Source organism: Ceratotherium simum, chromosome 4, assembly GCF_057802395.1.
Source record: "Ceratotherium simum simum isolate JZ-2026a chromosome 4, ASM5780239v1, whole genome shotgun sequence".
NCBI lineage: Eukaryota > Metazoa > Chordata > Mammalia > Perissodactyla > Rhinocerotidae > Ceratotherium > Ceratotherium simum.
The window spans coordinates 93,705,897-93,766,844 of NC_141903.1; the positions used below are offsets into that span (position 1 = coordinate 93,705,897).

The window sequence follows — 60,948 nt, forward strand, 5'->3', positions numbered from 1 at the left end:
ACCAAATATCCTTCAACCAGTGGATGGATAAGCAAACTGATGTCACCCCCACAGTGGAATTCTGCTCAGCAGAAGTCGGAGGGAGCTCCTGATACAGCATCTGGATGACTCTCACAGGCATGCTGCTCACCAAAACAAGGCAATCTTAAAACCAACGAGGCGCTTTATGACTTCGTTTGTAGATTGTTCAAAACTCAGAAAGACAAAAATATGGAGATGGTAACAGGTTAGTGGTTGCCAGGGTTTAGGGCTGGGGGGATAAGACGGGAGTGTTTGAGAACGTGGTGTAGCTGCTCCATATCCTCATCTTGAGGGCAGTTACGTAAATCTAAACATGCAAAGAGAACTCATAGAATTGTTCACCAAAGGATTTACAATTTTACTTTAGGACAAATTAAAAACTAAAATTTAAAACACTCTGAAGAAAGCATTTTCTTTTAACGTCTAGTGACTCTTTTACTATTCTTTGAAAAGCTGTCTAGTAGAAACGGTAATCAAATTTTAGATTCATTCTTCTGTCTGGAGTACAGCATTTCCAAGACTGTTAGAATATAAAAAAAACGGGAATAATGGCCTAGAAGATTCAAGACTGGATGTTTCAGAGAAACATTTGTCAACCTAAATTATCTTAATCCTCCTATTCCCTTTGCCTGAGTGGGCTGGGCAAACAGTGCTTTGATTGCTACATGTGATTATAACTCCAGTGACAATATAAAGGAGCGGCATGATCAACTCAAACAACCTGTGTAATTTTTTAAAACATTAGTTTAAGTAGGACAGTTTACTGACAACTCATCAGTTGTGGAACTTTTGACCCACTTCTGAGTGTTCTGCTCTGAGACAGAATTAAGTCAACAGATGAGGGGGGACCAAAGGGACCACACCGTCTCCATCTCTGCACAGGGCAATGGGGCTTCTAACACGCCGACTAGTTGTACAGATCTCCCCCTGGAGAGTCATCATATTCGCCAGGCCTTGGAACTCCTTCCAGTAGAGATGACAAAGAAACCTCAGAAGACATTGTCACCTTAGGGGCCCAACCCAGACATCAGCACACCAAACTTTTTGATGACCCAATTCCACAGCCTGGCGTCTTTAGCAAAAGCTTAATGAGTCCTTCTGTGCCAGGTGCTCCTGTCTCAGAGGGCGTGCTGAATCTGAGATCTTTATTTTCATGGGATTTGTTCCCTTAGTTGTAAAATAATGATTCTTGAGATCCTTCCTCCTGCTTTGGGAGAAAACTATGCTAATTGCCGTTTCATGTAATTAAAAGTGAACTCTTCAGCCATCAGCACCAACATGCTCCCTCTACACCCAGAAAAGTAAAGCAGGCACCAGGGAGTAGATTACTCTCCAGTTGACTCATTTCTCACTTTCAGTCAAATCCCAAATCCTGAGAATTCTATTGCTCTGATATGCCCCAAATCCAGTTTCTTGGCTGCATCTGCACCCTCATTTCTTTCATTAAATTTTCCTAACCCCTCACTTGGATTATGGAAAAGCTTTTTCTTCTCCTCTTTTCTAAGACATACTTTAAATTGCAGCAAATGATCTGCCTAAAATGCACCCAATTGATTTCACTCTCTTTCCTAAATATCTCATTTCCTCTCCATGATAGGCAAAATAAAATCCAAGTTCCCAAGCTTAATGTTAAGGGAGGATGCTTAAAGGCTTGGCTCTTGCCCACAGCTCACTATTTACCTACGACCGCTCTCTTAGGACCCTGCGTCCAAACGCATCCCACTGCTGAGCTCCCAACGCTTCCCATCGTCTCCCTGCCTCAGCCCGTGCTTCTCTGCTCTCCTTGCAGCACCTTATTCCAGTGCTTTTACTTCCCAACTTGTGCATCTTTCAGGACTCACAGCAGCATCACCTCCTGCAGGAAACAGAGCTTCGAGGGGCAAGTGCAGGGCCACTCACTTCATCCTATGTGTCCCTGTCAGACACTGGGACTGACGTTTGTTTCATAGTTTTCTTTGTTTCGTACTTGTGTCCCCACTGTCCTGCCTCGTGTGTGGTGTGTGGGAGGTATTCCATAAATACCTGCTGAGTGAATAAGGAAAAAATGAACACGATGACCAATGACTAGATAAATGAATGATTATTAATCATTATTAATATCCATATTTGTTTTCTCAAAGCCAGAGTTTGGGGACGTTAGATATAATATCACATCAATATTTGTAATAAATAGTAATTTAGTATTATAAAATTGAATGTTATAATGAAGCTTAAGCTTAATTTTCCATTTTTTTTCTTATTATGAAATCAATATATTTTACAAAGGATCTATTATGCATTCATCACTGCCCCGAGCATTCTAGCAGAAGAAATAGGAGAAAAATACATTGTCCCTCTTTGCAAGGACACTATAATTTGTTTAAAGCTAGTTATTCTAAATGGTGTGCAAGTTGATCTCTGCAGATCTGCATGTGACCAAGAGGTCCCCAAATGCAGAATCTGGAATCTCATTTTTTCTTCTTCTAAAGGTCAGATCCATCAGCCCTGTGCTCAGTGACCACAGTGGGCATTTGGAATTCTGTTTTCTCCACCCTCCCAAAGCAAATTCACATCAAGAGGGTAGAGGGCTACACGAAGAGGTGTAAAAGATTCATGCTTTCTTGTGAAAGGTCCCACAATCACAGGAATGCTGGTGGGATCAATGAAAATATAGTTCAAACCAGCAGGCATGGATTAAGTATCTTTGATGTGAGAAGAAAGAACCAGTGTTGTCAGTGTTGAAAAGCTTATCATAAACCTTCTAGGGGTTTTCAATTTGTCAAAGTATAGGCTGCAGCCCTGGCCTCATATTGGTGATGGAATCCCAGGTTGGTTACATCCCTGCATTAGAAAACACCAATTAAGCTTTTGTTATTAAAAATTAAATTTTGGAGATCAGTTCTCAGATTCTTATTCATGGGTATTGAGGACGAGATGAAAAAGGGTTCATGTTATCAGGAAAGGAGCGTGAAGGCAACAAACAACGTCTGGCCTGGGAACATGGACTAGGGAAGACAAAGGCCAAGGCGGGAAGGGTGAGGACAGCACAACCGGCCCCCTGGCCCCAGTCCCTGGCCTTCTCTTGTCTCTCTTACCCCCTGCCCCAGGAGACAGCAGCGCAGCCTCAGCCTGCACAAACAGGCCTTAACTCCCCCGGCACCATGGCGGCCTCATCTGGTTTCCCCAGGCTCGAAGTTTTCTTAGTTGAATGACTTCAGATTGGATAGATGAGATAAGGCTGTTTGAGAAGTTAAGAATCAGGGAGGGGGCATCTATCAACGGGCATGCTTTTGCCTTACTAACCTACTTTAGGCCTTCTCACATCTCTTCCTCTGGGACATCAGTCACTGGAGTCTGATGCAGAATCAGTTGGCAATGTTAATACCATACAGGAAACAGGAATCCAGCCCCCAATTAAGCCTCTTATAATAGACCTCTTAGACTCAGTTTTCTTATCTGGGAAATAGTAATAGTGTTTACTTCTCAGAGTTATTGTAAAGATTAACTGAGACAAACTATGGAAAGTCTCAGCATAGTACCATAGTTGATGTTCAGTAAATTCTACCTCTCACTGTCTTTCAAACAGTAAACTATGACAGAATGAATAAGAAAAGGAGGTAAAAATTCATCATAAAGGGACAGCTGCCAAAGAAATATTTTCTTGACTTGATTGACAGGATTCAAGAGCTAAAGAGAAGATTACTCTATCAAAAAGCTGGAAGGAGAATCATAGAGGAAGAGCTGATCTGCCCATTCAAGCTCTCTTAAGTAGAGAAGGTTGTTTGAACTTTTATTTGTTTTTAATTAAAAGCAGGAAAGACCAACTCATTGACAGTAGGTGGATGTCACTGTAAAAATAGATGACTAATTTCACAGGGGTTTGAGGCAAAGACCAGAGCACAACGGCTTTTCAGGAGAAAAGGGTCTAGCAGCAAGACCCAAGATCCTTCCCACATGAGATGCCCTTCTCCCTTCTCCCTCCCCTGGCAGCCTGCTTTCCTCTCCCTCCGGCTCCCTTACCCAAGGACAACGCACCTTACACATGCCCCCTCCAGCCAACCCCACTCTGATCTCTGCCTCGCCTTTTTCTGCATCATGTTGTGTCTGCTTCAGGTCTTACTTGCTCCTGTCTTAGTTCCTCACATTTTAAATTCTAAATTTATGAGAAAATAATCAGATTGGTTAAGCTCAGCTCATTTTTCAAGCCCCATCACATCTGTAAGAGGCTGCTAGCTATGAGTTCCTCATACTAAACTTGGGCCATGTTCTTCCTTTGTTCAGAGCTGTGAGTAAAGTGGGATGTATCCCAGGGTCAAGAGCACGGATCCTGGAGCCAGATACACTGGGATCAGGCCTTGGCTCCAGCATTTACAAGCTGAGTGACCTGTGCTGAGTCACAGACCTCTCTGTGCCTCCATCTCTTCTCAGGGTAATTTTAAGGATCTAAGTAGATAATATAAGGCAAATGTTTATTAGAGTGCCTGGCACATAGTAAACACTAGTTGAGAGTCAGATATTGTGTATTAGCAGAGATTGATACCATTAAATATTTATTTTAAATCAAATTCCCATTATTTGCTTTACACTGTGACCAAGCCACTTTCTGATCATATGCTTCCCCATGTAGCTTCCCAACAGGAATGAAGTCTACTGTTCATCGGCAAGAAGGAATGGTACAATTGAAAGATAGTTTTCTCACATTGTGAAGTAGTACGTTGCCATCCCGGTATAATATGCAGGCTCTGATGAAGCGGTTAAAGCGAGTCTGTGTCTCTGAGCCTGCTCGACCAGGGGGCACCATGGAGGCCCAAAGATGGACTCGGCAAGGTGGGAGCTCAGCCCTCACATCTCAGTGCATTTCAGCGCAAACCCCAACGTGGGCTGCATCTGCTGGTCCCAGGTGCACAGTCCTGCAGTGAAATTTGACCTTGCTAGTGTTTTTTTCACACGAAATCTTTCTTCCCATGATTTAAGACCATTTGCAATCAATCTTGCTCTGCCTGTGCTGACATACTTCTCAGAGTGAAATGTCTATTCCCAAATGCCATTACTTTTTTTCTTCTCTTCTCAAATATTTTTACAGATCTTCGGAATTCCACAACTTCCAGCTGTTCTAACTCAACTCTCTGGTCAAATCTTTTATCACTATTCCATCTCTTCTCTTCTTCACTTTAGTTTTTGTTGTATTTTATTATATTAATACTTTATTCCCGTTTCTTTCCAACTGATGACGTTTTGGGGCGGCATCCCCAAGTCAGTTTCCTAAACCCCTGAAGAGACTTAGTACAGAGGTCACCGGCCATTTCATGGATGGGTTGACTGACTCCTCACTCTGTCTCCTTAAACTCCCATTCACCATCAACAGTATACAAGGGTGAGGTTTTGTTGCAGCAAAATTTGTCCACTGTCGCTTATTGGCGTTAGGACAAGCGGGTGTACTTGGGGAGGTGTGAATGGGCGGGCACCCTATCACCAGGTCAATTTCTTTGATTTCCTTAGAATTTCCAAGATATATGTGTGTTTAATAAATATTGTCAAATTGACCCATTGAAAACGTATCACAGAAATAGCACAGCTGCAGGAGGGTTTAGGAGAAAGAACAGAACCACTCGGGAAATGATGTCCCCCCTCTGGCCAGCGCCCTACTCCAGATCAGCAGGAAATACACTCATTTTATGCATGTGGATGCTTTGTCAGTGATGGTCACGTCACAGAGATGCAACAAGAAGAGGGATAGAGAAAAGGACTGGCATTTGGAGCAATAGACAGAATTCCTTCAATCTTTTATTTCCAAGATGATGCTCTGTGGGTGATTTCTTGAGCTTAAAAGGAAACTTAAATGTTTTTTTTAATCAGATATAAAGGACCCATTTGACTATAGATAGTCCACATTTTAACTGCATAGAGCCTAAATTCCCAAGAGGCAGGTGATGAAATGAAAAACTCAATGGGAAATGGGAGATGTCTGACAGACGCTGAGCACTATCTCGGGTGTTCACTTGCCTTGTAATTATAAGCAACTTCCTTAGCCTCCCTGTGTTTTGTCAAGTCATTTGCATATGGAGTAAGAAATATTTACTTTCCGTATGTCCTGTGATCATCTTTATAATACAGGAAGATGAAAGAAGCAAATGAACTTTACTTTATTCTTAATATCTCCAAAACATCTAGTTGTATGACTTTGAAACAGTTTTCCCACTTCCATGTGGATGTCTTGTTATTACAGATTTAGCCTCTGTCCTAGTCTGTGGACCCACTCCCCCCGTTACCCCAGCAGCCTGAATGTGTATTATCTACTAATGGTGTAGAGTGAGCACACTGACCTGAGTCTTCATCCTCTCCCCCGCATTTACGCTGCGGTACTAAAGAACACAGCAGAGTCCTCTGAGAGTACCCAAGTGACCCTGTTTACCTCGTATAAAGAAGCAAGTGAAGGCTGTTCCCACACCTGAGAGAAAGCATTTTTCACCTTGCAGATTTGAGTGGGAAGATACTAAACACGATTTTTACTAAAGCAAGATCTAAATAACAAAATTGAAATCTATTTCAAAAGGAATAGATTGCTAATGGCTGTGGTCCATGGAAAGAAAGGCAAACATTATTGAGAGACCACTTGCCTCACACTTGACACACCTCGCCGTATTTAATGTCTACTACAACCTTGTGAAACAAGGACTCTTACCCTCATAACACAGATAAGAGTGCTGGACTCCAAGAGATATCCGGAAAGAGGACAGATCAGTTCCAAACCCAGATGTGGGTGATATCATCTCCCTGCCTGGTTCGCAGCATCACTCACTCCCAGGAAGGTGGCAGTATGCTCAGAACACTCCAGGAGGACTCCTCGTTGGTGTCAAGAGTTGGATTTAGATGATCTGTGAAACAATGATTTCCAAATCTGTCATCAGTAATACCTAGAGAGTTTTCTAAAAACAGAGACGCCTGGACTCCACACCTGGAGTTTTTGGAAATTTGTATCTTAAGAGTTCTCACGCAAAACCAGTTTTGGAAATACTGCTCTTAGTAACTTCCAATTCCAATGACTTTGGCCATCAAAGTTTTTCTTTTCTTTTGGAGGGGGTGGTAATTAGTCTGAGAATAAGACAACTCTCTTTAAAGAGGAATATTTACAGCTGATTAGAGTAAGCTGCTAAGGAGACCAAAGTGAGTCATTGGACTCTGACGTGTTTCATTTGGACCCTTAACTCCAGTCAACTATCTTGTAAATGCTTTGGCTGTGAGGGAAAGTCAAGGAAAAGATGCAGGCAACTCTAAAAAAACTTTTCCTTCCTTTTCAAAAAGTAAATCAAAGAACACTCTTCAGTCATGGAGAACCAACCTACAGCTAGGACAGAGTACTGATTTTACTTGTGGTGACTCGCCCTGCTCTGAGAAACCACCGCAGTCATAAATAAAGGACCTTCCAGAGGAGACCACTCAGGTTGTCTCATTTTTGTTTGACATCCCATGATATAGTCTGCGGAATGTGTGCTTTGAATTAGGTCTAAAGGTCTCCTGCAGTTGTGAATAAAGCCCAAAGATGGATGAAATGCAAGTACAGCAGAGATCTCCTAGAGCAGACACCTTTAAACAGAAGGAAGCCACTTCCCATCCAGAGAGCAGAGGATGGGGTCAACCTCAAGAGCATCATTCCCATCTGCATTCACTCCACTTTTTGAATATTAGCTCTCCTCATGGTTACAGACGTGTCTGTGGGAGTGAACGCAGAGCATCATCTATCACCCCAGCATTCCTCTCACTCAGGCTTCCCCAGCCCTCTTCTCCCTCCTAAGAAATTCTTCATTGCCCCCTTCACATCCTTGTTCCTCAGGGTATAGATGAGGGGGTTGACACTAGGGGTGACGATGGTATAGAAGAGGGTGAGGAACTTGCCCTGATCCTGGGAGTAGCTGTTGGCTGGCTGCAGGTACATGTAGATGATGGTTCCGTAGAAGAGGGAGACCACCATCAGGTGAGAAGAGCAGGTGTTGATAGCCTTCTTGCGCCCCACTGTTGACTTGATCCTCAGCACAGTGGCAGCGATCATGCCATAGGACATGAGGATAAGGGAAAGGGGCACCAGGAGAAGGACGACCCCCAGAACAAAGGCAGACACTTCCACCAGCATGGTGTCTTCACAGGACATGGCAATAAGAGCAGGCATCTCACACAGAAAGTGGTCCACCCTGCGACACCTGCATCGGGAGAGTTGCATCGTCTGGGGACACATGACAAAAGAGTTTAGAAAGCCACAGCACCAAGCCACGGCCACCAGCTGAAGGCAGAGACGTGGGTGCATGACCCCGGTGTAGTGTAGGGGTCGGCAGATGGCCACATAGCGGTCATAGGACATGACAGCCAGGAGAACACACTCAGTGGAGCCCAACACCATGTAGATATAGAGTTGGGCCACACAGCCATGGTAGGTGATGGTCTTCTCTGGACCCCAAAGGTTCCACAGCAGCTGGGGGACAATGCTCGTTGTAAAGCAGAGGTCCAAGAAAGACAGGTTCCCAAGAAAGAAGTACATGGGTGTGTGGAGCCTGGTGTCCACAATCGACAAGAGAATGATGGCAGTGTTACCCACTAGGGTCAGGACGTAAAAGACTAGGATAAAAGCAAAGAGAATCATCTCCAGTCGAGGCCGATCAGAAAAGCCCACCAGGATGAAGGCCTGTTGGTAGCTGTCATTGTCTCTTTCCATAATCTTCACCAGCTGCTATGGAGATGCAAAAAAAGAATTGGGTGAGGCCACAAATGAAGACTGTACCCAGGACTCTCCAATTTCCATCTATGGGTCTGTGAAGTTAGGAGAGTCATTTTCCCTTCCGTTACTTTTTTAGCATACTCTTATTGACACTTACTGTATGCAAAGCAGTGTACCTGATGCCCATGGAGGGTAGAGGATGAACTGACTCAGGCCTTGCCCTCCTTGGTGAATAATGTTGTAAATAATGCAAAGAAGAGAGATAGTGAAAGTGCTCTAGAAGATTTGATAAAAAACCGAGTGTTTTGCAAATTATTTCCAATTGATCAGGGAAGCCTCTGTAGAGGAGCTAATCTTAGGGAAGACTGCTGTACCTGAGAGGAATTTTTTAGTTTTTTCCCAAATAATAAGTAAGAATTTTACATGTGGCAGATTGAGCAAAATATGTCTCAAGAAGAGGAAACAGTACACGCAAATGCACAAAGGACCAAATTCATGGATGATGCTCAGGGAATCCATGAATGTACCTGTCAGGCAACTCCTTAATGACATAGAGTTTTATTGAAATTAAACACAGATGCCTTTTGACCCTGAAAGAAAGAGTTGTGATGTTAGACCAGATTCTGCCTCTAAGAAAGGCACGTCTGCAAATGTGTGGCCTGAAATCCAGTTTATCTCTCCATGTCTTGGCTTTTCCTTGTGCAAGCTGGAACGAGGCTAGGTCCTCTCTAAATCTCCACGCAGACCTCACACGTCTATGTGATTGGTGACATCGGTATATGCCCTGAACATTCTCGGCTCTTCACAGTTTCCGCAGTCTATGCCAAGGGCTTTCATGGGGCTCTGCCTCCAGCACCAGTGTGTACCCAGCTAGTATCAGCTGCAGTAACAGCAGTTGGCAACACACAGAAGAAAGCAGTGGGAAGAAGACTACAGAAACCTTTGGAAAGACGAGTATCTCCGTGTGGCTCTGTCACCACCTGTTGAGCCTGACAGTGGAGAAGCTGAGAACTCTATCCAGCCGGAGCTGCTGGTGGACACTCTGTCAGCTCCCAATCACTGCTCCAGGCACAGGACCCTCAGCAAAAACCACGAAGAATGATCAGAAGCAGCCAGCCAAGTACTGAAGCTGCAGTGTGGCCTTACAAGGTCAACCGAGCACTCACGGGGAGACTGTCCCCACACACATTGCTGGTGTTGGTTGTGAAGAACAACACGCACTTCTATATCCAAGACCCATCACAAGCCTTCACCCACATTTCAGAGAATAAATGAAAGACCCCACAAGTGGCAACGACAAGCTACACAACTTGCTCAGCAACGTACATCACTTATGGCCTGACTTCTCAGCCAAAATTGCAAATTTATCACAGTGTCTTTATAATTTACTTATTCTAAGTGACGTTTTCTCAATGTGTTGCTCTTTCATTCCAGGATGACCCAATGCTCAGCCTTATGTCCAATACCCAGAGGCTCTCCTCTGTTTCACCTAACAGGCATTTCAAGTATAAATTAATGCACCTGGTTTTTTCATGGATTTTAGCTCATATCCTTAGTTGAGAACCACGAAATTGCAAGGAATTGAGCTGTTGAAAATGGTAATTGGGAAGGAGTGGAGTTGTTCGAGCACCCATAGTAGTTTGGTCAACCCACAACACTGTAAATGTGCACTGATTTTGAAAACTTTGGCCTAAAGGTCTGAAATTGGATCGATGCATCGGGCTCGTTGCTCTGACCGAAGGTCATGCCAGAACACCCTGAGTAGCCATCAGTCTTTCCACATTTACAGTAGGTTAAACATTTCGCAGCCTTTACACCTACAGTCACGGACCGTACTCACAGCAGCCCTGCAAGGTGGGCAGGCCAAGCATTACAATCTCCACGTCAGAGGTGGACAGCCTCAATGACAGAAAGGTCAGAAGAAGAGCCAGCACCCGCACAACAGCGTCACATCAGAGCAAGGTCCACAGAGCCTGTCCCTCCCGAGAGCTCAAAGTCCTGTTCGCTCCACCTTCCTCCCCGTGCCTGTCTACTTAAACCTGTTTACAGTTGATCATTTACTCCCGCTCCTCCGCTAATCTGCACCTACAGACCTGACAACAACTCCGTCACACAAGCACCTGCTGTGGAGAAGCTGGCCATCGTTCGCAACGTTGCCAGGATGGCTTGCAATGCTTGATTCGCCACTGTGCCAAAGCAGGACAGCACGGAGCTCTTCTGTTCAAACTGGCCATCATTTCACTAGGGGCAGGGGATGCCCTTGGATTGGCCCAGCTAGGAATGAGGAAGCGAGTGCAACATAATCTCTCCTAATCTACCTGTCTGAGACCCACTTTGTTAGAATTTGGTGCATTTGATTGTTTCTGAATTGGATGCAGTAACTGTTCCAAAATGGAGTGAAAGTGCGAGTTGGCATTGGGAACCCTCATATACAGACCTATCATATACAGACCTAACAGAACTATCACGAAGACAATTGCATATCCACACACAAGGGACCAAAGGTACAGAAATAAGACTCATTGCTACAACAAAGCTCATATCGAAATCCTCACTGTTTTCTCCCCAGAAATTGGAAGACCTAAGATCTGTCAGCTCTCCTTACTTCAATTCCAGAAATCAACCAGGAATTTTATCAGAGGTGAGGCAGCTAATTCTGGTCCCTTTTAGTTTCTGGATCTTCTGAAGGAAATTCCAACAAAAACTCTGATGGGAGATTGAGCACAAAAATAATGTCTGCCCCATCAAAGTGTTAATGAACCTTTAAGTAGCACAGCTTGAAAGAGAAACAATTAGCTGTGGGCCAGAACTATCAGAGGGGGCATCTCTGCAGATAAGTGTGTGCATTGGCACAGTGCTACATTTCAACTAGTGTGTTTTATCTCACACTCATATATACAGGTACCTTAGGGTTAAGGGGATGGCAGATGGCCCCTAGGGATAAAGGGAAGCACACTTAGTTCTAAGAGCTTGAAGAACATACATGATGTCATTTTATCAGTGTATACCAAGGGGATGGGAGGACAGCTTTCATACCCTGTCACCTTGGGAATTTGGAATAGTCTGGGGGCCAGAGGACAGACATCAGCTTGTTTACAGAGCTAAGACCTCAGGGACTGGTGTTTTCATTCAGAGATTGGCCCAGGCCCCCAGGTATGAAGGCAGAACTCACTGGGGAGGCATCACGGAAAGTCCCCCAACATGAGACTCAGGTTTTCTTGAAGAAAGAATTGATGTCTGGGTTTTATGTACAAATGAAAGTAGATCAATTTCTTCACTTGGTCCTGGACTCACAGAGTTAAAACCACGAAACTGTGGGGAGTCAAAGAGTTGAATCCGTGCCTCCAACATGGGGAGAGAGACACAGACATGGGAAAGTCTTGGATCTGTCACCACCATGTTGAGAAGCCCAAAGGAGCTTCTCTTCTTCCCTCAGCTCCACCCAATGTGTCTTCATCTCCTACGTGACGCGACCCCATCATGGGCTGGTGTTTGGCCAGTCCAGTCCAGGTGACTGGATGGTGTCTATGCCCCCCATTTGCTGTGCCCCTGTCGTTCTGGGGGCCAGGGCTGCCTCGTCTCACCTCCTGCAGACCTCCCAAACCAAACATGGGATGGGAGTGTCAGCCATCCATACTACTGGCAAAAATAATTTGATTGCAGCATTTATTTAACTATTTAAATTGGCAATGGCACTACCACTTGCCTTAAGGCAGAAATCTTTTTGAGAAGTAGCAGAAACCAGAATATATCCAATTCTCTTGGATGTTGTGTTAGCAGGCATGAAAACAACATTAATCTCATACATTTCCATCATAGCTCTTGGGTGACCAGGGATATTGTCAATGAGCAGTAATATTTTGAAAGGAACCTTTTTTTCTGAGCGGTAGGTCTCAACAGTGGGCTTAAAATATTCAGTAAATCACGTTGTAAACAGATGTGCTGTCATCCAGGCTTTGTTGTTCCATTTATGAAGCACAAGCAGAGTAGATTTGGCATAATTCTTAAGGGCCCTAGGATTTGCAGAGTGGTAAGTGAGCATTGGCTTCAACTTAAAGTCGCCAGCTGCATTAGTCCTGTGCCTGAATGCAGAGTCCAGCCAGTGGCAACATCTGGTCAGGAAGCACAGACTGAGGCCCCATCAGACCAAGAGCGATTGTGGAGCCCAGCCAATGGCCCTGCCCAATCGTGGAGTCTGACCAATGGCACTACTCCTCCAGGGAACACAGACTGTGACCTTCCCAACCAGGGGTGATTGCAGAGCCCAGTGAGTGGCCCCACCTGACCATGGAACACAGACAGCAACCCTACATGACAAGAGAGTCCACTCAACAGCCCCACTTGAATGCAGAGCTCAGCCAGTGGGCCCACTCAAACACATAGTCTAGCCAGCAGCACCCAACCCCTGACATAAAGCACAGGCACTGGCCTCACCCATGTAGATGTGCCAATAGCAAACCCTGCTGCCCACGAGTGCTATCAACTGATCTGTCCAGTACCCTGAGCCAACTGGTGAAGATCTTTTCCTACCAAAGCAAACCTGTAAGGTCTGGATGAGGAGACTGCCTACTCAAATGCACAGATACCAATGCAAGGAATCAAGGATCACAAAGGATCACACAAATGTGACGCTACCAAGGGAACTAATGAAGCTCTGTGTGTGGGATCTGTAGCTGGTATATTAAATTAAGAACATGTAGATTATGACCTGCTGAATGAGGGGGCACATGCCACCATGCAAGGTCGGCAGGTGGCTCCCTCAGCACTGAGCTCCCACTTTGGGGAAGTAAAACCCTGCAGTCATTTTGATGTAAGGTGCAGTTTCAGTACACTCAAATGAAGGGAGTCACAAGATTTATTACTTACAGATCCCAGAACAGGGTATGCAATGAGCAGGGGGAGGGCAGTCCTCCATCTCAGGTCACCAGCAAGCAGGAGATGGACAGCAGGGCAGCAAGTACTTGTTACTTACAAGGTGATTGGGGTGGAGATCGCTAACTTTTCATGGGCTCAACTCTAAGTGGTTATTTTAAAAGGTGCCCTGGGAGAAGCAAAAGAGAACTTGAGGCAGGAATCCTAAGTTAAGGTCCTTATCTAAGTGTCCAGACTCTGGGTGTGAGCAGGGTTGTCATACTGTAAATGCTAAGGCAGTGACTCGGAATGGCTGTTTTCTCACCACAAGCTCCAATAACTGATCCTAAAGAAATGGAGATCTATGAACTGTCTCACAAAGGATTCAGAATAATCCTCTTAAAGTGGTTCAGTGAACTACAGGAACACAGACAACTGAACAAAATTAGGGAACCAATACATGAACAAAATGAGAAGTTCAACAAAGTAATAGAAGCCATCAAAAAAAGGAAAAAACAGGAGTGATGTCAGCATCATGGTGGAGTGAGCTTTCCTGTAAACTCTCCCCAGATAAGATACAATAGAAAGGACATTCACATGCCAACAAGGGACACTCATACAACACAAGGGGATGTCTGAGAGACCCACACAGCTGCACATCTGTGAGTGGACATGCTGGAGCCCCTGGAGGAAGTGGGGAGAGGTAAGGAGAAATCCTCCCCCTCCCCAGCAGATTGGCTACTCTGGGTCCACGCGGCTCCCAGAAGGGGGAGGGGCAGCCCTCTGCAGGGAAACCATCACTCTCCAGTTCTCTCACAGCCCATGGGAAAATCCCACACGGAGGGGACTGAACTGTTGCAGGGGGTGCCTTCATCAAGCTAGCACCCGAGAAGAGCAGATAGCGAGGGAAGAGCGAGAAGCCCCCAGGATCAGGCAGGCAAAAGAGAGAGCCCCTTCCCCCGACAGGCCCAGCACTCCAGCTCAGCCTGTTGGCTAGAGCACCCGTGGATCACAGTGGGCCCAGAATACACAGCCCTAGACTCCCACCCCTTGGCAGCAGGTGAAAATGGCAACCAGATATTTTTAGGATGAGGAAAAACAAGCCAACTTGAGTGGTCATGACGCAAAAATATACTAAACCTCCAGATCAGAAGGAAAATGACAAGCACCCAGAAATCAACCCTGAAGGCACAGAAATTCGTAAGCTAAATGACAGGAAATTCAAAATAGCTATCATAAAAAAGCTCAACGAATTACAAGAAAACACAGATAAACAATTCACTGATATCAGAAATTTCTTCACAAAAGAGATTGAAACCATAAAGAAAAACCAATCAGTATTGTTGGAGATGAAAAACACAATGGAGGAGATAAAGGAAAATCTGAAATCTTTAAAGAACAGAGCTGACAATATGGAGGAAAGAATTACCATTATTGAGGATAGGAATGCAGAAATACTCCAGATGGAGGAGGAGAGAGAACTAAGACTAAAAAGAAACAAAGACTTCTCCAAGAAATATCTGACTCAATCAGAAAACGCAACATAAGAATTAGGTATTCCTGAGGGAGAAGAGAGGGAAAAAGGAAAAGAGAGCTTATTCAAGGAAATAATAGCTGAGAACTTCCCAAATCTGGGGAAGGAGCTGTAAATACTAGTAAACAAAGCCAATAGATCACCTAAATACATCAACAGGAAAAGGCCCTCTCCACCACATATAGTAGTAAAGCTGGCAAAAGTCAATGACAAAGAAAAAACATTAAGGGCAGCTAGACAAAAACAAAAAATAACATACAAAGGAATTCCCATCAGGCTATCAGCAGATTTCTCAACAGAAACTTTACAGGTTAGGAGAGACTGGAATGATATAGTCAAAATTCTGAAAGACAAAAACTTTAAGCCAAGACTACTCTATCCAGGGAAAATATCCTTCAAATATGATGGAAAAATAATAACTTTCCCAGATAAACAAAAGCTAAGGGAGTTCATGGCCATGAGACACCCCCCCACACAAGAAATGCTGAAGAAGGCCCTCATGCCTGAAAAAAAAAATAGAAAGGGGATACAAGCAAGGAGGAAAATAGGTAGACAAATCAGAAAAATAGTAGCTCTCTATCAGAATAGGTTAGCAAATGCTTAAACACCCAAATCAAAGATCAAAGGAAGGAAAACACCAAACATAAATACAACCTCATCACTTTAAACACACACTCACAACACAAGGTGGAATAAGTTGCGACAACAATAACTTAGAAGGGGAAGGGGAAGAGGAAAAGGATCGAATTGACTTAGTCTAAGGAAATAAGAAGTCATCAGATGATGGACTATCTCATCCATGAGATTTTTTTTATACAAACTTCAAGGTAACCACTAAACAAATAATCAGAACAGAATCACATATGATAAATAAAGAGAAAACTAAAAGAGTCATCATACAGAACTATCAAACTGAATTGGAAGTCCAAAACACACAGGACGAGAATAAAACGAAATACAGAAGAATTGGAAAATAAGTGATAAAATAGCAACATTAAACCTTCATATGTCAATAATCACTCTAAATGTAAATGGATTGAATGCTCCAATCAAAAGACACAGAGTGGTGGGATGGATTAAAAAGCAAGACCCAACAATATAGTGCCTCCAGGAAACACATCTCAGCTCTAAGTACAAACACAGGCTCAGAGTGAAGGGATGGAAGACGATACTCCAAGTTAATGGCAAACAAAAGAAAGCAGCTGTTGCCATACCCATATCAGACAAAGTAGACTTCAAGATAAAACAGGTAATGAGAGACAAAGTGGGGAAATATATAATGATAAAAGGGACACTCCACCAAGAAGACATATCAGTTATAAATATATATGCACCCAACATAGGAGCACCAAAGTATATAAAGCAACTATTAACAAACCTAAAAGGAGACATTAACAACAACACAATAATAGTAAGGGATCTTAATACCTCGCTTACATCAATGGATAGACCACCCAGACAGAAAATCAATAAGGAAATAGTGGACTTAAGTGAAAAACTAGACGAGATGGACTTAATAGACATATACAGAGCACTCTCTCCAAAAACAGCTGACTACACATTCTTCTCAAGTGCTCATGGAACATTCTCAAGGATAGACCATATGTTAGGAAACAAGGTAAGCCTCTATAAATTTAAGAAGATTGAAATCATAACAAGCATCTTTTCTAACCATAATGCTATGAAACTGGAAATCAACTACAAGAAATAACTGGGAAAGTTACAAAGACCTGGAGACTAAACAACATGCTACTGAACAACCAATGGATCATCGATGAAATTAAACGAGAAATCAAAAAATTTCTGGAGACAAATGAAAATGAAAAAACACCATACCAACTCATATGGGATGCAGCTAAAGTGGTCTTAGGAGGGAAACTCATAGCAATACAGGCCCACCTTAACAAACAAGAAAAATCACAAATAACCAACCTTAAACTAATCCTAACAGAATTAGAAAAAGAAGAACAAAGCCCAAAGTCAGCAGAAGGAGAGAAATAACAAAAATTAGAGCAGAAATAAATGAAATTGAAACCAAAAAAATGGTAGAAAGGATCAATGAAACAAAGAGCTGGTTCTTTGAGAAGATAAACACAATTGACAAACTCTTAGCCAGACTCACCAGGAAAAAAAGAGAGAAGACTCAAATAAATAAGAATAGAAACAAAAGAGGAGAAATTACAACGGATACCACAGAAATACAAAGGATTATAAGAGAATACTATGAAAAACTATATGCCAACAAATTGGACAATCTCGAAGAAATGTATACATTCTTAGACTCATACAACCTCCCAAAACTGAACAAAGAAGAAATAGAGAATCTGAATAGACCAATCACAAGTAAAGAGATTGAAACAGTAATCAAAAACATCCCAAAAGATAAAAGTCCAGGACCAGATGGCTTCTCTGGAGAATTTTACCAAACATTCAAAGAAGATTTAATACCTATCCTTCTCAAACTATTCCCAAAAATAGAGGAATATGAAACACTTCCTAACACATTCTACAAGGCCATCACCACCCTGATACCAAAGCCAGACAAAGACAATACAAAGAAAGAAAATTACAGGCCAATATCACTGATGAACATAAATGTAAAAATCCTCAACAAAATATTGGAAAACCAAATACAGCAATACATCAAGAAGATCATACACCATGATCAAGTGGGATTTATACCAAGGACACAGGGATGCTTCAACATGTGCAAATCAGTCAATGTGATACACCACACTAACAGAACGAGGAATAAAAACCACATCATCATCTCAGTAGATGCAGAGAAGGCATTTGACAAGATCCAACATCCATTTATGATAAAAACTCTCAAGAAAACGGGTATAGAAGGAAAGTATCTCAACATAATAAAGGCCATATATGACAAGCCCACAGCCAATTTCATATTCAGCAGGGAAAAACTGAAAGCCATTCCTCCGAGAACAGTAATGAGACAAGGGTGCTCACTCTTGCCACTCTTATTCAGCATAGTACTGGAAGTTTTGGCCAGAGCAATTAGGCAAGAAAAAGCAATAAAAGGAATCCAAATAGGTAATGAAGAAGTGAAACTCTTACTGTTTGCAGATGACATGATTTTATATATAGAAAACCCTAAAGAATCCATTGGAGAACTATTAGAAATAATCACCAACTACACCAAAGTTGCAGGGTACAAAATCAACTTACAAAAATCAGTTGCATTTCTCAATCCCAATCAGAATCCCAATGACATTCTTCACAGAAATAGAAAAAAGAATACTAAAATTTATATGGGGCAACAAAAGACCCCGAATAGCTAAAGAAATCCTAAGAAAAAAGAACAAAGCAGGAGGCATCACAATTCCTGACTTCAAAACATACCACAAAGCAATAGTAATCAAAACAGCGTGGTACTGGTACAAAAACAGACACACAGATCAATGGAACAGAATTGAAAGCCCAGAAATAAAACCACACATATACGGATAGCTAATTTTCGACAAAGGTGCTAAGAACATGCAATGGAGAAAGGAAAGTCTCTTCAATAAATGGTGTTGGGAAAACTGGACAGCCACATGCAAAAGAATGAAAGTGGACCATGTGCTATCGCCATTCACAAAAATTAACTCAAAATGGATCAAAGACCTGAAGGTGAGACCTGAAACTATAAAACTCATAGAAGAAAATATAGGCAACACACTATTTGACATTGGTTTTAAAGGAATCTTTTCAGATGACATGCCTACCCAGACTAGGGAAACTAAAGAAAAAATAAACACGTGGGACTTTATCAGATTAAAGAGCTTTTATAAGACAAATGAAACCAGAATCAAGATGAACAGACAACCAACCAGCTGGGAGAGAATATTTGCAAAACATACATCTGACAAGGAGTTGATCTCCATAATATATAAAGAACGCACACAACTGAACAACAAAATCAAACAACCCGATCAAAAAATGGGCAGAGGAAATGAAGAGACACTTCTCCAAGGAAGATATACAGATGGCCAATAGGCACATGAAAAGATGCTCAACATCACTAATCATCAGGGAAATGCAAATCAAAACAACACTAAGATACCACCTCACGCCCGTTAGAATGGCTATAATCACCAAGACAAAAAACAACAAATGTTGGAGAGGATGTGGAGAAACAGAAACCCTCATACACAGCTGGTGGGAATGCAAATTGGTGCAGCCTCTATGGAAAACGGTATGGAGATTCCTCAAAGAATTAAAAATAGAGATGCCCTATGATCCAGCCATCCCACCACTGGGAATCTATCCAACGAACCTGAAATCAACAATCCAAAGAGGCTTATGCACCCCTATGTTCATTGCAGCATTATTCACCATAACCAAGAAGTGGAAGCAACCTAAGTGTCCCTCGACTGACGATTGGATTAAGAAAATGTGGTATATATACACAATGGAATACTACTCAGCCATAAAAAAAGACAAATCCGTCCCATTTGCAACAACATGGATGGGCCTGGAGCGTATTATGTTAAGTGAAATAAGCCAGAAAGAGAAAGACAAACACTGTATGATCTCACTCATATGTGGAATATAAACCAACACATGGACAGAGAAAACTGGACTGTGGTTACCAGGGGCAGTGGGGGTGGGGGGTGGGGGGTGGGCACAAGGGGTGAAGGGAGTCATATATATGGTGATGGACAAACAAAAATGTACAACCCAAAATTTCACAATGTTAGAAACCATTAAAACATCAATTAAAAAAAATCAGTTGCATTTCTATACTCTAATAACGAACTAACAGAAAGAGAACTCAAGAAGACAATCCCATTTACAGTCACAACAAAAAGAATAAAATATCTAGGAATAAATTTAACCAAGGAGGTGAAAGACCTATACAATGAAAACTATAAGACATTGAAAGAAATTGGTGATGACATAAAGAAATGGAAAGATATCCCACTCACATGGATTGGAAGAATAAACGTAGTTAACATGTCCATACTACCTAAAGCAATCTACAGATTCAATGCAATCCCAATCAGAATCCCAATGACATTCTTCACGGAAGTAGAACAAAGAATCCTAAAATTCATATGGGGTGACAAAAGACCCCGAATAGCTAAAGCAACCCTGAGAAAAAAGAACAAGGCTGGAGGCATCACAATCCCTGACTTCAAAACATAAAGTGATAGTAATTAAAACAGCATGAGGTACTGGTACAAAAACAGACACACAGATCAATGGAACAGAATTGAAAGCCAGAAATAAAACCACACATCTATGCACAGCTAATCTTTGACAAAGGAGCTAAGGACATACAGTGGAGAAAGGAAAGTCTCTTCAATAAATGATGCTGGGAAAACTGGACAGCCACATGCAAAAGAATGAAAGTAGATCATCTTCTTTCACCACACACAAAAATTAACTCAAAATGTATCAAAGACTTGAAGCTAAGATCTGAAACCATAAAACTCCTAGAAGAAAATATAGGCAGTACACTATTTGACATCGGTCTTAGAAGGATATTTTCGAATTCCATGTCTACTAGGACAAGGGAAACAAAAGAAAAAATAAACAAGTGGGATTTCATCAGACTAAAGAGCTTCTGCAAGGCAAAGGAAACCAGGATCAAAATGAAAAGACAACCCACCAGCTGGGAGAATCTTTGCAAGTCATATATCCAATAAGACGGTAATCTCCATAATATATAAAGAACTCACACAACTGGACAACAGAAAAACAAATAACCCAATCAAAAAATGGGCAGAGGATATGAACAGACATTTTTCCAAGGAAGATATACAGATGGCCAATAGGCATATGAAAAGATGTTCACCATCACTAATCATCTGGGAAATGCAAATAAAAACTACACTAAGACATCACCTTACACCTGTGAGAATGGCTATAATCACCAAGACAAAAAATAACAAATGTTGGAGAAGATGTAGAGAAAAGGGAACCCTCATTCACCACTGGTGGGAATGCAAACTGGTGGGACCTCTATGGAAAACAGTACGGAGATTCCTCAACAAATTAAAAATAGAATTACCTTATGATCCAGCTATCCACTACTAGGTATTTATCCAAAGAAGTTGAAATCAACAATCCAAAGAGCCTTATGCACCCCTATGTTCATTGCATCATTCTTCACTATAGCCAAGAAGTGGAAGCAACCCAAGTGTCCATTGACGGATGATTGGATAAGGATGATGTGGCATATATATACAGTGGAATACTACTCAGCCATAAAAAAGACAAAATTGTCCCATTTGCAACAACATGGACGGACCTGGAGGGTATCACGTTAAGCAAAATAAGCCAGACAGAGAAAGACAGACACCGCATGATTTCACTCATATGTGGAAGATAAACTGACACACAGACAGAGAGAACAGTTTGGGTACCAGGAGGAAGGGAGTTGGGGGTGTGCACAAGGAGTGAAGAGGCGCATTTATGTGGTGACTGACAATAACGTACAACTGAAATTTCAGAATGTTATAAACTATTATGGCATCAATAAAAAAAATTCAAAAAAAAAAATTAGTGACGATTCTTTCTCCAAGCTGGGCTCAGATTAGCTCATCACCATCCCCCCAGAGCGTGGAAAAGTCTTTCCAATCAGTAAGGCATCCAAAAGCAAAGCCAGTCAGTTGTATCTTCTCTGAACTTCTCTGAGGGGTGACAATGATGGCAACATGGAAGAATGGAATGAAATAATGGTTTTATACTATGGAAAAAGAACATAAGAAAAACAGTGTTGTGAAATACAATGTTTCATCAAGATGCCATAAAGTTCCCCCAAGGCCAGAAAATATAAATCTATTCATCTAAAAATCTGCTCAACTTTCTACTGAAGCAATGAGTTTATGTTTAATACATATTGCTTCACATTTACAGTCGTGTGCCACATGATGACGTTTTGGTCAGTGACAGACTGTGCATACCATGGTGGTCCCTTAAGATTAGTGCCGTACAGCCTAGGTATGTAGCAGGCTATATCATCTAAGTTTGTGTAAGTGTACTCTGTGATGGCCGCACAATGACGAAATCACCTAACAACGCATTTCTCAGAATGTATCCGCATTATTAAGCAACACATGACTATAACTAACCACATAATTTTTTAACAAGAAACTGCCCTATGATGGACGTCAGTCTGTCCTTCTGCACATTCTTCGATATGGAGCCCATGAAAACAACCTAATGTGGCCAGAGACTCTATTTTAATTCTGTTCTGGGACAATTTTACTTTTTCAAGGTTTTTCCCTCTGCTCACTCAGGCATATTCCCTGGGGCAAAGATCATTATAAAGACAATAAATTAGAAGGAGTAGAAATCCCTCTAGAATGTTCCTTTCTGCAAACTTAGCCCCTGAACTAATTATCTACATGAGGTAGCTCAGGTCTCAGAGGAGCCAAGAAAATAAGTCACAGGAGGCCCCTCCAGTCTCAACAAGTTCTCTTTCTCGGGGCTGAATTCCAGCTGGTCCTGCCCCTCTCTCCGTTGAACCCTAGACCTGAAGAGAATCCTCCTCTTTTCTACCCAGGTCTCAACATTCCAGTTGTCACTCCTTGTCCCTCCACACCTCTTCCTCTTCAACCTCAAGGTACAGTGGGTGGGGGAGGCTAGGTTAGATTTGAGCACATGTGTCAGCACCCATTTCTCTTCTAGCAAATTCCAGAGATGATCGTAGAGGAGGTTCTCTCCATTACCCAGTGAGGGTGGGCGAGTCTAAGGAATGGGAAGTAAGACGAGGGACCTCAGAAAAAAGCATTCAGGAGATCGACCCCTCAGACCTAATTGTGACCCCTTCTCACCATCAGCACAGTGATTTTCAGGCCCAGAAACAGATTAGGTCTAAAACAAAAGTGTATATTTCTAGGAGTGGGAAAGCAAAAGACAATGGCCAAAAGACCCCAAGAGGAAAGACAGAGAAAAATGATCGAGTGCCTGCTGAACCTCTAATAGGCAGCAAGCATTGACCTAGGTATGATACAAAAACATTAAGATCATGTAAAATTTCTGCCACCTCATATCTTACATGATGGCGGAGACAAATGGCTTAAGAAAACAAAAAATTTGAACCAAGTCAAGAATGTTGAGTAGAATTTGGGGGAAGAAATAGAAAGACGTTACTATGACAGGTGAAAGATACATCATTTGCAAGAGAATCCAGGTAGCAATGACTGTAAGTGAGTTTTAAAGAAGTAAACAAGATCAGCCTAACATGAGCATTTACGAGGAGCAACAGTTGAAGATGGAATTAGATTGACGTTTTGGAAGCAAATGAGATATTCTACTCTGAGTAACCTCAGAATCTAGCTATTCCTTCATGCGTTTATTAAATAGCTCCTTCAGGCCCAAACTAGGCGAAGTGCTGGGGAGACAGCAGAACATGGATGGAGCTCCTAAAATGTTCACAAGGCAGGAGGAGAGGCCACGAGTGGCTGCGACGGCAGAAGAATAGGAAGACGAACATGGACACCAAGAAGGGAGATCACGGGAAGTTTCACCGAGGAAATGATGCTTGGTCCAGGTCTCCTGGGAGAAACAGAACTCCAGCAAGGTAACGTGGGTGGAAGAGAGAGAAGCCAGCGTGTGCGAGGGAACATAGGCTGGAGCGCGTGCTGTTCAGGCCTGGTGAAGAGTGTGAGGTTGGTGAGAGAGGAAGCGTGAGATGACGTAGAGGCCAGACCCGGGCCGGGCCGGACACCACACGCTGGTCTTCGGAGTGTCCCTAAGGGTTTAAGCAATGGAGAGAAGAAATGAGTACTGCAATTGCTGAATATTACTCAAGGAATACTCCTCGAGTAGGGTAGCATGAAGGATGGATTGGGTTGGGTGCTTCTAGAAACAGGATGATCTCAGTGACAGACAAGTCTCGCATTATGGGAACAAGGGCATCCGGTGGGTCATATAACTCATTCTTGAATTTCATGAACTCTTTTTGTGGCATTCCCAGAAATTGATGACTCCAACCAAATTACTTCCAATGGTGTTGTTACACAGAGAAAATTCTTTTTAAAAGTTTCTTTCATTTATCCAAAATTGACCCCATCATAACTTTCCCATAGTTGATATAGTCTTCTTACTAAAAAAACTCAGTGTATATTTTGCTCTCTTTCAAATGAGAACCCATTTAAGGAATGATATTCTATGTAACAGTGTCTGTGCTGACAACAGGAAATCCTTCAAAGAGACAGATCCAACTCAACCCCCTCCCAAATACTCTAGTGTATCAATGACTGAATTTTAAAATGTTGCCTAAACAAAGAAACCAACCATGGTTTGGGAGCACAGACTGCATGGTGCCGGTAGATAGTCATGATCTGGACTGTATTTCCATTAGTGAAGCCAGTTCATTAGGTTTTCTGGTAATTTCTCCATTGTTCTCTTTATTTTAGGCACGTGATGGAAGATGACCTCCAGAATTTTTCACATGTGCAATTTCCCAACCAAGTTTCCCCCACCCTATAATGGTGAAGTTGAATTTTTCAGCAAAATCCTATGTAAGTGTTACCTTTTTGATTCAGAATCAGCTTCCTGCCTCTTGGGGTAATGGAGATTGGGTGCTTCTGCCAGTTTTGCATCATCTCAGATTTGCGTTTTATTCTGAGGCATTGGAGTGAAAGGGTCAGGCATCCGGGCCCTGGGTGTGGACTCTGGCTTTCTCACATAATAGCTCTGACCCCCTGCAGGTTTCATAATCTCCCTGTGCCTCAGTATTCTCTACATTTGCTACATACGTTTACCATTTATTTAGCATCAATTCATTATGAGCCAATAGTGAGTAAATTCAGTGCAATGATCCTCCATCCAGGGATGGGGATATGGAGGCTCAGTTGAGAGCTGAGGCAGCGCTCGGCTGTGTTATCATCACCTCACTGCTCAAGCCACCCCTCTGCACCTGAGAAACAAGGATGAGCAGAGAGCATGGAGAGGATCCTACAGCCCCGGGGCGGGGAGAGTCCTAAGAGGATAGAAGTCATAAAAGGCCAGACAGTCTCTGTCTGTCTCCTGGAGCAACCACATGCATGACTCGGTGAACACGGGCAGGTCTGTGTTTGCAAGCAAGCGTCCACAGAACAGTGCCCATCTCTCAACATCAGCCACCCCGATGCCTAGAGAAACTCTCCCAGCTAGAAAGTGCAAAGTTCTGAAATCTCAAATAGAGCCATCCTGCTGCATCCTGACCCTTCCCAAATGTCTTGTTCTCAGTGGAAAGAATGAGTCTACCAACTGTAAGAGAGTAAATAGTACCAACTTTTCAAATCCCTCCCTAGAACAGCTCCCCTTTACCAGATCGCCTCCCAGAAGATTTGCTGAAAAATTTTTGTACAGACTCCAACAAGATTTTTAAATAAGACTTCATTGGATTCATCATACCTCCTATCCAAACCATTTAAACCTCTCCTGTCTCTGAGTGTCTCAGATCTCTCTCCTTTCTCATACACCTTATCACCCTATAATTGATCATATTCTTACTTCATCAATGCCCTCACCATCCATCTTTAATCGTTCATTCAAGATAATAATTTCAATCTCCACATAAAAAATTTTCCTCACTTCTCTCAATTAATTAATGACAGATCTGATTCCATATAACTTTATATTTCTTACATGTGTATGAGCCATCACCTACATTTGTCTAATTTCTCTATTTCACTTTATGCTTTTAAATACTGTAGACAGCCCTCTTCCTGTATCCTGATTAATAAATATTAGGCTCTAAATGCCTAAGACATATCTAACATAGAGCACTGACTGATAGAGGTTTGAAGTGGGGTTAACTAGGTACAGGTGATTCTCATGTGCTGGGGATCAAGAAGCGTATATGTCCCTTTGTTGGATACACCTGACTCCCTTTGTTGGGTGGTGCCTACTTTTCATCTGTTCTAACAAAGAAAGAGGTGGAGATTTTGGTTCACTAAGAGATTTGAAGCAAACAGTTTTACACTGCCACTTTATGCTCTTCCCATGATAGTATTTGAAAGTAAATATTACCTAAACTAGATTCAACCCTCTCCTTTCTGAGATGCCTTCCTTTTTCCATGTATCTGAGCAGAAAGTGACTCCTCGGCCCAACATTTTGGAGATGGAGAAAAGTGCATTGCTCATAATGAGGCATCTCCTTCAACGTGGTGATGGTTTTGAACCCCTGCACCCTCCCTAACCTTCCCTAGGGCAGAGGAGACAGCCCAGGACGGTATCCAATCACCACTCCAGTAGCTCCTCTGAATCAGGTTCGTTGGGCAGATTCGTTTCTTTGTAACTTCAGAGAGCAAGCAGGCACGCTTCCTTTTTCCAGAAATTCTGAAAACATGATGTGTACCATTTTTGGTAACTTTTGAAATTTACCTTTCTGAAGGGAAAGGGTGTAGAAAAATCTTGCTGTAAATCACCTAGTTGTCATAGTTTACTAACTATAACTTGATTTTCCAAGAAAGGAGGAAAGCATGAATGTTAAGCACTAAGGGATCCTAGGACCTTTCGTGGGAAACTGAGTAGTTTTTCAGAGGGTGCTCTAGAGGAATCCCTGACAAGAATAGAGGTTTGTTTCTGAGACAGGGTTTTTGGAACAAGTGAGCACGGATTTACAAGGGGAGATATCAAAGAGTAAAGCCAGCTGGCGGCTCAGACAGTGGCAGAAGATTACTAGAAATGTGCTTATATCTTGAGCATAAACCAGAAACTCATACACTTAGGGTCTGTGCAATGCTTTTCAAAAACCTGCAAGAAACTAGCTTATATAGGAAAGAGGTGATTGGGTAAGGTAATAGAAGATTGGAGTACAATCATCACTTCCACACACCAATGCATTCTCTGCCCTAGCAATGTCTCCTCAGAATGTCAAATGTCCTTGGTCCACAGGGAATCAAAAGCCAAAGCCAGCAGTGCCTGGACTTGTCTCCACCTGTCAGAGCTTTATTCATCCACAGGCATCCGTCTCCACCGTGAGAGTATGGCCCTCGTGTGATGAGAGTTCAGGGAGCCCTCCTCTCCGGACAGTGAGGTTTTGCCATTTGACTTTAGATGCTTTCCTCTGGCTGCTATTCTGCTATAAAAAGCCCGTGATTCATTTTTAGCTTTCCTTGTTTACAGTCTAGGTACGAAGATTTCCGTAAGGCCCTTTGTTTGGTCTTGATGTCAGAAATGTGTATAAATTGTAGCTAGAGTAGATTGCATCTGCTCATGACTCATCCCAGCCGTTGGGTGACTTCTCTAGAATGATTCTCAGAGGATGCACTCGTCTTCACTTTATCTACAAAGTCTTCAGGGGACCCACCATATCTCTCTGCTATGGACCAAATGTTTGTGTCCTCCCAAAATTCGTATGTGGAAACTCTAACCCTCAAGGTGATGGTATTGGAGGTGGGCCTTTGTGAGGTGAGTAGGTCATGAGGGTAGAGCCGTCGTGATGGGATTAGTGCCCTGATAAGAAGAAACACAAGAGGCATGATCTCTCTCTGTCATGGTGAGAAGGCAGCCATCGGTAACCCAGAAGTGGCCATCACCAGAAACTGAACTGGCCAGCACCTTGATCTAGGACTTCCCAGCCTCCAGAACCACCAGAAATAAATGTCGTCCAAGCCACCCAGTCTGTGGGATTTGTTATGACAGCCAGAGCAGACTGACATCCCCTATGCATGGACTGCAGATGCCTCTCTCCCTCATGGTGGGAATACGAAGCCAGGTATATTCTGAGATGCAAGGGGCATTTGAAAGGGCTTCCTTCCTGTAGGAGAAGGCCAACATCAGAGCAGATGGGTGTGCTGCTCCCATGGGGATAAAAGGAAGTCTCAAGAGGGAACATATGATGACCTACGATAAACCATCGGGACCTGAGCAACTCATCAAGACACTGGGAGGCCATGAGAAGCAAACGAGAGGACAGGTGTGTCTGTGTGACAGATCACTCAGCATCTTGATGACTAACAGGTACTAAGGTGGTCTGCTATGACCTACATTTTGATATGTTAATATGCTTATGTATTTAAAAGAAATTAGCTTATTTGGGTGTGTCAAATCTTTACAGAAATGCCTGCCCCCTGGAAAATTATTGCCTCGCTCCACACACTCTTAGTCCCTAGATAACCCCCAAAATAGTACTAGTCAAATCAATTTCCACAGTAATCCCACAACATCAACATGAGTTAATTCTGATCATTTCTATCACATGGATCTCACCCTGCAGTCTTGAAAAGCTATGCACAGAGGCAAAGCTTTAACAAAGAGCAACTGAAGGAATTACTCTAGAATTTCACATTTTAGACATTATGGCCCCTAAATCAATTAGGCACAGAAGACATATGGGGTCTCCAACAAAACGGGTGGGAGTGAAGACAGGTATCCTTCCCAAGAAAGGGTGGCTCAGCTTCAGAGAGCTCAGCTTCTCCAAGACCCTAAAGTCTAATTGTAAGTGAACATAAGTGAGGCCATCTTGTTACACTAAATGTCCCCAGCCCCTCCTCTGTGTGATTACTTGCTGCTCTGCACGTGCTCTAAAATAATTCCCATGCTCTCCTGATTTACGGCCTCCACTTGCGTACGTACTCCCCTGTAGCTTGATAAATTAAAATTTTGTTCCATGAGTTTCTCTCTAGGAACAGGCTGACCACAGGCAGGAAACACGCTTACAAGGTATCCATCACAGCTGACAGAAGAATGGAACAAGGTGATGCCTGGAGCCCATCACGCCTGGAGACCAGCATCCCTGGACCACCTCTTCACTGCCCATCTTCCCTGTATAACTGCCTCAGGATTCTGTAATTTTTGAAGATGAGTTTTTTTGAGACATTAGTCACCCATTTTCTGATTTGCCAGCTAATCTAATGTAATTAAAACTTCCTTTCTCGATCCCTAACTCATTGTGATTAATGGGCTCAGATCCCGGCGAGCAGAGCAAGCCCATTGCTCGGTATCATAATGGTGCCCAGGACCAAGTGGGCAAAATGAGGCTCGAATGCAGAGTCTCCTGCCTACAGACTCAGACTCTTACAGCTGGTGTGAAAGGATGACACTGAGCGGAGCCTCACATGATGCAGTGGCATTTCGGGGGATGAGGAAGGAGGTGAGAGGAAGTTCCAGGAAAGCAAAGAGCAACTAAAAGAACATAGAATTGAAAGGAAAAGGAAAAAACTGGCTTGTCCCAAGAATCACGAGAACTTTAGTCCATGAGAGTGTCAGGTATGTTGGGGACAATGGGAGGAAATCAGACTCTACGAACACTGGGGCCAGGTGGTGGAAGGCGTTTCCTTTTACCAAAATGATAGGTAAATGCAGACTCAGCTTTTCTTTGTAGGCTAAGTGATAGCCCCAGCACAGAAGCCACACCAAGAACCAAAACCCAGCAATTTTCTTCCCCAAATCATGTTTGTCTGGGAGTAGATGAGAGGCAGGTACTACGGGACAGTGATCTTCAAACACTTTGCCCAAAATCCCCTAAAAGAATTTGGAAAAGTGGATGCTTGCCTGCACATTTTTAAGTTTCTTCAGTCAAATTTGTCATCAGTTTAGGCAATTGCAAAGGAGTATGTTATGGTACATTATTTACCATGTATTTGCCTTAAATATATGTTTATCAAACTTTGGATTTGTAGGTTTAGTTTGTTCAATTTTTTAAAAACTTCTCCCGTCTAACTCCATCAGCTAATCCAGACCTTATTTGCAAACCAACCAGGCTAATTAGATTTCCTTTTCCTCTGAAAACTCTGCCTTATTTCTTTTTTGTTAAGTAAGTGTGTTAAAAAATGCATCCCTGCAATATCTTTGTCAAGTGTGGACTCTAATCCTGAAACAGATGTTGACAGAGAGGTGAGAAATAGAGGCAAGTAATCCTATGGAGACTGATAGGCAGGGTTGGATGAGAGGGCGAAGGCACAGGGCCCTGGCTCGCTTGTCACCTGCAGGAAATCAGGCCCAGTTTCCTACCCAAGCTCTCAGGACTCCCTGCCTTAGATGACACTTTGTTTTAATTATCCCTTTGTTTGCACTGTAGAGCAATGCTTTTCAGTAGTGTTCAGGCTGGAGCAAGGCACACCTGTTCTGTGATGACGTGGAAGACGGTGGATGGTGAAAAGGGAGCTGGCTGTCAGCTTCTGGCTCTCAGACAGATGCATTCCAGAAAAAACATGGGAAAGCTGAAGTGTGCCTCCCACGGTATCTCTCTGACATGGCCTTTCGGTTTCTCTGCCATACCTCTCATGCAGCCTTTGGGAATTTCAGAAATTAGTTAACTTCAGAAAGAAGGAGGAGACAGGACAGAGGCTGTGTGGTTCCTGATCCTGGAAATCGTGAACACAACGTTATCTGGAAGATAAATGTTCTTCAGTGAGCAAATCTTCCCGGTGCTGTGCCCTGAATACCTGAAATATTCCCCAGAGCAGAGCAAGGAGGAATGTGAAGCGACAGAGGCTGCAACACAGAGGAGGCCCCAAGAGACAGACGCAGAACTGAACCCGCGGGCTAAGCAGGAGCCTAGACTCCCCAGCACACCCACAGGTAACACCAGGAAGGCTCTCTGGCTCCCTTCACGGGGGTCAGGCCACGTGGTGGAAATTCACCAGGACCTTCCTGCGGGGGGGACAAGCGGAGCCCTGCACTGTGAGGGCTGAGTGAGACGTGGAAACTGTGGGAGGTGTAACTGACCCTGTTGTGGTGACCGTTTCACAGTGTGTATCACGTCAGTGCAGTGTACGTCTTAAACCCACACAGTGTTACACGTCGACTATATCTCAATAAAGACGGGAAAAAGAAGAAATGAGTGAGATCTTGACCTGCCCACGGGAAGGAATTTCCATGAGCTCAGGAATAAAGCAAAGTGCACAGAAACTATCTAACAGTGCCTGTTGTGTTAATAAACTGACTAAAAAATATGTATATAATATTAGTACGGTATGTAATTAACATAACATATAATTATAACATATGATTTATGTCATTTCTTCATAAATCCTAGCACTCAGTGAAAATGATCTCTTTCTCAAAAAAAGAGCATTTGTAAGTCATTTTTAATTGGCAGAGAATTAATAATAACACCTAAACTTACCCATCACTAGGTTCACCCTCGTCTAGTTCTGTCTGCACAAGCAGTAGCTCCTTTGTGAAACCAACAATGTGCACCCACAGTGACTACTGCCCTTGATATGTAACATGTGATTATATAATCTATGTAATTCTATAACTGACTTTTCATTTGAAAATTCTGCTTGATTTCTTTTTGATTAAATACGTGTGTTAAATATGCATCCCTGTGACACCCTTCTCAAGTCTGGATCCTAATCCTGAAATAGGTATTCAAAGAGATGAGAAATAGAGGAAAGGTAAACATTTGTATATACATAATGTATATAATTTATGTTTATATCCTATAACGTTAATTTACAGCATAGCTGAGTATGTATGTTACATATGCACGTGTGCAGAATTCTGTGAGCCTGCAGAACTGTATTGAAGAACACACCAGCACACGCAGGCTGTCAGGGCCGTGGAGGACAGAACACTCTGGAGAGACAGAGGCTGTGCAGGGTGGGAGGAAGATGAGTCTGGAAACCTGGGGAGCCCTTGATTTGCTCAAAGCTCTCCTTGCTCCGTGTTCAGCCCCAGCACAGCACCTCTCATTGCTTCCTTGCCTCTCACATCCCTTGAAAGATGTTCCAGAACAGAAATTCCAGAAATACATCATAAAAATAAGGTTTCTGATTTAAAGGCCTTCTCACCTATCTAGACGATAATTTTTTATTTTAATTGAATGCCCTGTTTAATCTGATTCTAATCAGGAAAGGTGACAGGTGGTGTGGTCCAGGGTTGGTGCATCCTACAGCTGGTGAGATGGTCCTCACGGTACTGTTCTCCTCCTGGACGCCAATAGAGCGTTTGACTGTCTCCACACAGCCTGTCAGCTGGATTCCGGTAGATTTATTGAATAGTTACAGCGACGATCTGGAAGCAATGATAGATTCAGGAAAAACCTCTGGTAGTTACAAGCCCTCAGCAAACATAAAGAGTTTTAATTCAAGGTCACGCCCTCAAATGACCTGAAAATGCTTTTAAAAGTATAATGTTTCACAAACACAAATTAAAATCTGTCGTAGTAAGTTATCTGTCACACTATGTCTTTCATAAAGGGTGCTAGCTAATCATTCTAGTTCCTTTTTTTCAGTCTTTCTATTCTGTTTTCTTTCTTTTTTAAAAATTTTGTCTTTAATTTTTTTTAAATTTATATTTCTTCATTCCCAAATCTTACATTATATGCCTTTATTTTTGTCCATTTGATTTTTCCTGTTTGGTTAATCTGAAAACACAAGCCTTATAAGTCAAATTTAATTTTTGGAACATTTTTCCCTCTGAAGCATTCCTTCATTTTTCTCTCATTAATAGCAACCACTTTTTTTTTATGTTTACGATACCTGGCAGAAATGAAAGCATAGCCACTGACTCGTGCCCGAGTGACTGGCATGAAGTAGCCTGAAACTGATGACTAACCTATGTACAATATCTGATGACTTCATTACTTATGTGGTGTTTATTGAGACACAGATCAAATTTGGTGATCTGAAAGGGAAACCTTGGTTATTTTTCATTTTAATTGATTAGAATAGATGCCAAAAAGATCAAATCATAAATGGTACTGAATTACGGTCTAATCATCTTCCATTTATTCCTGAACAAAGATCTTGCCCATAAATCTAGTTAAAGTCTCATTATATCAATCACTGAATCATGACATGGACACCATGGACATTGCCATTCAATAGGGCAGGTTGAGGGTACTGAAGGGCCACAAAACTCCATTACTGCATCACACAGGTGGCGTGTCCTGCTGAAGATGGGTCCAAGCTAACATCTTTAGGGGTTTAAGACAGACGTAGCTCAGAAGTGTGACTATATATCATCTCAATTAATGTTTGCCAATGGACATCCCAGAAGGCATTAAACTTGATGAGGATAAGATGATCAGGTTGAACATCACATCCAGAAGGAGTTGTTCTCTACCCACCACTCTCCCAGTCGGGGTTAGGTCATTTTTGAAGCATTCTCTTGATGTTCTTTCCTTTCTTTCCTTCCTAACCCTTCTCACAGTTGTATTTCTATAGTCATGCAGTGATTTGCTTAATGTCTGTTTTCCTACACCACTCTGGTAGCTCCATACAGACCCAAATAAATTTTTACAGCTTTATTGAGGTATAATTCACATACAACAAAACTCTCCCATTTTTTTTTTTTTTTAAAGATTTTATTTATTCACTTTTTTCCCCCCAAAGTCCCAGCAGATAGTTGTATGTCATAGGTTCACATCCTTCTAGTTGCTGTACGTGGGACTCAGCCTCGCGCTGGACGGAGAAGCGGTGCCTTGGGGCGCGCCCGGGATCCGAACCCGGGCCGCCAGCATCAGAGCGCGCGCACTTAACCGCTAAGCCACAGAGCTGGCCCTCTCCCATTTTAATACTCAGTTTGATGTTCCCATAAACGCAGGCAGTTGTGCAACTACTATTCTAGTCAAGTCACAGAACACTTCCCTCACCCCAAAAAGTTTCCTTGAATGAGCTGATGGAAGGGAAGAAGCAGGAAGGAAGGGAAGTGTAGACGCTGCTTCTTCAATTTTGTACCAGGAACTAGACTAAGACATTTGCGTGTCACTGTTTCTCAGTGGTCAGATATTATTATTTCTGTTTTACGGGTCAGGAGACTGAGCCTCAGAAAACTGACATAACCCACTCAAGTTCCAACGGTCAGTATGTAGGTGTTGGGGTTTGAACTCAGTTCATTTGACTACAAGAGTCCATTTTTCACGACCACCATCCACTGGTCTCATGTTAAATAAACATTGATCTAGAGATGTTTCCTGTGGTTATCAGCCTAAATCTTTCTCTCCTTTACTCTAATATTACCCACAGCTGAAACTTCATGAAATTCCAGAAATACAGGCAATCCATATCATGCCCTCCGCCTCCATGAGCGTACCCTCCCGTTCACTCAAGCAGAACAAGACTTCTCTCTTCTCCACTGACTACAGCCACATTAAGTATTCATTATCATTTATTTGATCATTAAATGTATTCATTTGTCCACTGTTAGTTCAATTATTAATCTGTGATGTCTACAACAACACAGACGGCTTTGGGTCGCATTCTCCCAGACACTGGGATTACTAATAGCAACAGCTTTATTACAGCTCATAATATGATAATGTTGAGAAAGAAATTTCAGAAAATATGCTTGAAAGGTCTGTCAGGATTAGGTTCATCTTCCTAAAACATAAAACCTAAATCAGTGCTGTAACAAGATGGAAGGTTATCACTCTCTTGTCAAAGAACCTGTAGGTCAACAGCTCACAGCACCTCCGTGATCTTCAGGCACCCTGGCTCCTCTGAATGCTCCACCATTCCTAGTGTGCAACTTTCATCTTAGTGTTGCTTCAAGGTCAAATATGGCTGCTAGGGCTCCAACCATCAAGTCTACATTGCACATATGAAAATGGAGAAAGGAGAATTCAGAAATATTTCTACAAGCTTTCCTAGCATCTCATTCATCTCATTATCTTCCCTTATCTGTCAGCGAAACTAGAAAATACAGCTCCTTCACAGGGCACCTTGCTGTCTGGAGGACCAAGGACTGCTGACAATAAGAGTGGCAGAACAGATGCCTGAAGGAATGAGGAAGGTGATGATTAGCACAATGTCAAAGGGACCCTGTGTCAGCCTCAGCCATGAGAGTTTCCATCTACGTTACACCAGCATTTTCTCAGCATGAAACTGTCAATCCCATCGCTTTTTTCCAACTTCACAGGTACTTAAGACTCTATATCTCTGGAAATCATCCCAGCTGGCAGTCAGGACAGTTTGTAATTCATCCCACATCCCATGTTTGGGAGAGAGCACAGCAGAGCAGTGCTTAGGATCAGGGACTTTCCCTCCCCATCGCTCACGCACAACCTCCCCGTCTCCCTGTGGGTGGGCCCCCTCTTCTGACTCTAACTTTGGACAAAATGCTTCCTAAAACCTAGAACATGAAGATAAAACCACTGCCATGATCTCCCCTCATGTTCACTCAGGCGTCTAGAACAAGAGGCCACAGATGATGGAGTAGAAACTCGGAGAGACAAAATAACTGTCCTAAGTCATCACTTCACGGTGGCTTCTAGTGTAGCTTTTATCCACGTGAATTACAGCTCGTGCATCAAAACTTCACCACTTCACGCCAGCTGTGTCCTGCCCTTCCACGTGACAAACACAACAGGCAGCTGAGACCACGTGTCAGAAAAAAATCCAAAGTCATTACTCTGTGCCAGTCACTGTTCTGAGGGCTTTACAAAAACCAACTTGCTTTGCACTTGTACCAGACTGTGAAGTGCAAGACTAGCGCTCCCTGTGCTTTTCTGCTCACACGAGTGAGGCACAGAGAGGTCGGGTAACCTGCTCAAAGACACACAGACAGTGAGCAGCTGAGGTTGGAGCTGAAGCCTGTTCAGAGCCCACCCTCTAGCTGAACTGAGTGCCATACAAATCATTCTTCCACCCTGACTTTACAGCAACCCCCACCTGCCCTAAAGAGTTAAAAATACAGAGTCCTCATTACTGTGTTGGTCCATGTCCTCTGGCCTTCTGGTCTTCTAGGATTTACCATTAATTGCCAGTACTCAAGCGCACACACCACACCAATTACCGGCTAACACCCCAGACACTAATTAAACAAAACATCAGGGATAACTTCCCAGCCAGGGGAGAGCAAGTTCTATTCTCAATGTCTGGGGAGAAGCAGCAGAGCCCTCACAGAAGTGAATGGAGAGAATGAGATCGAGTTTAGTCTCAGGGATCGTTGTGAAAGGAGCAGGGAACAGACACGGGGATGGCTTGTCGCCTAAGACAGTGATCCTCAGAAGTATCCTCCCCCGCACAAGCCTGTAAGCTCGCTCCACTGTACCACCTCTCTGCAGGTTCCCCAGGAACCCAGGCTGGAGCAGGTCCGCAGAGCTCGCCCGGCACCCGGGAAAATCCAGAGAGTCGTGAGTCTCCCTAGCGAGCGTGTTGTCTGGAAGGCAGACTCTCCTAGACTGAGAGTAATCTCTCCGCACCTGCTCAGAGGGTGAGCCTCAGGTAAGGGCTAGGTCCCAGCAGCCTCGTCAGAGCAAACAGGTCGTGTCCTCCTGGAATACAAAGAGCATTTCCAATGACTCCACCCCTAGTTGTCCCTCCCCAACTAGCAATGCCTCCACTCCCTGCCCAAGCCCTCTGTAGAAGCCAGGAGCCATGGAGGTGCGTGGTTAGTCCCCAGCTCTAGGCAAGCTGCGGTCTGCATGGTGCAGTAGAGGTTGGTCAGGCTGCAGCAGCGTGAGCACTGGTCTATGCTGAGACCAGGGGGATATGGGGTGGAGGACGGGGCGTCAGTGAACAGTGGTCGTACATGGAGCAGCTTTGTGTAAAACTGTGCACTTCAAGCTAGAAAAGACAGCAGGAACAGAACGGGCTGCCCCTGCCCTGGGTAGACCAGCTGCCCAAGACTCATCAGCAGAGTGGACACTGCCGAGTGGGTGAGGACCCTGCTGTTTCTCAGTGTTTTTGAAAATGCTCAGTCAGAGTCCTGAAAACAATATTAAGCCCAGTAGGGCCATGGAAACGGAGGAATAGAGTGAGTAAGGTCAAATAGTACCAGTCCCCAGGGAAAGCAAGCTTTGAGCTGAGTTTTACAGCAAATTGAAACAGAGAACAAAGAGGCAGTCGAGTGCGGGTGGGGCAGGCATGTGCGGGGGATGGGGGGGGGTCTGTCCCGTCTCAGCCCCAGGCATCTGCTCACAGGGGCTAGGGCCCTCCCTCCTTGTGGTCCAGGGACCCAACACTGCTGTGTTCCAGCTCCTTCTCCTCTCCTCCTCCCCGCCCACCACCACTAGAACGAATAACTGACGGGGCTCAGGACTCCACACGCCGTACAGAATACGGAGTTATTGGAGGAACAGACCTTCAGATTTGTTAACAAAATCAGTAATCATTTCATGAACAATTGCATTGCTCATGCTAAGTGCTGACACGAGTGCTGACAAGAATGACACGATGTGTAAGATAGATGCTTGTTTTTAAAGAAATTACCATCTCTATGAAGAGTGAAAATTAACAGATCAGAAATTATTAGCTAATGATAAAGCACATTATTACGTTTTCCATGAGGCAAGATCTTAAGCACTTTTCAGCTGTACAGGGTGTTTGACAGAGCCGTGCACATAAAGGGGACTGTGGGAACCCTGGAGGCAGTGTGTCCTGGGTCATGGTTACAACGTCGGGGGCCTGTGAGGAGGTAGCTTCCTCCCGTGAACCAGCACTGGGCTTCAGCAGCTCACCCCATAGAGTCACATCGCATGTCCTCCGACAGACGGGGAGACACTCTTGACCTTAGGAACTTCTCTGTTTCCCCGAGTTACTGATGTGGGACGGGAGCTGGCGCGTAGACGGCGCCTGGTACGCAGACGGAGAGCGATGGGTGCTCCTCAAGGCTGCCTTACCTCCGCTCTCTTCTCACTGTTAGTCAGGAAATGCATTTTTAATCTCTAAAATTAAAGTGTCTTGAAGAATTACACCTCCAGCCCCTTGTGGGGAGATGGCTATCAATGATCCTCAAGCCCCTTCGTACGTGGGGCCTCGGGGAGGGAGCGCAGCGAGGAATCCGTGAGGACGGTTCACGAAGAAGCCGACCTCCAGTGAAATCACAGGGGTGACATGAAGGGAGCAGCACCGCTGGCAGGAGGACGCCCGATGGGCCAGGGCCTGGCCCGGGACAGCGAGCCTGGGGTGGGGCGGCTGGCGGAGGAGTGCTCCAGAGCGAAGCCGACAGGGGCAGAGCGGGGACGGTACCGTGAGACTCTTCCTCACTCTCCGGTCCTGCTCGACTCAGAACTCCCATCCAGGAATAAAGGTGTCATCAGAGCAAGCTGGAAATACAAACAAATGATGAGAAAACACTTTCCTCTTTTTGTGACGAGAGAGCATCTGTTAACGTCAGTGAAGGAAAATGTTGTCATCCTTAAGCCCTGCCCCCAAGTCTCCATCTCCTGCATCTCATCCTAGCTGTGGCCTTGGCAGGTTACAGGGCCTTCCCCTGGTTGTCCGAGCGATGGGAGTTTTAGGTGGCAGAAAGAGATCCTTTAGGCTGATAGGCAACGACATGCCATGGCCGAGTCCCTGTCTGCCCATCTCATGAGCGTGTTTCTGGGAATTCCACATATTGCCGTGAACTTGGTTTTCTCTCTTGTTTGTTGGAGTAGGTAACGTGTTCTATCAACCTCCGAGAGGGGTTTCAGCAGCCAGTGCTAGGCATTATGACAACATTAGATATAGACCTAGATACAGATATGGATATACAGGTGCATATACGTACATCGTAAGGGTTGTGTATCATACAGGGGATGCTTATATCTCAGGGTGTATCCATGTGCTCACAACCTAGCCTGCCAGTAGGCATGGGCTAAGTGTTGTCATTAAAATACCCCTTGGCAGCTGCTAAGAGAGAGGGATGTGACAGTGGTCAGAAGAAACTGCAGGGGACCCAGGGTGAGAAGAATACAATCCCTACTCCTGCCTCGTAACTGTTTAAGGAGAGGGGTTCTTATTTTCTAGGTAATTGGAAGACTTAAAGATATCTTTGCTCTGAAGACCTGAGTCTTAGAAAGATGACCCCATTGTGAATGTGAGTGATGGCTGGATAGGGACAGAACTGCCCACAGGAAGATGGTTAGTGGCTCTACGAGGGGTCCAGATGCTTGTTCCAGCCCAGGACAACAGGGGCGAGGGCACAGACAGCTCATGCCCACAACACTGTGCTGGTGGAACCAGTAGGACAAGGTCACTGGTAAACTATGGTGCATGAGGACTAGAATATTGTTAAAAATAACTGAAAACTTTGAGTCAGAGCAACCGATACAGAGGCAGCCAAACATCACAAGGAAGGCATTGGGCTGAGGTTGGGGGGGTGGCTGACCGGTTAAATTTGGGATGCTTCAGTTAACAGCGCCAAAAGGAAGATTGGACGTCAGTGAAGAATCGACAGCTGGAGACACAGTCGTGGGAGGATTGTGCTTACGGGTCATTGTGGCGGACGTGGAAATTACCATGTTCACCACGGGAAGCAAGGCAGCACCTTGGCAGCACCTCTGTTTGGGTAGCAGGAGGGTGGAAGGGGGCCCGGGGAGTGCAGAGGCCGGGTGTGAAGCAGAGCTGCTGTGGAAAGGGCTGGACTCCAAGGGTCGGAGGCAGAGCTACAAGGTTGGGCCAGGACAGTGTCCAGGTTCGCAGCAGGTGTGTGCCATGCATGCCCTGTACGCTGAATGGGAATCATAACGAGCATCTCGAGCCCCCTCCTCAGGCCCCTGCCCCTTCCCCCCGGGACATTGCCCTTCTGTTTCTGGCCCTCTCTTCTGGTCCTGGTCATTTGCACTAACGCTATTGCTGCTTCCAGGTCACCAATGGCCTTTTAAACACAAAGTGCTGGAGAGAATGACGGTTCAGAGCAAGATCCTAGCTGTCAGTCTTGTCTTCACCACTTGCTGCTGTCAATAACCTGAGGGAGACCAGTTATCCTCCCCAAGCCACTCTGCTCCGCCATAAAATGGGAGTAAAACACCCACCTTCTGAGTCCTTGAAGCACTAAGATAATCCTGCGAAACTGTCAGCACGGCACCCACTCTGATGAGTGCCTGACACTTGGCGTTTACTGTGAAGTGTGGCCTGTGTCTACCCTCTGTTGCCCTTGGTTCCTCCATCCTTTTACATCTTTCTTCACCATCCCTGCAACTTCTCCCGTTCTCGTCCAGTTTAGACTCTGAGAAGAAACCTTGGAATCAGAAATCGAAGACAGGGAAGTGGCGTGATTACTTTTCGTCTCAGAAGGGGGCTAGCCTGACTTTGCCCTGCCCAGCTCACTGCACCGAAACCCGGGTCCTGAGCTCTGTTAGAGATAAAATAATCAGGTTCTGTAAGATTTATCCTGGAAGTATTTTTGTTAGAATAGTGGGAAGAAGTACAATAATTGGGTGTTCCACAGAATATTGGGAACTTCATAATGGATAGTACATAGTTTTAAAACAGCAGGAAGAAAGGTAATTTGCACTTATTTATTCATTTACGCCCCAGAGTTTGGGTTGTTTTCTTTTTTTTAATTTTATTTATTTATTTATTTTTGTGTGTGTGTGAGGAAGATCAGCCCTGAGCTAACATCCATGCTAATCCTCCTCTTTTTGCTGAGGAAGACCGGCTCTGAGCTAACATCTATTGCCAATCCTCCTCCTTTTGTTCCCCCCAAAGCCCCAGTAGATAGTTGTATGTCATAGTTGCACAACCTTCTAGTTGCTGTATGTGGGGCGCCGCCTCAGCATGGCCGGAGAAGCAGTGCGACGGTGCGCACCTGGGATCCGAACCCAGGCCACCAGTAGCAGAGCGCGCGCACTTAACTGCTAAGCCATGGGGCCAGCCCCTGGGTTGTTTTCAAATAATACTAGAGTTCTCTAGAATGTAGGCCTGGGGGTATGGGGTGGGGGTGGGGGGCTTGTTGATTGCAGCATCTAAGCTGAATAGATCTCCATGAATTTACATCTATGTGTAAAGCACCAAATAAGGAACTAAAAATGAACCCTTCATAAATTACCTGCACCCAGGATTTAGTTTCTTTCTAGTCCTATCATGGACTATATCATCCCCGTCACAAATTTGAGGGTGCACATCCTGGGGAGAGTGTAGGAGGTTGGAGGCTGATGGAGCTCAGTGGAGAGACCCCAGGAATCAGCGGCAATTAGTTGGTTTCTAACAGCAGCGGAGTCCAGAAATAGGATCGGCTGTATTTTCCAACTCCACCAGGAAACAGCTGCTTGGCACAGAAGTTTTACAGGGAATTCAAATTGCCCACTAAATGGTAGCTCTAGAGGCGATCTGATCTTCAGTAGACAACTCCAGGGGCTGTCTCCTACATGGACCCAGATCTTTCTCCTTATGCTCAAATCCTACACTCTGGGGTCTCCTTAGGTGCCATGACCAGGTCAGCAGCTGAAGTGACTCAGCTCCTTCACTCCAGGGATTCGGGATCTTGGATTGTGGTTTTTATTTTTTTACCGCCAAAGTGAGTGACAGCGCTGCCTGTGTGTGAGCAGTCATGGGGGGAGAGCAGCGTGGTGCAGAGAGCCAGGGAGCACCTCTTCACGGGAACAGAGCAGATGTAAGCCTCAAGAGGGGAGCAGAGTGTGTTCATATCAATGAATCCCCCAGCTGCTTACAAAGCCCTCACGCCTGCTCTGTGCCACCTTTCACCTCCTGCCTACGGCCACCTCCAAAAGGGAAAACAAGAAAACCTGAGAAAGTGGCCAATCCCCTGTCAAGGAGCTAGTAGAGAGAAGTCAAACTTGCTAACGGTGATGGGAGCTACGCAGACTCTGACCAGATTGGAAGAAAATTGTTATTCACACGGCATGCAGTTGAGGCAAGTATTTTCTCCCCATCTGTTACAGACGCAGACATTGAAGTTCAGAAAGATTAAACGGCATAGTCAAGGTCACAGAGTAGGAGGGAGAGCAAGACACTTATGCAGCTGTTCTGCCTCCTGGTTCTGACTCTGCATCTCGACGTCTCCGCAGAGGTAAGAGAGGATGGAACCTGCATAGAAGCACGGACACAGGCATGAAGAAGACAATTAATGCCTCTTCTCAGGTTTTGTTCACTCTGAGTTTCTTGATTCATCACAGGCGCCAGAAAATGCCTCGGCATGAGAAGTGACAACCAGAGCTTCTTGGGGGATCCCCCTGAGGACTTCATCCTTCTAGGCGTTTCTGACAGGCCATGGCTGGAACTCCCTCTCTTTGTGGTCTTCCTGGTGTCCTATGTTCTGGCCATGTTAGGGAACATCGCCATCATCCTAGTGTCCTGGCTGGATCCCCAGCTCCACAGCCCCATGTACATCTTCGTCAGCCACCTCTCCTTCCTGGACCTCTGCTACACTGCCACCACGGTCCCTCAGATGCTGGTCAACACAGGCAGCTCCAGGAAGACCATCAGCTACAGCGGCTGCACAGTGCAGTACGCGATTTTCCACTGGTTGGGATGCACTGAGTGCATCGTCTTGGCCGCCATGGCCCTGGACCGCTACATGGCCATCTGTGAGCCCCTCCGGTATGTGGTCATCATGCACCGTCCCCTCTGCCAGCAGCTCGTGGTGGTGGCCTGGCTCAGCGGCTTCTGCAACTCCTTGGTTCAGGTGGTCCTGACAGTGCAGTTGCCTTTCTGCGGGCGGCAGGTGCTAAACAACTTCTTCTGTGAGGTGCCAGCCGTGATCAAGCTGTCATGTGCTGACACAGCCGTGAATGACGCCACGCTGGCCGTGCTGGTGGCCTTCTTTGTGCTGGTCCCCCTAGCTCTCATCCTTCTCTCCTACGGCTTCATTGCCCGTGCAGTGCTCAAGATCCAGTCCTCCAAGGGACGGCACAAAGCCTTTGGGACCTGTTCCTCCCACCTGGTGGTGGTGTCCCTCTTCTACCTTCCTGCCATCTACATGTACCTGCAGCCCCTTTCCAGCTACTCTCAAGAGCAGGGCAAGTTTATCTCCCTCTTCTATTCCATAATCACCCCCACCCTCAATCCCTTCATCTACACCCTGAGGAATAAGGATGTGAAGGGAGCTCTGAGAAGACTCATGACACAGATCTGGAGGCTGTGCAGGAGATGAAGCTCTGAGACAGGGCAATCTCCATTGGTTACAGGACACTGGGAGAGTGTATTGTGTGTTAACGGGTCAACAACCAAACAGTGTGAGTTTTTTGAGAGCTTTGAGAGCCCCCAAATCCCCTGTCCAAAACATCTCACCTCCTGTGTGGCCACAGTCTCTAAAATCCCACCCCTCTCTAGAGTCTTTAATTCTAAGAGGCCATATGTTTTTAGGAATTGTTTAAGCAGAATTGATGTTCAATAAATATTTGTCAAATTATTTATTTCTAATGTCCTGATTCTTTCCCCTTCTCATCTTCCAATTTTTTCTTTTATTTTCCTTCCATTTTTCTCTTTCCAATCTCTCTCTTCCTTTCCCATTACTGCTAAGTATACATAATGTGAAACAGAAATATAATTTTATATCACTTATAATAAATTTATGTTCTTCTCCATATACTTAAATCTCCATAAATTTTAAGTGACTTTCAAAAAAATTCCAGAAATGAAGTGAATCACTTTCTTCTTCCCATGACCTTCGATGATGCAAGTTTTCTTCCATAGAAAGTTTCCCCACCATTGACTGGGAACTAGTACAGGATATTTACCATGATGTGCTGGACTCTATATTAGATTCCATGGATACATAACAGAATAGCATAATCTCTTATCTAAAGAAAGAATACATTCTAGCTGAAAACATAAGATATCAACACAATCAGAGTTAAGGACAATAAAACTTTAAACAACCAGTGCAAGATCACTGTCGTAGCTAGTGTTTGCAGAACATTCTGCAGATGCAGGTACTAGACGAGGTGTATTTACATACACCATCTTGTTGAAACCTCGGATGACCCCCGATGCAATCACTTCTATGATCCACGATGGTCATAGGAGAATCTGACTATCAAAGAGGTTGCAATAACTTGGCCAAGGTCCTTGTGACTGAGGGACTGAGACCAGCATTAACGTCTGCACTGGCTGCCTCCTTCCTCCTTTAACAGATGGAGCTGTGATGCCAGGACTTGTGATCCGCATTTTGTTTTTTCATGTTCTCTGTTTATTTATATTTAATTTATTCATTTTTATCCCTCTGCCATGCATATGCCGAATATTAACATAACCTAGCAGAGAAAATAAATATAATAACAACAACAAATGTATGACAATTAGGACAAAAGGAAAATTAAAGAAGTCTTTCTGACGGTTCTCCAACCCCCACCAGGTGTCCACCAAGTCCATCCAATTGTGACTCTGACTCTTGAGTTAGCACAGATATCACAGGTTTGAGGGGCTTGGTCCCACAAGACTGCCCCACTTCAGACACCGGCTGCAAGTCTCAGGGGCCACCCCCTCCAGCCTGATCTGGCTGTAAACTTGGGGGTTCCTACAGCCCACCTTTCAGGTTCAATAGATTCACTAGATGGACTCATATAACTCATTGAAAGTGCTCTATACTTAACAATTGCCTTTTGTCGTTTTTTTATTTTTTTGCTGGGAAAGATTTGCCCTGAGCTAACATCTGTTGCCAGTCTTCCTCTCTTTTTTTTTCCTTTCCTCCACAAAGCCCCAGTACATAGTTGTATATTCTGGTTGTAAATCCTTCTGGGTCTTCTATGTGAGCCGCCACCACAGCATAGCTACTGACAGATGAGTGGTGTGGTTCCGAGTCTGGGAACCGAACGATGGCCGCCAAAGTGGAGTGCATGAAACTTTAACCGCTAGGCCATCAGGGCTGGCTCACGATTGCTATTTTATTATAAAGGACAGCCAAAAGGGAGAGATGCACAGGACAAGGTCTGCTTTGGGGATGATGCAGAGCTTCTGTGCCCTGTCCCCATGGAGTCAGGGTATGTCACCTTCCCAGCACATAGGAAGCTCCGCCAAGCCCGGTGTCCAGGGATTTGATGGAGGTTTCATTACATAGGCATGATTGATTGAATCATCGACCACGCAATTGGCTCAGCCTGTAGCCCCTCTTTCCTCCAGAGATAGAAGCAATGGAGCCGAAAGTTCTAACCCTCTAATTACGTGCTTGGTCTTTCTGGTGTGGCCAGCCCCTCACCTGAAACCGTCCAAGGACCCACCAGGAGTTACGTTGAAATAAACCCAGGTGTTGTTGAAAGGGGCTTTCTACCAATAAATAACAAAAGACAGTACCATCACTCAGGAAATCTCAAGGGTTTTTGAAGCTCTGTGCCAGGCACTAGGGGCAAAGGCCAAATACATTTGTTTATTATATCACAGACACGGACTCCAGAAGCATCTTACCCACACAAGATCTTGAAATGAAGAGAACCAGGGGGCACGAGGGGCGCAAATCCGACCATAGGGGAAGTGAGGAGCAGCCCTGTGGACCGACGGCTGTACCTCCAGCAGCTGCTGCTGAAACCAGGCTGCATAGGAGGCAGGATGTTGGGAGAGGGAGCCCACCACCCATCCTAGGACCTGCAGGCCATGAGGCTCCAGGGAACGTCATGTCACTGTATCCGTGTCACCGTGTCCCTGCTGAGCAAAAGGTTAACCCCTGAGCTGCAGGGCATGGAGTAAATCCCAGGAGCTCCAAGCTCTCCAGCAATAAATCCCTTATGGACGGGAGCACCCTTTTAGGCAGTCTACAGCTCTCCGGTCCTCAGTCCTCTGAGAGTCCGGAAGACTCAGGGCCTTGGTTTCTTCCATCCTGATCTCTCAGCTCCCACTAGTCACAGAGAGGAAAGAAATGTGTGATCCACGCCTTCTCCAGAGGCCCTGGCAGACCTGAGGTCTCCAATGTTCCCCGGGGCTCAGGCTGCTTCCCCTTCGTGGCCACCCTCTTGCTGCAATTAGGAAAGTGAATGGGGTTTGGGAGGGGAGGTTTGGAGAATACACCCTGGGGCTGCCACCTTCCTGGAATCCCCCCAGGTTCTCCACCACCCCTACCTGGGAGACACCACCCTCTCCTTTCTCTAGATTATGAATTTTAACGTAGAGAATAAGAAAGCAGCATTTCCTTAAAAAAACAAAAAGAGAGTGGTACAAACACTCTCTCCCTGACACTTTACACTCTTCCTGACACTTAGAGACTTTCTTCACTTGCCAGGAAAATCAATCACAGACATGATAGTGGCCATTTATTATACACCTAAAGTGCAAAAACTTTCTGTGAGATGACAGGGACTTAGAGTGGCCCATGTGAGGGGGAGTAGGAGCCAGATTTATTTAAAAAGGCGATGTGGCCATCCTCTGGCATTGAGCCAAGAAGCAGCGTTTTAAATAAGAGCTTTAAGAGGAAGGGAGATGGAGCAGGCTGCCGCCACCACTGCTGGGGTGCAGACTCCAGGAAGCCAACTTCTGCTGCAGCAAAGGAAGGATACCCAGGCCAGGCATGGCCGGGGGACGGCTCTGGGTGCAGGCCCCGGATGTGGGGTGCCCAGCATCACTCTGGGATCAAACCACGCCATGTCCACGTGTAACTGTGGGAACAGGGCTAGTGGGACAGATCTGACTCTGTCCACACCTCTAGTCTCTCCCACCTCCACCTGCTCTTCCTGTTGTTAATGATGATTCTACTTCCAATAGTCTGGGCAACTGGGTCACTTTCTGGACTATTTGTCTATCTTCGGACCAATATCCACCAGGAGTTTTTCCAGCTTTATTGAGATATAATTGCCACATGACATTGTATAAGTTTAGGGTGTACAACATAATGATTTGATGTGTGTATATATTGCAAAATGACTACCACAATAAGATTAGTTAATATCCATCCCCTCATATAGTCACAATTTTTTTCCTTGTGATGAGAACTTTTAAGATCTACTCTCTTAGCAACTTTCAAATATACAGCACAGTATTAACTACAGTCACTATGCTGTCCACCACATCCCAGGACTTATTTATCTTACAACTGGAAGTTTGTGCCTTGTGCTCACCAGGTTTTAATAGCTGCGGCTTCATAGCAGTTGTAACTTCTCCTAAGGAAAGTCTTCCTCACTTGTTTTTTCCTTTAAAAGTGCTTCTACCTGAATCATTTCACAACGTATACGTATATCAAAATGTCAACTGGTCATAAAGGAAACTTTTTGGATGACATGGCTACCCAGACTAGGGAAACTGAAGAAAAAATAGACAAGTGGGACTTTATCAGATTAAAGAGCTTCTACAAGACAAATGAAACCAGAATCAAGATAAACAGACAACTCACCAGCTGGGAGAAAATATTTGCATAACATATATCTGACAAGTGGTTAATCTCCATAATATATAAAGAACTCACACAAGTGAACACCAAAAACCACACAACCTGGTCAAAAAATGGGCAGAGGAAATGAACAGACACTTCTCCAAAGAAGATATACAGATGGCCAATAGACACGTGAAAAGGTGTTCAACATCACTAATCATCAGGGAAATGCAAATCAAAACAACACTAAGGTATCACCTCATGCCCGTTAGAATGGCTATAATCACCAAGACAAAAAACAACAAATGTTGGAGAGGATGTGGAGAAACAGGAACCCTAATACACAGCTGGTGGGAATGCAAACTGGTGCAGCCTCCATGGAAAACGATATGGAGATTCCTCAAAGAATTAAAAATAGAGATGCCCTATGATCCAGCTATCCCACTACTGGTAATCCATCCAACAAACCTGAAATCAACAATCTAAAGAGGCATATGCACCCCTATGTTCATTGCAGCATTACTTACTATAGCCAAGAAGTGGAAGCAACCCAAGTGCCCCTCAGTTGATGACTGGATCAAGAAGATGTGATATATATATATACAATGGAATACTACTCAGCCATAAAAAAAGACAAAATCATTCCATTTGCAACAACATGGATGCGCCTGGAGGGTATTATGTTAAGTGAACTAAGCCAGAAAGAGAAAGACAAACACTGTATGATCTCACTCATATGTGGAATATAAACCAACACATGGACAGAGAAAACTGTATTGTGGTTTTGCCAGGGGCAATGGGGGTAGGGAGTGGTGAAGGGAGTAAAGGGAGACATATATGGTGATGGACAAACAAAAATGTACAACCAAAAATTTCACAATGTTATAAACTATTAAAACATCAATAAAAAAAAGTCAAGTTGTGCACTTTAAATAGTTACAATGCTTATTTTTCAATCATACCTCAATGAAGCTACCATTTTTTCCCACCAAACTCCTTATCACTTTTGAACACACAGTACTGTTTTCCTTTCAATTTTCTTAGGTGTTTTTCTTCCCCATAGAATGTGCACTCTGTGGTGGCAGAGATTTCTTCTGTGGTGTCCCCTGCCGCATCTAGAGCAGAGCCCGCACATACGGATTCCGGTCACAGGAGTGAGTGACGTCAGAATCAGGCTGGCTGCGCTATAGCCACGGGATCGAAGCCACGTCGCTGATTGTGCCTCAGTTCACCGCTGTCTCATTTGTGATACCTGCTGGTAATGACAGCCCCTCGCAGGTTAACTCTGAGTGAGGTGACTCCTGTACAGTACTTAACACAGTACTTCCCTGTGGTTTCAAACACAAGAGGAAAAGAAAGTGGACACGAAGCCCAGAGAAACTAAAGAGAGGAAGGAAGCTGGTAGTTAGTGACCACCTTCTATACCTCTGCTCAGGGCTGGAGCTCTACAAACTTCATTTAAAAAAATTACTACAGAATATGTTTTTTTGAGTCTCCATTTTACATAGATGAGAGCGTGTGATTTAGAGAGGCTGCATTAGTCAAGATGACACAGCAAAGAGGGGACTCACTGGGGATGTCCCCACTGCTCCCTCTGAGCCAGGTTCCTCACAGCGTCCAGCCATCCCCCTGCCTCAGAATCACTTAAAGTTCTTGTTTAAAACGTTGCCTCTTGGGTCGATGCCAGGGCAGCAGACGCAGCTGAGGGTGAGCATGGGGCTCTGAACACGGAGAGCCGCTGTGTGGCCCCTGAGGCTCTGCAGAGGCAGGGACTTGCTCAGGGCCCCCCAGGGGTCCCTGGAAGATGAAGGCCAGTAGACCAGGCCAAGGGAAGGACAGAGAAAGAATAGCAATGGACAAAGAAGAAATGCACCCCCAGAAAGTAGAAGAGCGAGGACGATGCAGAGGATGAAAAGCAGAGGACCTGCGTGGGGAAGAGCAGGACCAAGGCTGGCGGAGAGTGGGCACCCTAGTCTCTCAAGGCTGTGCATCAGGGCAAGTCCAAGGAGGAATCCAAGTCACGTCCTTGCTAATGCATCTGAGATCGTTGCCTGAATCTCCACGAATGTACTTCAGTGTCGTCCTCTTCCACACCCAGCGGCGCCATCTCACCCATGAATGTCATTGCCCACCAAGTCAGGGAAGGGCAGTCACTTGAAGCAGTCTCCCTACTTTTGGAAAAACATCACAGTTGATAGCTTACCACATCATGTCCATGAAAAAAAAGGATAAAAATCTAAGAGAAAAAATCATCTATAGGGAAGAGAAAATACCAAGAACTAAATCTTGAGGAAAAGATATGTAGTGAGATAATCCTCTGAAATACATTTTTTATGCTTAAAGCCAACACTTTTGTTGAGATATAATGTTTATGCCATACAATTTATTCATTTGAAATGTACAGTTTGATATGACACCTAAAGCACAAGAAACAAAAGCAAAACCAACACGTGGGACTATTTCAAACTAAAACGCTTCTGCAGCAAAGGAAACCATCAACAAAGTGAAAAGGCAACCACTGAATGGGAGAAAATATTTGCAAACCATGTATCTGATCAGGGGTTAATATCCAAAATATATAAGAAACTCATACAACTCGAGAGCAAAAAAACCAAAATACCCAATTGAAAAATGAACCAAGGATCTGAATAGACATTTCTCCAAAGACGATACAGACAGCCAACAGGTACATGAAAAGATGCTCAACATCACTAACCATCAGGGAAACACAAATCAAAACCACAGTGAGTTATCACCTCACACTTGTTAGAATGGCTATTATCAAAAAGACAAGAAATAACAAGTGTTGGCAAGAATGTGGAGAGAAGAGAATCCTTGTGCACTGTTGGTGGGAATGTAAATGGCCGAGCCACTATGGAAAACAGTATGGAGTTTAGTCAGAAAATTAAAACTAGGACTAGCATTTGACCCAGCAATTCTACTTCTGGCAATATATCCAAAAAACATGAAAGCAGTAACTTGAAAAGGTATCTGCACTCCCATGTCCACTGCAGCATTATTCACAATGGCCAAGATATGAAAACAAGCTAAGGGTCCATTGATGGATAAATGGATAAAGAAAATGTCATATATATATATATATGTAGTCACGCCCTCCCCCCTGTGTCAGGAGCCCTCGTGTGTAGTCACGCCCTTCCCCACATGTCAGGGGCCCTCGTGTGTAGTCACACCCTCCCCCTCATGTCAGAGGTCCTCGTGTGTAGTCATGGAACCCCACCCTCCCCACCGCCTTCAAGGCAGTGGTTTTCTTCCTTCCTACCTTCTCTTCTCAGGCCTCCTAACACAGTCTCCCGGTCCGACGACTTTAACCTGGGAGGAAGAGGCACAGTCCAGTCATCTGAGTTGTGTGCTCGGGATATTTGTCTCCGTGCTGGACCAGGTGAAGCCTCCTCACCAGTGTCCCTCTCTACTCCCTACGCCCCTCTCCTATGGCCAGTGTTTTTCTCGGTGTCTTGACAATTTTGTATGTGCGAGGAGTTTTTCCTAGCACCCCAGATCTACCTATTTTCACATAACCATGCTGGTGACTTCTGAGTCCTCATGTAGAGGCAGAAACCCTAGTTACACAAACGGTACCAAACCTGCATTGGCTCTCCAGACATGTCTCATCTCAGACACTAAGCATCATTGTTACTAGTGTCGTGGTTGTCAGTAACCTACTTGACCACTAGGATGGCAGTGGCAGGCGCAGGTTTCCTCCAGCCTGAGGCCAGAGCACTGAGGAGGAGGGAACCGAGTGTCTGAAACGCAAGGTGTTTTCTCAAGCTTCTGCAGCCGATTGGTAGCTGACCTGAGAAGAAACTTAGGAAATACTGTTATGTTTTTAAAAACACAGTGTTGCCCCTCTAGCTATTGTGGTTTTTGTTTTTTGTATTTTTTTTGTCTTTGCTCCAGTAAGTAGAAGAAGAGAAAACCTAAGGACAGATCTGCCCTCTTGACAATTCCCAGCCTACCATCTTCTCTCCACCTTTAGAAAAATATATACACAGCTGATTTTGCGAGTGTCCTTATGTACACACATACAGAACCAAGACAGTGGCCACTGCAGGGACACAGAATGCAGTCCAAATGAGAAAGTTTGACTCTCCTATGCACACAATTCAGTATACAAAAATTTTCTTCTATAAGCACACATAAAATTTAGAATAAATAAAATATAAGAAGTCCTTTCCCCTGAATCCCAAAGTCTTTTCTGAGTATCTTTGCCTTTTGTTCACAAGAAGACACTACGTTCTGAATCCCAGCACCTGCCCAGGGGAAAGCCCGAGAGTGGGAGCCAGGCTGAGGAGAAGGCGCCAAAGACCAGTAGGATCTATTGAGCCTTCCACTTAATTAGCAGGTTTGCGAACAGAAAAGCCTAATTTAAGCAGCTCAGAAAGATGAGAGGGAATTCCTTACGGTGTACATGTCTAACAGCTCAGAGCAGGCATGGTTAGGTCCCGAGGAGAAGGAGAACTCACCACAGGAGACATTCAGACTCAAGGCTAATTTTCACCCGGGGAGGGGTCCCAGTGGCCTCCTCAGTCTCGGTGAGCTGAGTCTTCCTGGAATAGGCAGGAAATTTCCAGGGCACTAGTTGCTGTCGTCTCTCCCCAATTCTGTGCCCTAGGATGCTAATAAAAGCAGATATGTAATCCCAGTGCCTCTCCAACAACCATGGTGTCCTGGAGGTAAGTCGTTTGTCCCCGCAGTCAGGCTGTGACCAAACCTGGGCTAGAATACTATAAAGTGCATCTGAGAAGAAAGACGGAGCCTCAGCAGTGCCTGCAGGAGCAGCTAGGACTTGGTAGTTGAGAGAGAGGTGAACAGAGCCCAGGCATGGAGGACAACACGGGCAGAACCATGCTGGTCAAAAAAATAACCAGAAGTGTTTTATGCAGTTTGAGGAAGTGAAGCTCAAAATTGATGGAATATTATTGAGCCATGAGAAAGAAGGAAATCCTGCCATTTGCAACAACATGGATGTTCCTCGAGGGCATTGTGCTAAACAAGTAAGAAGGACAAAGACAAATACTGTATGATATCACTTACGCGTGGAATCTAGAAAAGCCTAACTCGTAGTAGCAGAGTATAGTGGTGGTTGCCAGGGGCTGGTGGATGGTAAATCGGGGGGATGTTCGTCAGAGGTACAAACCTATTAGAAGATGAGTAAGACCTGGGGATCTAATGGACAGCACGTGACTATAATTCACAGTACTGTATTTTATACTTGAAAGTTGCTAAGAGAGTTCTCACCACAAAAAAAGCAATGGTAACTATGTGACGTGATGGAAGTGTTAGCAAATGTTGGGTGGTAATCATTTTGCAATCTATAAATGTATCAAATCAACACATTGTACACCTTAAACTGACACAATGTTATACATCAGTTATATCTCAATAAAGATGGGGGAAAAAAAGAAGAAGAAATAACTTCATCTGAAAAAAAAAAGAGTTATGCCAGGACACTTGACGGCAGGGCAGTTAGTCACAGGATAGAAGCAGGGTCTCTCTTCCCAAAGGATGGGGTACCTGGATCTGACTGGTGAGCCGAAGGGAAGCCGGTGAGAATGATGCTTTTTGTTTGAAAATTCGCTGATTTACACACTTTGCCTGGCTTTGGAGAGTGAAGGGGAAGAAAATCTCTACAAACCAACATTTTCTGTAATCATTTTCGACATTTATATCACTAATTAGCAGTCTCAGGACCAGAAGTTCATCGTAATAGAGACGGTTTATCTGTGCTACTGCAGCATTACAATTCCCGCGTTAAAGCTTTATATTCATTTTACGTTAAGTTATCTTTCAAAATAAATGGTAGAGATAGATGTGAATTCACCAGGAATGAGCCCAGTGCCACTCAAAAGAATGGGTTTTGAGATGGGCTGATGTTTTTGCACAGCAGTGTTCTGACAATTCTCCCCAAAGGATCACCTCTCCCGGTCACGCAGAACATGTGGTCCAGGACGCAGATCTTCTCAAATCCAAGAAGAGCCAGAGGAGAGTTCATGGAGGATGTTCATGGACAGAAGGAGGGCTTCAAAGTGCTAGGGCGGGCAGCTGAGGGCCAGAAAAGCGACAAAGTCAGCCCAGCTCTGCCACTTCCCAGGTCTGCTACTGCCCGTCTGCCTCTACAGCCTCCGCTCCAGCTCACGCCAGCTTTCAGCAGCAGCTGTGGCATGTGTGATGAGATGTTATTGAATATTAATAACAAAGAACTGTAGCAGGTGTATGTGAGAGATACAAACTGAAAATTGCTGGCAATCCAAGTATTTAGATGTAGACGGGAGAGAGAAATGTAAATATACTAAATCATTAGGTAGCAGCTGAGATATTTTCCTGAATTCCAAGTAGCTGATGTAGAAATAACTTATTTCTCAGAGGCGCAGACGCCGGGGTGACTGGTGGTCAGAGTGGCTGGAGGGTGTCGGAGGGAAGGCAGGAGCATTTGCAGGTGGACGTGATTGGAATGACGTCAGGGAGGGCGAGGCCGTGAGAGGCGGCGGAAGCCTGGGAGTAAGCAGAGATTAGGCAGAATCTAGTTATTACGGTTCAACTAATTGGTTTAAGTTTCCACCATGGGAAGAGAGACGATGAAGGAAGCCGGGAGGGGGTGATAGAAGAGATGTTTCCGGGGGGAGAGGTGTGAAGAGGGGGCTTACTGCAGCAGCCCAGCACGAGGAAAGCTGGACCTTTAGTGCGAGTGCGTGAGTAACAGGAGGAAGAGAGCAGGAGTCTTGCCAGCAACAGACAGGAAAGCCCGGGGGCATGGATTCTTGCGTGTTTAGCAGGGAGCCCGGAGGAGGATGTTCTCGGTTTCATTATCTCTCTTATGCCGTGGTCCACATCACAAGGCCCAAAATATCCAACACGGAAACACTTCTTGGTCCTGTAGGTGACACGTTGCCCTGCCCTCAGCGAGCACCTTTTGTTAGTCTGCTCTTTCTTAGGCGTGTCTGGCCTGACCAAGCAGACACCGGATCCTCTATTCTTCTCCACTACCTGTAACCACACCTTCCTGTAGTTTAGGTTCTGCTGGGGTTTTCCACGAACCATCAGGACTGGACAAGTAGAAAGATGAGGAGGAAAGGCAAATGCAGGGACCAACTCCCTGAGGAACCACAAGACAGCCCTCGGGGTATGGGCAGAGTTTAGGTCCAGAGCCCAGTCTGTTGGACAACCCAGCGCTCGTTACAGAGGAAAGAATGGCAATGAATGGAGTAGGGTGCCCTTAGCCTCTTTCTAACCCAGCTCCCACAAACAGGACCATCAGTAAGAACAAATTAGCAGCGGTAATAAGGCCTCACTCCTGCAGACGTTCCCACACAGGGTCACAGGACACCACAGGAGGTGCCAAAGGTAGCAGGGCTGTCGGGCAGTGTGAAACGTCCCGGGGCAGTTTTGACGTGCAATCGCATGAGAAGTTTTGAGACGCACAGACGTGTATTAGTAGGAAAACCACAGCCACCTCCGTGGACCTGAGGGCAAAATGGAACAAGCCTATGTTGTAAATTAAAATGTCCCAGGGGAAGATCACCTGGCCCAGGCTCTTCCAGATGTGGGAGGAGAGCAGCTAAGTGGCTGCTTGATGCCGGCGTCTGTCAGAGCATCATATAGGAGGGCTCGGAGTGCACAGCTGTCGCAAAGGACGTCATCGATTCACAAAGTCGCTGCTTGATGGAACGTCAGTCAGCAGCACAACGTAGAGGTCAAATTCTGCTCATGAGGAGAGAGGCTGACATGCCTCAGGAGGAGTACAGAAGTGGGCTTGTTTGGGGGAGGTTTCAGCTAGAAACAAATTTTAACCTAAAGTCAATAACGCAGAAGCAAAGGGTAGCCTCGATTCAAAAGAAAAGAGTAGAAGGATCAAGCAATTCTGCTGCTGAATGGGTGCCAAGGGTTAGTGTTTTTCAATTCTTTGAGATACGATTGACCTACGTCACTGCGTAGGTTTAAGGTGCACAGCATAATGGTTTGACTGGCATATATTGTGAAATGATTACATCCATCATCTCATATAGAGACGATAAAAAGAAAAAGCAAAAAAAAAGAGAAAAACATTTTCTCCTTGTGATGAGAACTCTTAGGATTTACTCTTAACAACCTTCCTATACGTTGTAGAGCAGTGTTAGCTGCAGTCACCATGCTGTCCGTCACATCCCAGGACTTATTATGTGATAACTCCAAGTTGGTACCTTTGACCACCTCCCTCCAATTCCCCCTCCCCCACTATTGGCCTCTGGTCACCACAGATCTGATCTCTTTTTCTAGGAGTTTGTGTTTTGTTTTGTTTTGTTTTTTGCATTCCACATATAAGTGAGATCATGTAGTGTTTCTCTTTCTCTGTCTGACTTATTTCACTTAGCATAATGTCCTCAAGGTCCATCCATGTTGTAAATGGCAGAATTTCTTTATTTTTTATGGCTGAGTAGTATTCCACTGTATGTATACCACATCTTCTTTATCCATTCATCTATCAATAGACACTTATGTTTTTCCATGTCATGGCTACTGTGAATATGCTGCAATGAACATGGACATGCGGATATGTTTTTGAGTTATTGTTTTTGTTTTCTTTGGACTTATTCACAGAAGTGGAATTGCTGGATCATGAGGTATTTCTATTTTCAATTTTTTGAGGAACCTCCATCATGTTTTCCAAAGTGGCTGCACCAGTTTACATTCCTGCCAACAGTGTATGAGGGTTCCCTTTTCTCCACATCCTCCCCACCACTTGTTATCACTTGTCTTTTTGATAATAGTCATGTGAAGTGATATCTCGTTGTGGTTTTGATTTGCATTTCTCTAATAATTAGTGATGTTAGGCACATTTTCATGTACCTGTTGGCCATTTGAATATCTTCTTTGGAAAAATGTCTTTTCAGGTTCTTTGCTCATTTTTTAATTGGGTTGTTTGTTTTTTTGCTCTTGAGTTGTATGAGTTCGTTATATATTTTGGATATTAACCCTTTATCAGATACATGGTTTGCAAATATTTTCTCCCATTCTGTAGATTGTCTTTTCACTTTTTTATAGTTTCTTTTGCTGTGAAGAAGCTTCTTAGTTTGATGTAGTCCCACTTGTTCTATTTTTTATTCTGTTTCTTGTGCTGTAGGTGTCATATCCAAAAAATCATTACCAAGACCCATGTCAAGGAGCTTTTCTTCTGTTTTCTTCTAGGAGTGTTATGGTTTCAGGTCTTACATTTAAACCTTTAATCCATTTTGAGTTAATTTTTGAGTGGTGTAAGATGGGGGTCTAGTTTCATTCTTTTACATGTGAATATCCAATTTTCCCAACACCATTTATTGAAAAGACTATCTTTTCTCCATTGAGTATTCTTGGCTCTCTTGTCAAATAGTTGGTTGACTGTATATGCTTGGGTTTATTTCTGGGCTCTCAATTCTGTTCCATTAGTCTATGTGTCTGTTTTTATGCCAGTACCATACTGTTTTGATTACTATATAACACAGCTTGAAATCAGGAAGCATGATGCCTCTGCTTCATTCTTCTTAGGATTTCTTTGACTATTCATGGTCTTTTGCTGTTCCATATAAATTTTAGGAGTGTTTTTTCTACTTCTGTAAAAAATGCCATTGGAGGGGCCGGCCTGGTGGCGCAAGCAGTTAAGTGCGCGAGCTCCGCTGCGGAGGCCCCAGGTTCACCAGTTCGGATCCCGGGCGCACACCGACGCACTGCTTGGCAAGCCATGCTGTGGTGGCGTCCCATATAAAGTAGAGGAAGATGGGCACGGATGTTAGCCCACGGCCAGTCTTCCTCAGGAAAAAGAGGAGGATTGGCAGATGTTAGCTCAGGGACGATCTTCGTCACACACACACAAAAATGCCATTGGATTCTTAACAGGAATTGCATTGAATCTATAGAAGGCTTTTGGTAGTATTGACATTTTAACATATCAGTTCTTCCAATTCATGAACATGGGCTACCTCTCCGTTTATTTGTGTCTACTTCAATTTCTTTCATCAGTGTCTTGTGGTTTTCAGAGTAGAGATCTTTTCCCTCCTTGGTTAAGTTTTTCCCTAAGTATTTTACTGTTTTTGATGTTCTTGTAAATGGGATCAATTTCTTTATTTCTTTTTTGGGTAATAAGTTGGTAGTGTATAGAAACCCTACCGATTTTTGTATGTTGATTTTGTATCTTGCTACTTTACTGAATTGTTTATTAGATCCAACAGGTTTTTGATGGAGTCTTTAGGATTTTCTATATATAAAGTCCTGTCATCTGCAAATAGAGACAATTTTACTTCTTCCTTTCCAATTCTGAAAACTTTTATTTCTTTTTCCTGCCTGATTGCTCTGGCTAGGACTTCCAGCACTATGCTGAATAGGAGTGGTGAGAGTGGGCACCTTGTCTTGTTTCTGATCTTAGAGGAAAAGCTCTCAACCTTTCCCCATTGAGTATGATGTTAGCTGTGGGCTTGTCGTATATGGCCTGTATTATGTTGAGATAGGCTCTTTTTAAACCTAATTTGTTAGTTTTTATCATGAGCAGATTTGAATTTTGTTGAATGCTGTTTCTGTATCGATTGAGATGATCACATGATTTTTTCCCTTTCATTTTATTAATGGGGTATATTATATAGATTTCTTTGTGTATTTTGAAACATCCTTGCATCCCAGGGATACATCCCACTTGATCATGGTGAATGATCCTTTTAATGTGCTGCTGAATTCATTTTGCTAGCATTTTATTGAGAATTTTTACATCAGGGTAATACCGGCCTTGTAAAATGAGTGTTCCCTTCTCTCCAATTTTTGGAAGAGTTTGAGAAGGTTTGGCATTATTACTTCTTTAAGTATCTGGTAGAATTCACCAGTGAAGCCGTCTGGCCCTGAGCTTTTCTTCTTTAGGAGGTATTTGATTACTGATTCAATCTCCTTACTAGTAATTGGTCTATTTGGATTTCCTATTTCTTCCTGATTCAGTCTTGGTAGTTTGAACATTCCTAAGAATGTTTCCATTTCTTCTAGATCATCCACTTTGTTGGTGTATAGTTGTTCATGGTGGCAATGGTTAGTTTTGAACATTCACCTACCACATTCTTGCCTTCTAGGAGTTTGCTAGAATCAAAGAAGTCTGAAGAAATGAACAGATGAAAATGTCCAAAAAGGAACTGAGATGAAAGAAAGGTCAGTAAAAGTTTAGAGAAAATTTTAGTATAGGATAGGTAATTTTCTAAAATCAAAAATCCCTCTCCTCTGCCTCCTCCAGGTGGTATTCTAATTGACGTGTTGGCACTTCTAGCTCCAGGCAGGTGCTGTGTGGACTTACCAACGACACCACCCCAGATGGCTTCATCCTTTTGTGCTTCTCGGATAACCCCAGGCTGGAAATGACCCTCTTTGTGGCTGTGGCCAGTTTTTACAGGGTCACCCTAGTGGGCAACACCACCGTCATACTCCTGTCCCACATGGACTCCCACCTCCACACACCCATGTACTTCTTCCTCACCCACCTGTCATCCTGGACCTCTGCTTCACCACCAGCTGCATCCCCCAGATGCTGGTGAACCTGTGGGGCCCAGGCCAGACCATCAGCTACCTGGGATGTGCGGTCCAGCTCTACAGCTCCCTGGCGCTGGGGGCTGCCGAGCGTGTGCTGCTGCTGGTCATGGCCTTCGACCGCTACGTGGCAGTGTACTGACCCCCTACACTACACAGTCACCATGTACCCGCAACCGTGTCACAAGCTGGTTCCTGGTCTGGGAAGCGGGATTCTCAGCAGCTTGGTGCAGTCGCCCACCACCATGAAGCTCCCCTTCTGCCCTCACCACCTGGTGGACGGCTTTGTCTGTGAGGTCCCTGCACTGACCTGCTAGTCTGCGGGGACACTCACGTCAACAAGTTCCAGATCTCGGCGATCAGCTCCTTCTTCGTGATGGGACCAGTGGCCCAGGCAGTGCCGGCCATCCAGTCCACAAGGGGAGGAGCAAGGCTTTCCGCACCTGCTCGTCCCACATGGCCGTCGTCTTCCTCTTCTGCTGCAGTTGCACTGCTGTCTACGTCCAGCCCTGGAGCCGTCTTTTCCTAAAAGGAGGGAAGTTCCTGACTCTTTTCTGCACTGTGGTGACCCCCACTCTCAACCCCCTTATTCATACCTTGAGGAAGAAGGACATGAAGGAGGCTCTCAAGAGGCTATTTGAGAAAGGCAGAATGGCAAGCGAGGCGTAAGGGAGGGCTGAGACTCAAGGGGAGGTCAGCTTTTGTCCAGCTCAGTGGCTCACAGCATTAACCGTGTGGCATTTCATGCACGGGGACTCTCGCTCATCCACACCAATGCCAGAGCCAGTAACCTGGTTTGTCCAGAGAGTGGACTCAGCAAAAGCGAAACTTGATACACCCCGCAATGTTAGTCTTCAATTTAAATGGAACATTGCTCCTGCCAGGCTACCACCAGGAAATAGACACAGTTTCAGTTATTTGAAAAGGGAGAATTTATCGCAAGGAATTGTTAACTAGCTAATGAAGGAGGTAAAAGGCAAAAGGAAGAAGTAAGAATCCTTGGCACTGGGGGACACCAGGAAAGGACAGGAATTGTTCAAACCAATGGCCCAGAGGAGATGCCCATGGGAGCATAAGGTTTTAGACCTCCTACCTCTGAGGCAGGGGCATTGCTGGTGTGCTGATGTGGTTCTGCTCACCACAAAGTTGGAGAATCCTGATTCAACTGCTATTTACCTCACCAACGGCCACTGGCAGGGTGAGAAAACACTGTTAGGGTCAAATGAACAAGAAAGACAACAAAAGGAAGCAAAGAGGGAAGCGCAAGTCTCCTCGCCTGACCCAACCTGCAGCTTACTTGCCTGTCACCCCACATGGCTGCAGCCTAATAAGGAACCAGCAAGCAAAGCAGAAATACAGCTCGCATGCTCCCAGCCCCAGCCTCACGATGGAGCTGACGGATGCGAGTGTGGGTTTGGGGCTGCAAGACACCAGCTTAACAACTGGCATACCTCACAACTCTTGACATTATAAAAGGAATCCAAAATACAAAGTTCCAATTAGGAGGAAGGCACGACCGTGATCAGCTTATGGAGTCTGCTCAGTATAATTCCCACGTGTCACTTTCTGTTGAGAATGAGCTCCAAGTCTGATCAGGATAATGACAAGAAGCAGATATATAAGAGTGGCCATTCATCAAATATTCTAAAGGAAACAATAATCTCAAAACTGCTACAATCTTATGACTAAAGGCATTCTCGCTGTGCCTGCTACATTGGATTTATTTTAAATTAAACATTGTATTTTGAGGTAATTATAGACGCATATACAGCTGTGAGAATTAACAAAGAGACCCCAGGAACCCATTACTCTGTCCCCTAGAGGTAACATCTTGCAAAACTGTAGCACGTCACAACCAGCACATTAACATCGACACACACGAGATACAGAGCATTTCCAGCCCCACAGGGGCCCTCAGGTTGCCTTTTACAGCCACGCCCTCTCCCTTCACAGCACCATTGCCCCCTTAGGTCCTGGAATCAACTAATCTGTTCTGTGTTTCTACATTTTTATAAATTCAAGATTTTTATACAAGTGGAATTATATAGCCTATAACCTTTGGGGTTGGGCTTTTTTCACTCAGCATGATTCTCTGGAGGTTCATCCAAGTTGCTGTGTATCAATAGCTTGCTTCTCTTTCATTGTCAAGTAGTAGTGCACGGTATTGATGTACCGTGGAATCTCCTCATTCACCCATTGAGGGCCATCCAGGTTGTTTCCATTTTGGGGCTATTATGAATAAAACTGCTATGAATATTCATGAACAGGCTTTTGTGTGATTATTAGATTTGTGTTTCTCTGGGATAAATGCCCAAGAGTGCAACTGCTGAGTCATGTAGTAAACACACGTCTAATTTTGTAAGAAATTACCGTATCCTGTCCAGAGTGGCTGTACAATATATCATTCCCACCAGCAACGTGTGAATGATCCAGTTTCTCTATATCCTTGCAAGCATCTGGTGTTGTCACTATTTTTTTTAATTTTACCCATTCTGACAGACGTAATATCTTACTGTGATTTTAATTTTAATTTCCC

General features: G+C 44.3%; 1 protein-coding gene and 2 pseudogenes across 1 annotated transcript; 2 read left to right on the plus strand and 1 right to left on the minus strand.

Moving 5' to 3' along the window:
- Nucleotides 1-7,756: 7,756 nt before the first annotated feature.
- LOC101403983 (putative olfactory receptor 2W6 pseudogene) lies at nucleotides 7,757-8,707 on the minus strand (annotated as a pseudogene).
- Nucleotides 8,708-41,792: 33,085 nt separating this feature from the next.
- Nucleotides 41,793-42,749, plus strand: OR2B11 (olfactory receptor family 2 subfamily B member 11). The gene has a single exon (XM_004420486.3). The coding sequence runs from the start codon at nucleotides 41,793-41,795 to the stop codon at nucleotides 42,747-42,749; it is 957 nt and encodes a 318-aa protein (XP_004420543.1).
- Nucleotides 42,750-48,569: 5,820 nt separating this feature from the next.
- LOC101404251 (olfactory receptor 2H1-like) lies at nucleotides 48,570-59,081 on the plus strand (annotated as a pseudogene).
- The last annotated feature ends 1,867 nt before the right edge of the window (nucleotides 59,082-60,948 follow it).

Coding starts and splice junctions, on each gene's coding strand:
- OR2B11 (XM_004420486.3), top strand. CDS start 41,793: ATGAGAAGTGACAACCAGAGCTTCTTGGGGGATCCCCCTGAGGACTTC.